At 39.3% G+C, this 72089-nt stretch overlaps 2 protein-coding genes across 3 annotated transcripts in view; one reads left to right on the top strand and one right to left on the bottom strand.

Annotated features, from left to right (window-relative positions):
- Positions 1-17028: 17028 nt before the first annotated feature.
- LOC139185161 (potassium channel subfamily K member 16-like) lies at positions 17029-44106 on the top strand. The gene is made up of 6 exons (XM_070796800.1): positions 17029-17097; positions 18850-19046; positions 29168-29282; positions 30981-31147; positions 37137-37305; positions 43512-44106. Exons 1-6 carry the CDS (start codon positions 17040-17042, stop codon positions 43706-43708), a joined length of 903 nt encoding a protein of 300 aa, XP_070652901.1. The 5' UTR covers positions 17029-17039; the 3' UTR covers positions 43709-44106.
- A 26971-nt stretch (positions 44107-71077) lies between these two features.
- LOC139185314 (potassium channel subfamily K member 16-like) overlaps positions 71078-72089 on the bottom strand; it is a 22367-nt gene continuing 21355 nt past the window's right edge. The window contains exon 6 of one of the 2 annotated variants that reach the window (XM_070797675.1): positions 71078-71710. In XM_070797675.1, the coding sequence (XP_070653776.1) occupies positions 71499-71710 (212 nt within the window). In that variant the 3' untranslated portion in view covers positions 71078-71498. The remainder of the gene's footprint in view (positions 71711-72089) is intronic. The other variant, XM_070797674.1, reaches the window with a different exon arrangement.

Here is a 72089-nt window from a genome sequence, read left to right on the forward strand (position 1 = left end):
AAAGCATCAATTCTTCAGTGCTCAGCCTTCTTTATGGTCCAACTCTCACATTCATACATGACTACTGGAAAAACCATAGCCTTGACCATACAGACCTTTGTCAGCAAAGTGATGTCTCTGCTTTTAAATACACTGTCTATGTTGGTCATAGCTTTTCTTCCAAAGAGCAGTCTTTTAATTTCATGCCTGTGGTCACCATCTGCAGTGATTTTGGAGTCCATGAAAATAAGGTCTCTAACTCTTTCCATTGTTTTCCCATCTATTTGCCTTGAAGAGATGGAACTGGATGCTATCTTAGTTTTTTGAATGTTGAGTTTTAAGCCAGCTTTTTCACTCTTCTCTTTCACCTTCATCAAGAGACTCTTTAGTTCCTCTTTGCTTTCTGCCATTAGAGTGGTATCATATGCATATCTGAGGTTGTTGCTATTTCTGTCACCATCCTTGATTTCAAATATCCACCCTGGCATTTTGCATGGTTCACTCTGCATGTAAGTTAAATAAACAGGGTGAGAATATACAGCCTGACGTACTCCTCTCCCAATTCTGAGCCAGTCCGTTGTTCCGTGTCCGGTTCTAACTGTTGCGTCTTGTCCTGCAAACAGGTTTCTCATGAGACAGGTAGGTGGTCTGGTATTCCCATCTCTTTAAGAATTTTCCACAGTTTCTTGTGATCCACACAGTCAAAGGCTTTATAGCATAGTCAGTGAAGCAAAAGTAGATGTTTTTCTGGAATTCTCTTGCTTTCTCTATGATCCAACGGGTGTTGGCAATTTGATCTCTGCTTCTTCTGCCTTTTCTAACTCCAGCTTGTATATCAATGGACGTGAGTTTGAGCAAACTTCAGGAGATAGTGAATGATAGGGAAGGCTGGCATGATGCAGTCCATGGAGTCACAAAGAGTTGGACACAACTGAGCGACTGAACAACAACAACAACATCTGGAAGTTCTCGGTTCACATACTGTTGAAGACTAGCTTGAAGGATTTTGAGCATTACCTTGCTAGCATGTGAAATGAGTGCAATTGTACAGTAGTTTGAACGTTCTTTGGCATTGTCTTTCTTTGGGATTGGGATGAAAACGGACCTTTTCCAGTCCTATGGCCATTGCTGAGTTTCCCAAATTTGCTGGTGTATGGAGTGCAGCACTTTCACAGCATCATTTTTTTTTTTTTTTTAAGGATTTGAAATAGTTCAAATTCATCAAATTCCACCACCTCCACCAGCTTTGTTCATAGTGATGCTTCCAAAGGCCCACTTGACTTCACATTCTAAGATGTCTGGCTCTAGGTGAGTGACCACACCATCATGGTTATCCAGGTCATTAAAAACTTTTTTGTATAGTTCTTTTGTGTATTCTTTCCCCCTCTTCCTTGCCTCTTCTGCTTCTGTTAAGTCCTTGCCATTTCTGTCCCTTTGTTGTGCCCATCTTTGTATGATATGTTCCCTTGGTCTCTCCAATTTTCTTGAATAGATCTCTAGTCTTTCCCATTTTATTATTTTCCTCTATTTCTTTGCATTGATCACTTAAGAAGGCTTTCTCAATTTCAGGGAATAACATTTGATTTCTCCTAAGGGATTCTTGCCCACAGTAGTAGATATAATGGTCATCTGAATTAAATTTGCCCATTCTCATCCATTTTAGTTCACTGATTTCTAAAATCTCAATGTTAATTCTTGGCATCTCCTGCTTGACCACATCCAATTTACCTTGATTCTTGGGCCTAACATTCCAGGCTCCTGTGCAGTAAGGTTCTTTACAGCACTGGACTTTATGTTCACCACCAGACACATCCACAGTTAAACATCACTTCTACTTTGGCCCAGCTATTTCTCCACTCTTCCCCAGAAGCATGTTAGACACCTACCGACCTGGGGGGCTCATCTTCTGGTGTCACATCTTTTTGCCTTTTCATACTGTTCATGGGGTTCTTGAGGCAAGAATACTGGAGTGATTTGCCATTCCCTTCTCCATTGGACCATGTTTTGACAGAACTCTCCAGCATGACTTGTCTGTCTTGGGTGGGCCTGCAGGCCATGGCTCATAGCTTCATTGTGTTACACAAGGCTGTGATCCATGTGATCATTTTGGTTAGCTTTCTGTGATTGTGGTTTTCGTTCTGGAGGCTGAGGGATTCTAGTTCTTGCTTCTTCTGTCTGCTTTCTGATGAATGAGGATAAGAGTCTTGTGCAAGCTTCCTGATGGGAAGGACTGGTGGTGAGGAAAACTGAGTCTTGCTTTAGTGGGCAGAGCCCTGCTCAGTAAATCTTTAATCCAGTTCTCTGCTGATGAGTAGGGCTGTGCTCTCCCCTCCCTCCCCTAACCAGCCCCCACCCTTCACCCACCATTTGTTGTTTGGCCTGAGGCAACCCAGTTTTAGAGTCTGCAGGCTCTATGGTAGGGCTACTGGCAACCTCCAAGAGGACTTATGCCAACCCATACTTATGCCAACCCAACTCTGCAGGAGATCTTCAAACACTCACAGGCAGGTCTGGCTCAGTCTCTTGTGGGTCACTGCTCCTTTCCCCTGGGTTCTGGTGCACACATTTTGTTTTTGCCCTCCAATAGTCTCTGTTTCCCCCAGGCCTGTGGAAGTTCTGTAATCAAATCCTGCTGTCCTACAAAGTCAGTTTCCCTGGGGATTCCAAGTCCCTTTGCCAGATCCCCGGGTCAGGAAGACTGATGGGGCCCTAGAGCCTTCGCAAGAGTATGAGAACTTCTTTGGTATTACTGTTCTCCAGTTTGTGGGTCACCCACCTGCTGGGAGTGGGATTGAATTCTAAGTGTGATTTTTGCACCCTTCCTACTATCTAGTTACAGCGTCCCCTTTGTCCCTGGACATGGGATATCTTCTTTTGCTGGATTCCAGTGTCCTCCTGTCAGTGGTCATTCAGCAGCCAGTTGTGACTTTGGTGTTCTCACAGAAAAAGATGAGCGCACATCCTTCTACTCTGCCATCTTGACCTTGCCCCCTTGGTTACTCTAAGACCACACTATTGGGATTATTTTCACATCTTTCTAAAGCTGAGAAATATTCAGCGAATGGATTGTTTACCTGAAATTCATGGATAGGCTTCAGGGAAAGTAAGTTTCTGGAATGTATCCAATTTGGGGTGTGTGTGTGTGTGTGTGTGTGTGCACGCATGTGCGAGTTCCTGTATATATGTGCATGTGTGTCCATGTGCTTATATCTGAAGGAGAAGGTTTATATCTCAGCAGATTCACAAATGTCTCTAAGAACATAAATGTACAAGAACCACTGTTTTGGAATAAGATCTTTCATAACCCTTAGTATCACTTGAGAATTAACATTTCAATTTGACCTGAAACTAGGATGTTTTTATGGAATAATTTTTTCTAGGAATAATACTACAGTATTAGTCCTAGCCATAATTGTGATACAAAGTCTTAATCAATTTAATAAGGATAGTTACATCATTTTTATCTTGATCAAAAATAAATTAGGACTACAGATTCAACAGCAGCACATATTGCAACCATTGAGCTGATGCCACTGGGCTGTGTTATTTGATTTGGAATTACAGTATTAACTGGCCCAAAGTAGACGGTGCTCTGTAAACATGAGCCTGATGTTTACATATGAAACCCATTGAAATTGTAGGGCATCTTTTTAGTTAAGTGAATGTGAATCAATATTTATCTGGGAATTAATCTATTTATCAGATTCAACCTGGTCTAGCCTTCAGGTATTTTATGGAGGCATGTATGGTTAGATCACAGATCCTAAGGGTACAGTCTGGTTGTGACACATGCTTACACCTGTAAAGCTCACACCTTTGTCAAGTTGCAGAGCATCATTATTACTCTGAAAATTTCCCTGTTCCCCTTCTCAGGCATTCTCCTCTCTAGCGACTGATTCAGTTTCTCCTAGTTTTTAACTTAGAAAGTCAATTGTCAGATTGGCATAGGCCATTGTTTTTATACTCTATTTTCTACAGCCTTAAAGATCCATGAAGGTGGCCTGGGAGCCACTATCCGAAGACTGGAGGGTGGGCTAAAGGAGCTCTCAAAGAGATCTGGACATTTCCCCAACTCCTATTTCAGCTGGAACAGCTTCTCTTTGAATTTTTTCACAAATTGCAATTCCATGTGAGGACTAGTTTTAAAGGGGGTTCTGCTTTTTCACAAAAAATGATCTGGCGTAGGCTACTGTGCCAAAAATAACTGTAGTGTTTAAATCAAACCATTATGGAATCTAACTCTTAACATGACAATTAAGACTTTGTAAGACCCAAGAGAGAAAGCAAAAGTCAGAAGTTGTGCAGAATGAAGGCTGACGAAACACGCTGGCCCCAGGGTGAAGCTAGTCCACAGGGCTGGGGAGAGCAGCGCCTCAGTGGGTAGCCTTCCTGAGCACTCTTTCCAGGTTATGTGGAAGAGTTCCTTGATTTCAGAATGAGGCTCTTCCATTTTAGGCCATGTTCTCTCTAGTAAGGTGACTGTTTTGACTGCTTAAGGTCAGTCTTGTGCCTTAAAATCAACTGGACTCAGAGACTGGCCAGAGTCACTTGTGATGGTATCTAAAAAGACATTGTCCTGTTTTCTCCCTAAAAGTCCAAAATCATTGCTTTATGAATTTCAACCTAATGTCTTTTTGTGTTTGGAGGTTTGTTTTAATTTAATGGAATAAACCATCCATTGTATACAGTACAAATGTTCTCATATTTATGATACATAACTAGGGGAATGGAGAAGGCAATGGCACCCCACTCCAGTACTCTTGCCTGGAAAATCCCACAGATGGAGGAGCCTGGTGGGCTGCAGTCCATGGGGTTGCTAAGAGTTGGACATGACTGAGCGACTTCACTTTCACTTTTCACTTTCATTCACTGGAGAAGGAAATGGCAACCCACTCCAGTATTCTTGCCTGGAGAATCCCAGGGATGGCAGAGCCTGGTGGGCTGCCGTCTCTGGGGTCGCACAGAGTCGGACACGACTGAAGTGACTTAGCAAATAGGGGAAGCTATCTTTAGAATAAAATTTATTTTTATGACTTATCAGTTCCCAGATGCTTATGTGTGCTTAATACTTATAAAGGACCTATTTGAAAGCATCTTTGTTGGTTGGCTGTGTTAATGTTGTTTTCCTTTTAAGTTTATTTTAAAAGAAGATAGAATACAAATAATAGTGCTTTATATTTGTATCTTGATTTAAATGTGTAAAAATAACACATTGGTTTGTTATAACAATCCAGAAAAGTATGTATTATTACCTCCATTTTAAAGATGAATAAACTGAGGCAGTGATGAGTCAAGTGACCTGCTCACAGAGATAGAGAATACTCATTTTAATCACTAGATCACTGTACAGTGTCATTTATCCAGTAGCTTGCATTGTTTTTAGTACTAGCTGAGAGACAGTGAATTAAATAACTGTTCTTAATGCAGTATCTTGATGTCACTCCATTTATTAGCTCACTTTTAATGTTGGTTTTATCTTTTAATGAAATTTAGCATTTTCAATTGTAAATAGTTTTAAATTTTACTTTTTTATATTGAAGGGTAATTGCTTTACAGAATTTTGTGGGTTTCTGTTATATATCAACAAGAATCAGCCATAGGCACACCCATGTCCCTTCCCTCCTGGACCTCCCTCCCATCTTCTTCCCCACCCGACCCTTCAGCCTGTCACAGTGCCCCTGTTTGAGTTCCCTGAGTCGTACAGAAAATTCCCATTGGCTGTCTGTTTTACATATGCTACTGTAAATTGCTGTGTTACTCTCTCCATACGTTTCCTCGTCTCCTCCCTCCATGTCCATAGGTCTGTTCTCTATGTTTGTTTCTCCATCGCTGCCCTGAAAATAAATTCATCTGTGCTCTTTATATTCCATATATGTGTGTCAGTACACAATATTTATATTTTTCTTTCTGACTTACTTCACTCTGTATATAAGCTCTAGTTTTGTCCACCACATTAGAATGGATCCAAATTCATCCCTTTTTATGGCTGAATAGTATTCCATTGTGTATATGTGTATCACAACGTGTTTATCCATTCATCTTTTGATGGACATCTAGGTTGCTTCCATGTTCTAGCTATTGTAAATAGTGCTGTGATGAACACTAGGGTACATTTGTCTTTTTCAATTTTGGTTTCCACAGGGTATATGCCTAGAAGTGGGATTGCTGGCTCATATGGTGGTTTTGGTCCTAGCTTTTCAAAGAATCTCCATGCTGTCTTCCATAAAGGCTGCATCAGTTTACATTGCCACCAACAGTGCAATGTTGGTGGTTGGTTCTCTACACCCTCTCAGCATTTATTGTTTGTAGGCTTTTTGATGATGGCCATTCTAACTGGTGTGAGGTGGTATCTCATTGTAGTTTTGATTTGCATTTCTCTAATAATGAGTGATGTTGAACATCTTTTCATGTGCTTGTTAGCCATCTATATGTCTTCTTTGGAGAAATGTCTCTTCAGGTTCCTTTCCCACTTTTTAATTTGGTTGTTTGCTTTTCTGGTATTGAGTTGTATGAGCTGCTTGAATATTTTGGAAATTAATTCTTTGTCATTTGTTTCCTTTGCCACTATTTTCTCCCATTCTGAAGGTAAATTTTACTTTTTAAAGTTCTGTTTCCATTGGGAGAAGAGAGGAAATCTTTTCCAAAAACTTGAGAAAGTGCCAGGAAAAGCTAAATGATTAATTTCCCATAAAGTGCATCAGGCATTTCATTTTGGCAAATGATTCTGAATTAGAAATCTACCTTGCACTGGAGATAAAATCTTTGTGAGGCTCTCTGAACCACGAAAAGGATAGTGAGGAGAGACAAAAACATAGGAAAAGGGGTTCCCTAGAATGAGTATACCTAGAAATGCTTATAAAATGCTCAGTGAACAAGCCAAGCTTTGCTAACAGAAATGCCCAGCCTGCTCATCTGGCTGATGAAGGGCCAAGGTATAGGCAAGAATTAAGAATATAATTTTTAAACAAAGGACCACTTAACTGAATGCACCATTACTGAGAATGTACCCTCCCAGTCCAAGAGGAAGGGAGTGTTCAGCCACACATGGGAGAACCAATGCCGAAAGGGAGACAGAGTCTAGCAGAGGATAACATGGTGATCTGGGGTCAAAACGGAGCCATGAATCTGGATGAGTCATTGAGGGGCTCAGTTCTTTCAGATATTGAAGATGAGAACAAGGATGCTAAAGTGCAGAGAATCAAGATTGCCGGGAGAAATATCAATAACCTCAGATATGCAGATGAAACCACCCTTATGGTAGAAAGAAGCAAAGAGGAACTAAAGAGCCTCTTGATGAAAAGTGAAAGAAGAAAGTGAAAAAGCTGGCTTAAAGCTCAACATTCAAAAACTAAGATCATGGCATCTTGTCTCATCATTTCATGGCAAATAGATGGGGAAACAGTGGAAACAGTGACAGACTTTATTTTCTTCAGCTCCAAAATCACTGCAGTTGGTGACTACAGCCATGAAATTAAAAGACGCTTGCTCTTTGGAAGAAAAGCTATGACCAACCTATACATTAGGTTGGTCTAACGGTCAAAAAGCAGAGACATTACTTTGCTGACAAAGGTCCATCTAGTCAAAGTTATGGTTTTTCCAGTAGTCATGTATGGATATGAGAGTTGGACCATAAAGAAAGTTGAGTGCTGAAGAACTGATGCTTGTGAACTGTGGCGTTGGAGAAGACTCTTGAGAGTCCCTTGGACTGCAAGGAGATCAAACCAGTCAATCCTAAAGGAAATCAACCCTGAATATCGATTGGAAGGACTGGTGCTGAAGCTGAAGCTCCGGTCCTTTGGCCACCGGATTCGAAGAACTGGCTCATTGGAAAAGACCTGATACTGGAAAAGACTGAAGACAGCAGGAGAAGAGGACAACAGAGGATGAGATGATTGGATGGCATCACCAACTCGATGGACATGAGTTTGAGCAAGCTCTGGGAGTTTGTGATGGACAGGGGAGCCAGACAGGGGAGCCTGACAGGGAGTGCTGCAGTCCATGGGTTCGCAAAGAGTCGGACACGACTCAGCCACTGAAATGAACTGAGCTGAAAAAGCAGAGAAAGCAGAAGACAGAGGGTGAGATCAGGCTGCTGGACAAAAGGCAGTACAAGTTGTTAGGATCCAAGACAGCCACTGGAGGGCAGCAAAGGCATCGTGTAATCCTGTAGCATCCCTTAATGAACAACAAATGGTTTTTTCGGTTTGTTGAATTTCTTTTTTTCCCCCATGGTTTTATTTTTACTTTTTATTGGAATATAATTTCTTTGCAATTTTGTGATAGTTTCTGCTGTACCACAAAGTGAATCACCTACATGTATACATGCATCCCCTCCTCTTGAGCGTCCCTCCGGCTCCCAGCCCATCCCGCCCCTCTGGGGCATCACAGGGCCGAGCTGAGCTCCTTGTGCCGTCCAGCAGCCTCCCACTGTCCGCTTTACACAGGATAGTGTACGTACGTCAGTGCCACTCTCTCAGTGCATCCCACTCTCTGCTTCCCCGTCTATGTCCACAAGGCTTGTTCTCCACCTCTGTGTCTCTATTCCTGACCCGCAAACATGCTGGGAAAGGATTCTTATCTGTTTAAAGGTAAGAATCTTCCACAGAATTCGGACTTCAAACTGCTGTGAGCCAGTGAACTCTTTCTTAATAACTCGTATATAATTTAATCCAAAAGAACTTTTACATTCAATTTAAAGATTCAAAGAATAAGTAGGACAAGTAAGTCCGGTGAAAGGATTTTCTGAGTGGGATTAAAAACAGAAGATGCCTTCTTCCTTTCATTACGTTCTCTTCGTCTGCCGTGATGCATAGAGAATTCTAAGCCTAGTAACTAAGAGTTCAGGACAGATGCTGTGGCCTTTCTTTGAAATGGTGGCAAGCAGAACATAGGATGAGTGAAAATGTATCTGAGGAAATTGATAACTGGTTGATGAAACTACATAATTAGGCAATTAAGTAGTTAATTATACTACTTAATTAAAATTATACTTGGAGTCTACAATGAGGCTTCTTTCAGAAAGGACTCTTTGTACTTTACTCATTCTTTGTACTCCCATGAGTTGTCAGAAATTATATGTTGGAAAAAAACCTAGATTTTTGTTTAAATCACATTTCTTTTCAAAAAGGAAAATGAGAATTCATAACTTTAAAAGATGATGCCATCCTCTAGGTCATCTGAGTAGTCTGCAGAATAGATCTGTTGTTATTTTAGTGCCCTGCGAATGGACTGGATTGCTTCAATTTAAGGACAAAAGGCTCAACTTTGGAGAAAATGGGTTCATCTACCCTGTGATGTTAGGAGGGTTACTGGAAAACTAACTAAAATGGAAAATACTTATTGAGTTCAGCAAATGTATATATTCTTCTCACTGTTGTCTCTGGAGGTCTGAATTCCCTGCTTTCTTATTTTTATAAAACTCTGATAAAGTATCAAAACCAAATAGGCATTAACCAGAATTCCCTTCCTAGGAAATAATTCTCCCAAATAATCAAGATGCAAAAAGTAGTTTATGGCCATTGATGGTCATGAGTTCTTTATGTATATTTGGGAAAAATTAAAAATAACCCAATATTTTAATCATAATAATAAGCCTTTATTGAGTATTAACTTTGTGTCAGATCCTGTTTTAAGCTTTTATACTTTCTCACAATAAGCTTAGGAGATTGCTATTATTATTATACCTATTTTATATATAAGGAAACCAAGGCTACAAGAAGTTAATCAATTTGTTCAATAAAAAGTAGAATTGAGATTTTTTTACCTAAAATCCATACCTTTAACATTATGTTTTGTAGTTTCTTTCTCTATAATGGAATGATTAAATACATTTTGGTACTTCCCCATGATAGGATATTTTCAAACCTTTAAACATCCTGCTTTTGAAGAATAGTAATCCAAGATTAGAAACAGTATATTAAGTGAGTAAGCCAGGTTACCAAATTACACATGCAGTATGACCTCAATTGTATAAGATTCAAAAGAAATACACCAAAACACTAACATATTTCTGGCTAGTAGATTGAAATTTTCTTTAAAAACTTTTTTCTGTCATTTTCCAGTTCTTTGCATGAACATAATTTGTTTCTATGAAGAAAGTTATTATATAGCAGGTATATAGTGAAGACTTTATAATATTATTCTGTAAGAAAAATCTGATATAATGAACTTGACAGTTGCTTAGGAATTTGTAGAGGAATTTGTAGGCAAATTTGCATAAGGAGCCCAAACATTTGGTGGGAGGTGAAGAAGAATCTGACTCCTTCTACCAGTGATTCAGGAAACTGTTGGGGAGGACTGTGGTGGCTTCAATTAAGTAACAGTGAAATGCAATTGATGTCTGAAAAAGACAGTCACTGTGAGAGTAGCAAAGAGATGAGATCAGCATGGTGACTCCTGCACCTGTGGACCCTCACAGAAGGCCAGTATGTCTCTTAGGATGCTTTGGGCTATAAGTGGCCCAATACTTGACTAAAATGGACTTAAGTAATAAGGATACTTATCATCTTCCATAAGAAGTCTAGAGGCAAAGTGGTTCCAGCTTTGGTTCATTAATCCAATGCAGTGATGAATTCTGGTATTTTCCTATCTTCCCTTCACAAATATTCTCAGTTTGTTGACAATATCTCCCCTCATTGTCTCGTGAGGGCTGCAGGAGTTCCAGGAGTCACATGTAGACTTAATAACATTCACCATATATGAAAAGTTGTTCCGCCATAGGCACTTCTTACTCTGGATATAGTTCCAGAGTAACTGTATACTGGTCAGGTCTGTATAACAGCAAGAGAGTGGGGAAAGGGGAATGGCCTTTGTTAGGCAGTGAATACTGTCTGCCCAAGTGCTTCTGGATGATGTAGTGAATAGTAGAAGTTGACCTGTTCATTCGGGTGGCACAAGTATGTATTCAAAGAGCTGTAACGTTGTAAACTGGGAATCCTAGCCAGATTGGCAGGGAGTACCCAGGGTGAATACAGCAATGAGTCAGGGTGAGGGTGGGGAATTGACCTCCTGGATGAGATAAAGTGTTCCTGTCACTTTGGGTATCACCGGAGAGAAGGCCTAAGTGAGATACAAGTAATTTAATGAAAACTTTTAAGAGAAATGTGACCATGCAGCATGCTGATAAAATGGGATGTGGTGATTACTTTTTACAAAGTAGAAGAATAAAATTATCCAAGGGGATGTGTTAAGATGATATGATAGGGTAAAATATTTTTTTAAAAAAGATCATATAGAGAGTAAGTATAATAGGTAAATAAGGCAATAAAAGCTAAAAGATAATGGGAAAAATAAACACTACCAGCATGTACATGAGTAAGGAATAAAAGGAAGTAACAGAAGAAAAAAATCAAATATAGTGATATAATAAATTCAATAAAATGCACATACTTAAAACAAGATGAAAACAAAAGTAGAAGAAACAGCTTCAAAAAGCTTGGGGTTTCTCTGACTTTAATTTATAGCTCTTTAGGTTGTGGTAGATATAGAAGGCCAGTAAGTATCTTAAATTTCTTACACAATTCTAAAATGTTAGAAAGGGTGTCTCTATAGCCTTATGCTGAAGATGCTGCTGCTAAGTCACTTCAGTCGTGTCCAACTCTGTGTGACCCCATAGATGGCAGCCCACCAGGCTCCCCTATTCCTGGGATTCTCCAGGCAAGAACACTGGAGTGGTTTGCCATTTCCTTCTCCAGTGCATGCAAGTGAAAAGTGAAAGTGAAGTCGCTCAGTTGTGTCCAACTCTTCGCGACCCCATGGACTGCAGCCTACCAGGCTCCTCCATCTGTGGGATTTTCCAGGCAAGAGTACTGGGGTGGGGCCTTCTCCATAAGCATCTCCAAACTTTTCCTTTTAACTTTCAATCAAAGAAAGAAACTGCCAACTAGCTTTGGCCCAACTCCAACTGTTCTTCCTTCCTGGCCCCAGTGGAAATGCAAAACTTCTGTCTTAGTCCTGCTCAGGCAGAGCTACAAGTCCATATTTGTTCTTACTTTTAATGAAGGCACTATTTTCAAGAGAAAATGCGTAATTGACTGAATCACATGCAAATCACAACACACACTCCTGAGGAATCTGAACTGTGTAGTCCACAAGGGCAGCTACCCAAATCTCAAGAGGAGCAACCCAAAAATAAATCATGAGTTGGCACAAGTCAAATTCCCTAATGATTAGGGATCATTATCTTCTAGGATACAGCAGCTCCCCTCTCCAAACTCTTTAGACTTTAGCTCTGTTCACATTGATTTTTTCAGTCTCTCCTTATCAGCCTCCTGCAAGAACTACCATTTCCACCCAGTAAAAACTGATTGTCTGACTACCTGCACTTCAACCCTGAGTCCTCAGCTAGGTAATGATTAGTTATACTCATTCCTGAAAACAGATATTTTCTGAACTCTTAGCCTTGAAATGTTCTGAAACTTTTAATACTTTAAATAAGCATTAAGTGAAACTATTATTTTTGTTAAAACCTAGGAAATACAGATAAGTATCAAGAAAAATAAAAACCATTTAAATGGTATGCCTAAATATAAATTCTATTAACATATTGTAATCGGTCCTTTGGGTTTTGACCAACCTAGATAGCATATTCAAAAGCAGAGACATTACTTTGCCAACAAAGGTTCATCTAGTCAAGGCTATGGTTTTTCCTGTGGTCATGTATGGATGTGAGAGTTGGACTGTGAAGAAGGCCGAGCGCCAAAGAATTGATGCTTTTGAACTGTGGTGTTGGAGAAGACTCTTGAGAGTCCCTTGGACTGGAAGGAGATCCAACCAGTCCATTCTGAAGGAGATCAGCCCTGGGATTTCTTTGGAAGGAATGATGCTAAAGCTGAAACTCCAGTACTTTGGCCACCTGATGCGAAGAGTTGACTCACTGGAAAAGACTCTGATGCTGGGAGGGATTGGGGGCAAGAGGAGAAGGAGACGACAGAGGATGAGATGGCTGGATGGCATCATTGACTCAATGGATGTGAGTCTGAGTGAACTCCGGGAGTTGGTGATGGACAGGGAGGCCTGGCGTGCTGCGATTCACGGGGTCGCAAAGAGTCGGACACAACTGAGCGACTGATCTGATCTGATCTATTACACTTTTATTCATTGTTTTAATATTCAACAGACATCAACGGTGTGTGGGCCATGCCCTAGGAACCAGGTGTTTTTCAGGAAATAAAGCACTGAAAACAATAAATCCCTCCTTTCATGAAATTACTTTCTAGTATCTTTTATCGAAAAAAAAAAAAAATGAGGTCATTCCACATCTGCAATTTAAAGTTTAAAAGCTTGCTTTCTAAAATTAATTTTAAATATACATAGCATGTATTTTCATACTAAATATAGAAATATGTAATAATTTTAAATGACTAATAGTTTAGCATTTGAATGCACCATAATTTTTTTCAGTTCCATAATTGTAAACAGATAGTTTCCATTTTTTTTTTTGCTATTACTGTATAAACAATTATTTAGAGGAACTTTGTACAGCAACATATAAATAAATGAGCACATGTATTCAATTATGTCCATAAGGTACATTTCATATTCCAGTGCTTTGAGTCCTAAATCTTAGACCTCTTTCTAAGTCAGTATGTAGATCTACTCTATAGGTATCTCTATATATCCTTATATAGATAGCCCAGTATTTAAAAGCAGCTCCCTATTGGTTGTTTAGGAACAGAAAAGCTATAAACATTCTTATGCATGTATTAATACTTAAGCACATTTATAGAATATTAATTCATTTAATTAGATTTTAAAATTGAATAGCATGTTTGGTTTAAAAATAAGTAGAGAAGTGTATTAAATGAAAAGTATAAATTCTACCCTATCCTTTTTTCATACCCCCAGTTCACTCTTTGGAGGTAAATAGCACACATTCTCTGTGCGTTTATTTCTGTTATGAATTTCTTCTGCAGATCCTGTATGCTCCACGTGATGTTTTTGATCCACAGCGTCCATGCTGTCTCTGCTATAGTGGGACCCTGATTTTTAGGCGTCTCACTCTTCCACCAGTAAAACTGCTCCAACTACTCTAACTCCCTTGTTCCTCACACAGGTTAAAGTGAATTAAAAGTATTCCAGCCACAGGGCCTTTGCATTTGCCATTGCCTCTGCCTGGAAAACTTACCCCTGGATTCCCATAGCTCCCTCCCTTAATCCTTTATGTCTTGGCCCAACTTTTATCTTGTCAGTGAAGTATTCCCTAATTGCTCCATTTAAAATTGCAGCCCCATCTCCCGTCTTGGTTCTACTCTCTTCCAGAGCATTCACCATCACCTAACATTCTTTATCTTACTCATTTGTTTATTATTTGAATTCCCCACTAGAAAGTAAGCTCTATAAGAGCAAGAATTTTTGTATATTTTGTCTGCTGTTATGTTTATAGTGATATATCAGTTTTTAACATAGAATAAATAAGTGCCAAATTAATATTTTTTTAAAAATTAATGAATAGCAGGGAAAAGCATGAATAAGTTTGGGGCTGATTAGACACTGGTTTGAATCTCAATAAAGGTCACAATAGTTCTGTGATCTTGGACAATTTTTAAAATTTTTCTAGGCCTGAGTTCTTCATCTGCAGAAGAGAAGAATTAAAAATAATTGCTTTGTAGGATGAACTCAGAGTGGTTCTCTCATGATTAAGTGTTTAGGACAGTAGCTGGTACATAGGAGGCACCTAACAAAGCTTCCTTTTCGTCTCCCCTTCTTCCATTTCTTCCTCTTCTTGCTACTATTTTGAAGTAAAAAGCATAACCTTGTTATTTTCCTTTCCTAGTGTTCCAACTTGCTGCTTAGCATACAAAGCATCTGGGAGCCTCCATGTGCAACAAACTGACTCATCTTAGCTCAGGTAGCCTGGTACTGCAATGCAGGTTACACCCCAGCTCAACAAACACTGAATTGCTCTGCTCCACCAGGGTCGGGCATGTGGCACTAGGGCATTTGTGTGAATATAGGGACACTGTGGCCTCCTTCTACAATGTGGGACAGCCCTACGGGTGGTCCAAGTGTAGTCACTCACATTTACAAAAACTTGGGACAGCGCCAATGTTTCCTTCACTTTTGGGGGGCCACATTCTTGGTTCATATGCTCAAAATAGCTTTCTCATTCCTAGTTCATGGTGGCCAAGAAAGAATCCCATTTGGTTCCTTGGGATTGAGGAGAAGAGGAAATGACCCATTCATGCTTCTCACAGCCTAATTCCCAGGAATTTGTTCTTGCCAAGTTTCCGCTTATTCATTGCCACATTTTCCATTCATTCAACAAACATTTTTTTAAAAAGGAACACTAGAGAGAAGTCACCATAAAATATGCCATGAAGATTCGTTCAGCCTAAATACAATGATTACAACTAGTTGTAAAAGTTATACTGTTTATTGAGAATTCATCTAGTGTCAGTCTACACAGGAGCTCAAATCCAAAATGATAACAATGCAAAGGAGATGATGAAATCTACATTACAAATAAGAAATAAGGTTAGCTATCCAAGGTCACAAATTAGATAGTGTCTGATCCAGGACTCAAACCCAATGCCACAGAACTCTGAAACCTATGATTTTTGTAGGAGATTTTATTATCTCTGGACATTATAATCTGCTGCTACTGCTGCTGCTAAGTTGCTTCAGTCGTGTCCGACTCTGTGCGGCCCCAGAGACGGCAGCCCACCAGGCTCCCCCGTCCCTGGGATTCTCCAGGCAAGAACACTGGAGTGGGTTGCCATTTCCTTCTCCAACATTATAATCTAGAGGGGAAAATATAGTTTGTCAACAATACAAGTTATGTGGAAATTATTCAGTTGCATCCAAGAAGCATTTATTGAGAAGGTAAAACCCTGTTAGGTGTTTAAAGGAGGTATAACAACTCCAATAACATAGACTCTGTTTATATCTCCCTATTTTTGGGGGGCTCCAAAATCACTGCAGATGATGATTGCAGCCATGACATTAAAAGACGCTTACTCCTTGGAAGGAAAGTTATGACCAACCTAGATAGCATATTCAAAAGCAGAGACGTTACTTTGCCAACAAAGCTCCATCTAGTCAAGGCTATGGTTTTTCCAGTGGTCATATATGGATGTGAGAGTTGGACTGTGAAGAAAGCTGAGTGCTGAAGAATTGATGCTTTTGAACTGTGATGTTGGAAGAGACTCTTGAGAGTCCCTTGGACTTCAAGGAGATCCAACCAGTCCATTCTAAAGGAGATCAGCCCTGGGTGTTCATTGGAAGGACTGATGCTGAAGCTGAAACTCCAATACTTTGGCCACCTCATGCAAAGAGCTGACTCATTGGAAAAGACTCTGATGCTGGGAGGGATTGGGAGCAGAAGGAAAAGGGGACGACAGAGGATGAGATGGCTGGATGGCATCACTAACTCGATGGGTTTGAGTGAACTCCAGGAGTTGGTGATAGACAGGGAGGCCTGGCGTGCTGTGATTCACGGGGTCGCAAAGAGTCAGACATGACTGAGAGACTGAACTGAACTGAACTGAGGGGATTGTGCTTGAATATAGTACAAATAAATACTGTAACTGAATTAACAACAGAGATCTTCTATTTAAGATGTGGCTAGAAATGTTCTTTGATGTCAGTCATGTTTCTGATTAGAGAGAACCAGAGAGGGACTCACAGTTGATGTCAGGTATCAAGTCTGGAAGGCAAAGAAGCATTTTGGCAAGTGGAGAAGCGTGGGAAGAACATAGATAAGTCATAGAGGCCTCATGTAGTATTGAGCATGAGTCAGAAGGGACAAGAGCTGAAGGGGCAAGTAAACTGAAGGAGCAGATGAACTGAAACAGTAAACAAAGAAGTCCACTGACCACAGGCTGGGAGTCACGTCATTGCCAGGAAAGGGATCAGCAGGAGACTGATAGAACAGGAAGGTGAAACTGAAGGATATCACAGCAGAAAGGTAGCAGGTTGGAGGGGTTTGGGTGCAGAATGACTGAGTCATACACACTGAGAGATGTGGTAATAATGTGGAGATAACTGGGTATAGAACTAGCCACCCCCAAGGTTCCAGATGGAACTTGGGGTGGTGATGAGATCATTTAGACAGGGTCGAAATGTCCCTTTCCAGGCAACTCTCCTACAGTCTTGATTTCCAAAGCCTTTGTTTAAGAGGTAGGATTGCTTCAGAATGGCTTCCTTGAGTGGGGTCTGGTCTTTGGTGACAGCGATGGTGAAGGGCAGTCTTGGCTTGGTGGTATGACTGCAAAATGAACCCCCAAATGTTGACGTGTTTGTGAGAAATTTAAAATCTTCCAAGTGTAAGGTCTTATCCCAACATATCAAAGAAGACCTTTTTGTAAAATGTGACAGATCAGATGTATTTTTAATGCCCAACTAACAAATGGTTGCTGAAAGTATTTTTAATTAAGATATAATCGACATAGAACATTGTATTGTTTTTAGGCATACAATATAATGGTTTGATTGCTCCCTATTCAGTGTTTTATTGAAGCCAGGGAAACCTAAGAAAAACTCTATGGAGGTTTAGCTCAGGTATCTTTTTTTTTAAGTTATGATATTTATTGCTAGTTTAAACATGGGAATCAGATCAGATCTAGAAGATAATAAAAGCATATTATTATCCTGCTACAAATTCAAAGTAAAATGGTTCCTTAGGTGGGACTGTTCTGTTTTATTGTTATTCTGAATTATTTACATGTAGTATGATTAAATTTATAATTTAACACTGGAAATGTACATTATCAACTGTGACTATGACATATTTGATTGTATAGTATTTCATTAAAGTGGATTTTAGATACTTTAACCCTGTTGACTTCAAAATGTACTTGTTCTTGTAACTGTTTCTTATAGTTCAGAATGTTACATACAAAACCTATAACCATGTGCTTTCATTTTTTTATTTCCCATTGGGAAATTCACCCAAGCAATGAGGGTCTGTGCTACAGAGATTTGCCTTGTGCCCTTAAGTAGAAGAGGCTGTGAGAAGGCAGGTTCAAGTGCAGAGTGCTGGCACCTTAGTTAGATGCCTTCTTCAAGCATTGTCCCAGAGTCCTGTGAAACACACAGAACTTCACCTTTCTTAGAATCTGACATCATCCAGCTAAGAGTCTCTCGCATCATGCCAGCTGCCATGCTCTTTGTTTCTGCCCCATGCTTATTGGACAAAGGCAGAGAGGAACAGGGAGAGAGAAGAGCTGTTCATCCTCCACTGTGTACTGCTACAGTGATTACTACTGCTGCTGCAAACTGACTGCTTCTTTGACTACTGACTAGGATTTTTGGGCGTTTCCTGTTTGCTAGGCCTCATTCTAAGTATTTAAATATATAACTCATTTAATCTGTGTAACAACCTTATCAAGTAGCTCTTATTATCTTCATTTTGTAAAAGGTAGATGAAGAATCTGAAACACAGCTAGACACCTGACTGGCCTAAATTCATACCGCTAGTAACTGGAGGGTGTAAATGGTCTAATTAACTCGTTTTTATCAGCTTGTTAAAGTGTTAACATTGTACTCTTAAAAATATTCACTTAAGGTACTCCAAAGTGTAATTCAGCAATGAAATTTGCGCTAAGAAAATTGAGTGAATGACTAAATTGTTTGGCTGACTTTGCCCTTGCAACATTTCCCTATCTCCCCAAATAGCACAATTCTCTTTTAAAATAATAGTAATAATAATAAGTAAGTTTAGAGTTAGGAGAGAAGTGGAATTATTTTTCTACTTCTCTGACTATTTAGGAAATTGTATAGTTTGTTCTTTAAAGGTGGGTTAAGAAAAAATAGTTCATATTCTGTATCTGGGAATTTGGGGTTGCTGTGCTGTTTTGGGTTTTTTTTTTTTTAAAGACATTATAGTCTACATTACAGTCTTCTGATTTCTCTTTGGTTCCATATATAAAGATGAGACAGGCACCAAAGTCCGGAAGGGCGTCATCCTGCTTGTCTATATATCATACATCATGTTTGGGGCATTAGTATTTGGAGCCTTGGAGAGAGACTTTGAGGTACAGCAGCGACATTTGGCGGTTAAGGCAAAAGCTGATTTTCTAAAAAATCGTTCCAATATGACTAAGGAAGATGTCAGAAGATTTGTGCAGGTAAGAAATGAAGAAGTGTGTATTTTCAGAATCATACTACTGCTACCTATGCAGAGAAGCCTTCAGTGTGAAAATTCTATGAAATACTTTCCTTCATTGGGACTAAATTCGTTTACCAAGCAGGATATTTCAGGTTAGCTATGGAACAGGCAGGAGGAACATAAGGAAGTCATGCAGACTTGGAAGAAAAAGGAAGGCAGCAGATGATAATGAGGTAGAAGAAGGTAAAAGTGACAGGAGGGACAAATTACAGCCCAACTGGTAGGTGAGGATAAAAGCTGAAACCGTTCTGATTGAAGTGATCTTTTTCATTATTCCACATGAAGTTCAGAAATATGTTCTGCAAAGGAGATAAGAATCTGGCAGGAAAATTGGCTTATTTCCCTTCCACTTTTTCCAAATATTGCCATGCTCTAAGCTCTGGACATATTGTCCTTAAATATTCCCTTGTAATATCTTTTGTAGTTGAGAAAAGTTAATTTTAATGTAGTCATTGTTATTATTCTTTTCCTTTAGGGTTTATACAACTTCTGCCAGTCATTCCCATCTTTGAGGTCATAGAGATATTTTCTTAAACTTTCTTCTAGACATTTTTCAAATTTGCTTTTTTACCAAAAAATATCATTTCATCTTGGATTGCATGTGTGTGTATGTGTGTGTGTGTGTACACACACACATGTGTGCACCTTATGTGTCCCTGTAAAGTAAATTCTAATTTTATATATGTTTTTCCATATAGACAGCCCATTGTTCCAGAACAGTTTATTTATTGATTTTTGTTTTCCTATTAATTTTTAGTGTTATCTCTATCATATTGCAGGTTCTCTTATGTCCATAAATTTGTTTCTGGGTTTTTGATTCTGTTCCATTTTGTCTGAGTGACAATACCATTGCAATAAATCCTGAAATGAACTTTCCTATCCTTTTGTATGAATTTCAAGATCAGATTGTCATGTTTCATAATATACTCTGCTGAGGTTTTGATTGAATTTTCTTTGAATTTGGGGAGAATTATTATGAGATAATATTGAACATTCTCAAACACAGAATCAGTACTTGGAATCATATAATATGTAGTCTTTTGTGAGTGGCGTCTTCCACTTAGCATGATGTTTTTGACATTCAGCTCTGTTGTTTCAGTTATCACTAGGTAAATTCTTTTCATTGCTGAATAGTACTCTATGGTATATCTATACCAAAATTGGCTTATCTGTTCACATTGATGAGCTTTGAGTTGTTTTCAGGTTTATATCTATCGTAAGTGAAATTGCTACAAATATGTGCTTTGTGGGGAAACATGTTTTTACTTTGTTTTGGTAAATGCCTAGAAGTGGAATTGCTATGAGAACTAGTAAATCTGTATAACTCTATAAGAAACTACCCAACAGAGTTCTCCAGAGTGGTTATATCATTTTACAAACCTATCAACTACATTAGAGTTCTAGCTGCTGTATATCCCCGCCAGAATTGGATGTTGTAAGGTGTCTTTATTTTAGCCAGTCTACTTGTGTTCTTCTGATGACTAATCATGTTGAGCATTTTTATGAGTTTATTGGCTATCTTTGTATTATCTGCTGTGAATTATCTGTTCAAATAGTTGCATATTTTTTCATTTATCTACTTAATGTGGTTATACTTATTTTTCATGTATTCTGGGGAAAAGTACTTTGTCACTCATATGTGTTGCCAGTACTTTCTCCTTAATGGTGGATTGATTCTCATTTTATTCAGTTTCTCTTGAAGACAATTTTGTTTCCTATAAATTCTAGTCTATAAATTTTGGGGGGTTTTACTTTTTGTGTCCTAAGACATCTTCTGCTAAACCAAAGTCACAAAGATCTCTAGACATTTTCTAGTTTTGCTTTTATATTTATTTGACACATTTCAAGTAAATTTTGATGAAATAAGAAGTAAGCATCAAGATTTGTTGTTATTTTTAATACAGATCTTCAGTTATCTCAGAATCATTTGTTGAAAAGAGTGTCTTTTTTTTTTTTTGTCATGGAATTACCATGGCAACTTTGTCCAAAGCCAACTGACCAGATATGGATAAGGTGGGGTAAACACACTCCACTTTTTCTCTCCCACTGAATGTAACTACAAAGCTGGAAAGAATATGTGGATCAGGTATATGAGGAACCTGAAAAGTAAATACTGGCAGCAATGTAAGGAAGAACTTCATGGTTTGAAGTACTGAAGAGGTGGCCAGTTAAGCACTGTTATACTCTTCTGGTTGGAGAAGGAAATGGCAACCCACACCAGTACTCTTGCCTGGAGAATCCCTGGGACAGAGGAGCCTGGTGGGCTACAGTCCATGGAGTCTCAGAGTCAGACACAACTGAGTGACTCACACACACACACACACACACACACACACACACACACACTTCTCTGGTATCCCCCAGCCTGGCCTTAATGTAGCTGGAAACTTAGGCATAACAGTTAGAAGACCCTGGGAGACATCCGCTAGTTCTGGCTCCAGATCAGGAAAGGGACCTCATCTTGCTCAGAGAGAGTGCGGAAGCCCTCCCTTTTGTTCCTTTTCTTTGTCCTCTTTTACCCCAGTTCACCAGCAATCCTGTGGGGGTGGCAGCACAGAAGACAGCAGCTGTGGAAGCATAGGAACCCACACAACTCTGAGGGAGGGGAAACTCAGCTCTGTTCCCTGAAGCTGTAGTTTCAAAGTTAGGGCCAAACCCTTTCTTTTTTTCCCCATCTTTCTTCTCCTACCACTTGGCCCCAGATGCAGCACAATCAAGGAAGTAGTGGTTGTTTTCCATCTAGAAGACTGAAAAGGGGAGCCCCCAAGAAAATGAGACCACAGACAGGGAGCAGTTTGGGGAAGTGACCCTATAAAATTGCTTACAATCTCCTGAGCTCACCCCTGACCTACTGATGCGTGGATCTGACCCTAACTTTCATACCAAAGACTTTGAGAACTGAGCTAGTGGGTAGACCTGAATCTAAGTCCCAGACCGCCTTCTGAGTGATGGACTGTGGGACAGGTCCCAGATGGTACTGCAGAAGCTAGGAGAGCTGAACAGACACTGGAACCACATTTCACAGAATGTGAATTAGAATTTGCGGTCTGAATCTAAACAGAGAAAGTGAAAGTATAAGTCGCTCAGTCATGTCTGACTCTGCAACCCCATGGGCTATAGCCTACCAGACTCTTCTGTCCATGGGATTTTCCAGGCAAGAATACTAGAGTGGGTTGCCATTTCCTTCTGCAGAGGATCTTCCCAACCCTGGGATCGAACCTGTGTCTCCTGTGACTCCTGCATTGCAGGCAGATTCTTTACCTGCTGGGTGATCAGGGAAGCCTAAACAGAGAAATTGCCTCTAAACTGAAAATAAGTCTCTGTAGGATTTAAATAAGACTCAGAGTCTCGTAGATTAGTTAGTGTTCAAAATGTAGAGGATACAATCCAGAAGTGCTCAGCTTAGGAAGAACCACAAAAATCTAGTGATGAATCCTCTCAGATTTTGTCTGAAAGATTTTGTTTTTCCTTTCTCTCGCTCTCTTTTTTTTCTTCTTGTTTTGCCTTTCTAAAAGGACATTCTCATTGGATATATAAATCTAGTCTGGCACTTTAAAAACTTTCCGTGGGCTCTGGTTTGCATTGCTTATGATGGGAACTGCTGTTATTCTTAGATTTGTTGCTGTTTACATACTGTGTCTTTTTCTCCCCTCTGGTTACATTTTAGATCACTAGTTTCTAGTAATGTGATTAGGATGCTTATGTTTCTTGTGTATATGTGTTTATCCTGCTTATGGTTCATTGAGTTTCTTGTAACTCTGTGTGTCCCATTTTCATCCTTTGAAATTTTTCAGGCATTATTCTGCCCTTTCTCTGGCTCCTTTTTCCCAATACACACACTTGATATCTGATTTTTTTTTTCATTTTTTTCCCTCTATGTGGTTCAGTCTGGATATTATCTACTACTGTATCATTAAGTTTATTAATATTTTCTTCTGTTGATAATCTCATCTATTCCTTTTTGGATATTGTATTTTTCATTTCTAGCATTTCTACTTTCTTATGTCTTATACGTTCCATTTCTCTCTTCATTATGTTAATGCTTCCTTACATCTTTGAACATATTTTTAATAGCCCTTTTAAGATCATATTCTGCTAACTTCATCCTTTTGATGGAATTGTTATTTATGAGTTTGTTTCTCTTGACTGATTTGTCTCCTGGAAATGGGTTACGTTTTCTTGATTCTTTATATGTCTGTTAATTTTTTAAAATTGATTAATAGATATTATGAATTATTTGATGGTGTTTTGTTTAATTGTGTTCCTTTAAATTCCTTGGATGTTCTCTGACAGGCAATTAAGTAAGTTACTTAAACATTACTTTAATCATCCTAAGATCCATTTTAAACTCCTTCCAGGCTTAAACTAGCCCTTTTGCTAGAGCTGATTCTGCTGTGCTTCTCAGTTATGACCTTCTGGGTTCTCCTCTGGATGTCATGAACATATAATGGGGCCTCTGCTCTCTCAAATAGTTTCTAGCTTGATGTGAGCTGCAGGAATTGTTCAGCTTACAGGCCACAGTTATTATTTTTCTCCCAATATATTAGTTAGTTGTTGCTCCATAACAGCATTCCACAAACGTAGTAGCTTAAAACATTTATTTTCTCAGTTTCTATAGGCTGGGAGTCTGAGCACAGCTTAGCTGGGTCCTTTGCAAGATTGCAATCAAGGTGTCACAGGAGTCTGGTCTCATCTGAGACTCAACTGAGGGAAAATCGGCTTGCAAACTCATTTGGCTTTCTAGCAGCATTCAGTCCCTTCGGGGTGTCAGACCAAGGACCTCAGTTTCACACTGGCTGTTGGCCAGAGACTACATTCATGTTTCTGGCACCTGGCCATTTTCATAGGATATAGCATGGCCACCTCCTTCTTCAGAGCCAGCAAGGGAGAAAGAGACTCTAGCAAGATCAGCACTGAGTCTTACATAACCTAATCACATACATTGGAGGCATGTACATCCTGTCACCTTTGATATATTCACAGCCACCTATGTGGCTGGAGATAAGTCACAGGCCCCACCCACACTCAGAGAGAAGGCGTCACACGAGTGCATGAACTCCAGACCATGGGGGCCACTTGGAGTGACTCTGCCACACTCAGGTAATTTTTTTTCACCAGCCTCATAAACTTTTACTGTTTCCATGTGCGGAACGTCATTGAGCCAAAGACTCAAAGATACCTCTATGCAGATTTCTATCATTCTTTCCCTGGGTAGCTTTGTCCTCTGTGGAACACTGCCCACAAATTGTAGCCACCTCAGCTTTATTGATTATTTTATTATAGGCACCAAAATCAGAGTGATTATATTCTTTGCAGCCAAAGATGGAGAGGCTCTACACAGTCAGCAAAAACAAGACTGAAGCTGACTATGGCTCAGATCATGAACTCCTTATTGCCAAATTCAGACTAAAATTGAAGAAAGTGGAGAAAACCACTAGACCATTCAGGTATAACCTAAATCAAATCCCTTATGATTATACAGTGGAAGTGAGAAATAGATATAAGGGACTAGATCTGGTAGACAGAGTGCCTGATAAACTATGAGCGGAGGTTCATGACATTATACAGAAGACAGGGATCAAGACAATCCCCGAGAAAAAGAAATGCCAAAAAGCAAAATGGCTGTCTGAGGAGGCCTTACAAATAGCTGTGAAAAGAAGAGAAGTGAAAAGCAAAGGAGAAAAGGAAAGATAAACCCATTTGAATGCAGAGTTCAAATGCAGAGTTCCAAAGAATAGCAAGGAGAGATAAGAAAGCCTTCCTTAGTGATCAGTACAAAGAAACAGAGGAAAATAATAGACTGGGAAAGACTAGAGATCTCTTCAAAATAATTAGAGATACCAAAGGAACATTTCATGCAAAGATGGGCACAATAAAGGACAGAAATGGTATGGACCTAATGGAAGCAGAAGATATTAAGAAGAGGTGGCAAGAATACACAGAAGAACTGTACAAAAAAGATCACGACCCAGATAATCACGATGGTGTGATCACTCAACTAGAGCTAGACATCCTGGAATGTGAAGTCAAGTGGGCCTTAGAAAGCATCACTATGAACAAAGCTAGTGGAGGTGATGGAATCCCAGTTGAGCTATTTCAAATCCTAAAAGATGATGCTGTTAAAGTGTAGCACTCAATATGCCAGCAAATTTAGAAAACTCAGCAGTGGCCACAGGACTGCAAAAGGTCAGTTTTCATTCCAATCCCAAAGAAAGGCAATGCCAAAGAATGCTCAAACTACTGCACAATTGCACTCATCTCACACTCTAGTGAAGTAATGCTCAAAATTCTCCAAACCAGGCTTCAGCAATACGTGAACCATGAACTTCCAGAAGTTCAAGCTGGATTTAGAAAAGGCAGAGGAACCAGAGATCAAATTGCCCACATCTGCTGGATCATCGAAAAAGCAAGAGATTCCAGAAGCACATCTATTTCTGCTTTATTGACTATGCCAAAGCCTTTGACTGTATGGATCACAATACACTGTGGAAAATTCTGAAAGAGATGGGAATACCAGACCACCTGATCTGCCTCTTGAGAAACCTGTATGCAGGTCAGGAAGCAACAGTTAGAACTGGACATGGAACAACAGAACTGGTTCCAAATAGGAAAAGGAGTACGTCAAGGCTGTATATTGTCACCCTGCTTATTTAACTTATATGCAGGGTACATCATGAGAAATGCTGGGCTGGAAGAAGCACAAGCTGGAATCAAGATTGCCGGGAGAAATATCAATAACCTCAGATATGCCGATGACACCACCCTTATGGCAGAAAATGAAGAAGAACTAAAGAGCCCCTTGATGAAAGTGAAAGAGTTGAGTGAAAAAGTTGACTTAAAGCTCAACATTCAGAAAGCTAAGATCATGGCATCTGGTCCCATCACTTCATGGGAAATAGATGGGGAAACAGTGAAAACAGTGTCAGACTTTATTTTTGGGGGGCTCCAAAATCACTGCAGATGGTGACTGCAACCATGAAATTAAAAGACGCTTACTCCTTGGAAAGAAAGTTATGATCAACCTAGACAGCATATTCAAAAGCAGAGACATTACTTTGTCAACAAAGGTCCACCTAGTCAAGGCTATGGTTTTTCCAGTAGTCATGTATGGATGTGAGAGTTGGACTATAAAGAAAGCTGAGTGCCGAAGAATTGATGCTTTTGGACTGTGGTGTTGGAGAAGACTCTTGAGAGTCCCTTGGACTGCAAGGAGATCCAAGCAGTCCATCCTAAAGGAGATCAGTCCTGGGTGTTCATTGGAAGGACTGATGTTGATGCTGAAACTCCAATACTTTGGCTAACTGATGTGAAGAACTGACTCATTAGAAAAGAACCTGATGCTGGGAGAGATTGAAGGCAGGGGGAGAAGGGGACAAGAGAGGATGAGATGGTTGGATGGCATCACCAACTCAATGGACGTGGGTTTGGGTAAACTCCGGGAGTTGGCAATGGACAGGGAGTCCTGGCATACTGTATTTCATGTGGTCCCAAAGAGTCAGACACAACTGAGCGACTGAACTGAACTGAACAGCTTTATTGACTTCCAATCTCTGTTTCCTCAGCTCAGCAAAATCCCTGTGCTCTCTTTGGGGGTCCTTCGTCCTATACAGCAGTCTAGAAACTTCCAGAAATTGCCAGTCTGGGCAATGACAGTACTCACCTCATTTGTTTTCCTTCTCTCAGTAATTACAGTTCTGCATTTTCTCTTATCCAGTGTCTAGAAACAGTTTTTTTGTTTTTTTTTTTCATATTTTTTCCAGTTTTCTAGTTGTTTACTGCGAGAGGATAGTTTTGGACTGTGTTACTCCACCATGATGGAAACAGCAATCTGTGTCTTGAAGTATTTTACCTTTAATTACACCACCTTGTCCTCATTTAACATGTCATCCAAGAGTGTTTCTATTCAATCTCATTTTTAAAACTCTTCTATATAGTATTATATTATTGTGTGTTTAGCCTTTGCTTTTATTTGCCCACGTTTTATTTATGTCTTTATTCTTTCTTTGTGTCATCTCAAATTATCTCTTGGAGATAATTTTCTTTCTTGCAAAATATATCTGCAATAAATTTATCTCATGACAGTCTGCTTCTGAAAACACTCTTCTTCTTTTGCTAGACTTTAGAACATATTCCAAAAATATGTTCATCTTCTTTCTTGAAAGATATGTTATTCACTATTGGATTGACAATTATTTTCTTTTAGAATATGGGAAAAAAATAATAAAAAATTATTCCACTATATTGTGGCTTCTTTCCAGTACCTCTAAGAAGTCTTCTATCAATCTAATTGCCTCCCCTTTGTACATAATTTACCTTTTCTCTCTGGTATCCAAGGCCTTCTGTGATTTTATGATCTTCTCTTCTCATTTATTTTACTCTTTTAATTCAGCAATCTAGATATGACTCTTTTTTCATTTATTTTTTTAATTGAAGGATAATTGCTTCACAGAATTTTGTTGTTTTCTGTCTGACCTCAACATGAATCAGCCGTAGGCAGATGTGACTTTTTATTTTCTTTGGGGTTTGCTTTCTGAATCTTTGTATTTATTTCTCATATCAATTCTAAGAAATACTGGCTATTAATTCCTTTAAAATGAGAAATATGGTTGATCTCTTATTATTTATATCTTCTGTATCTCTTAACCATTCCTTTTGCTATTCTCCACTATTTTAACCTTTTTGGTGTATTTTGATTAATTCATTAAGATATATCTTTCATTTACTTATTTTCTCTTTGACTCCACTTTACCTGACTTTTTAATTTTAATGGTTTTATTTTTTGTTTCTAAAAGTTTTCTTTATCCTTTTAAGTTGTATATGGTTTATGAACATTTTAAACAAAATTTTATATTATGTGTCCGGTGACTCAATATTTGAAGTCTTTAGGATTTTCATTCTGTTGCAAGATTTTTCTGTGACTATTGTAGTAGCATTCCTATCTTGCTTTTGACTTTAATTAGAATGCCTCAGCTGTTTCACTATTAAACTTGAAGCTTCTGGTGTTTATTATGGTTTTTCTATATAAAATTAAAATATTTTGTTCATATTTATAACTTATAAAATATTTCCCTAAAATTATTTCATTTTATCTGTTTTCGTACTTATTGAAGTGATCAATATATGAGTTTACATCTTTATTATTTTTGTTATATTTCCTACAAACATTGTATTACTTTAGTCATAATATATTATTTTATAACTGCTGAATTTGATAAATGTTTTATTTAGAATTGGGGATTCTATATTTTATAGGAACTCTATATAGTAGTTTCCTCCCTTCCTTCCCCTTCCTTTCTTATCCCTGTGCTTTCATGTATGGTTTTGATGTATTTGTGTCAGATTAATTCCAGAATTCTGTAAAGAATCAAGAAACATAGAAGAATATCTTTTAATTTATTCTGCCCATTATACCACTTTCCATTCCCATATTCTTTTCCTCCTGACTGTATTTGAAGTTTCTTGGGGCAAGGAGGGGGGAATGTTCAGGGAATAAAGACATCAGTATCTTGAGCAGATTATTACTATTTGTAGATTGTGAAGTTTTTAGCTGAGGTTCTTTCATCAAAAGAATTCTATGTATTTTAGACTTTGCAGAAATTGAAGGCCCTCTCATTAACTGCTTTCTTATTTTCTCATGATATGATGCAATTACTGTATTCTTACATCGTTTTCCTCATATATCTCATGGTTTCCATTTGCCTAAATGAGAAGTCTCCCTGCAACTATCTTCAACTTGTATTTGCTAATTGTTTGAAAATAATTAGTCACTATGCTAAATCTGTACACAATGTCACAAATTTCCTTAAAAAATACTGTTTTAGTCATATATCTACCCCATATACAACTTCTAAAGGGGTTGACACCGCTGAAACAAATAAGGTTCTCCCTTATAAGTTATTATCATAAGCATTTCTATTTCACTTGATCTTAAAGAATAATTTCAGTTTGATCCAATTAGAGGGGTTTTGGTTTTAATCCAACTAAATGGAACTAATTTTATTTCATGTTCTACTTGAAGAAATATAATTTACATAACCCAAACTTTGATTTTGTTTTATCTCATTTTGTTTTAATTTGTAGATGATGACGTCTTTAATATTGTCAGGAATACCTCCCACAGGAAATAGGACTACTGTTTTCTTTTGGACTTTTACAAACTCTTTTATAACTTGTATAATCACCCTATCCACAATAGGTAGGTCTGTGCTTTTTTTTTTTTTTTCCAGTTAGAATGCTGAATATTTTACAAATGTTTTGCATGAGGTACTATCTACACATTTATATGATGTCTTAAATTTAGTGAAATAAAGTGATTTGTTTAAGGGGCATTAGCCCATTCAGAACAAGATCTGCTAAGACAAAAGAAGCTGGCAATATTCTTGGCTCTCTGTGAAAAGGACAGTTTTTCTTCTCTACACTTTGGATCCATTAAAATCTTGGCTTTAGACTATTTTCTTTAAACCAGGAAGTATGGAGCATAAGAAAAGCTGTCCCCTTACTCCATTTCATTTCCCCTTCATTTCATTTCATTTCCCCTTACGAAAAGTATTTCAAATATAGAAAATTGTTCCCAAATAAGTCAAAAGAGACTTATTCTCTTCTGCTATTTCCCAAAAAGCTGCATTACCAACTCTTGGGCAAAATAGGAATGAGTGAAGAAAAAAATTTCTTAAAATAAGAAGTCTTGTAGTTGCAGAGCAGAGTGTAAATGTTATCACATAAATGATATAAAAAAGAAAAAATATAGAATGATGAAGAGGAGGAAAGAGGAGGAAAATAATAAAGGATATAATACTCTTATAGTATCAGGAATCAAGAATTTATAAACATTTAAACACAGATTTAAGAATATTGTTTAAAATACAAAGGCAAATATAGGAGAACAGTGGGGCAATATAAATGTCAGACCTGGAAAAGATGAAGAAGAAAGTGGTTATAGGAGCTGAAATTCCTCTCTCTCATATAAAAAATATAAAATTGATAAATCAACACACAGTTATATAACTGTATGTGCTGTGTGTGCAAAGTTTCTTCAGTTGTGTCCAACTCTTTGCGACCCAATGGACCGCAGCATGCCAGGCTTCCCTGAACTTCACTATCTCCCTGAGTTTGCTCAAACTCATGTCCATCAAGTCAGTGATGCCATCCAACCATCTCGTCCTCTGTCATCCCCTTCTCCTCCTGCCTTCAATCTTTCCCAGCATCAGGGTCTTTTCCAGTCAGTCAGCTCTTCACATCAGGTGGCCAGCGTATTGGAGCTTCACCTTCAGCATCAGTCCTTCCAATGAATATTTAGGGTTGATTTCCTCTAGGAACTATAGCATGCATTCTTAAAATTAGTCGATTCAAAGTACATGCTCTTGTGTAATTGCAGGAGTAGAATGTAGAAAATCTGAAAAATTTGGTTTTTAAACAATTAACATCTCACTGCTCTGCCCACAATAATTGTTTAAGTTTTAGTCATAGAAAGTTCTTGATATATATGTCAGTATATAGTTTTAGACTGCTTTGTCAGACCAATATGTCATTAGCATTTTCTATGTCATATATATTTCAATGTAATTCTTAATGATATTGCAGTATTTTATTATATACCATATCATGCATGACCAGTCTCTTTAATTGTTTGTTTATGCTGTTTACAGTTTTTCAAAATTTGAAATAGTGATTCTGTAAAAGAACTTTTTAACTCACATTTTTTGATCATTTTCTTAGGATAAGATCAGCTGACTCATTGTATTTTTATTTTTTATTTTTGGCAAGAACTGTATGCAGTAGGGCTCTTAGAATACCAACGATTGAAAATTTGCTCTCAAAGACCAATGTCAAATGTCAGATTGTACCAAGTTGCTGTATTGAGGGGTGTTGCATTTTTTTTCCCCCCTCCTAACAGGTTATGGAACAATTTTTCCTAAAACTTCTGGTGGACAGATGTTCTGTATTGTCTTTGCTACAATTGGAATCCCTCTAACTATCATGTTATTTAAATATATTTTTATATTAGTTTATCTGCCATTTGAAAAATTTGGAATATACCTTCAACATAAGGGATTAAATGAGGTAAATTTTCTTTCTCCTTCCACACAATCACACACATACATTTGGTAGAAAAGTTCTGTTTGTTTGTTTTTTTAATTATGTGGATTCACAACTTTAGGTTGACTAGACATATAACACTTTATACTTACTGAATTCACATTAAATTATATGAACAGAAAAAGCAAGTCATCTGTGTTCTAAAACAGACGTGAGAAAAGCCATTGTTCAAGGGACTATCTATTTCCTTTTAGATATTTTGCCTCTAATCATTTAATTTAGAAGTTGAGCAGTGGTGAATTGTGTATAAACAAGTCTCATAGGTATTTGTTCTCCTAAGTCAGTTGGCCAACTCATTTATTTTGTAGAACAGGAGAACATTTCTTAAAGGCTGTGTGACTTGCCCAAGAACCCAGAGAATTAGTAGCAGGGCTTACACTAGCCCCTAGAGGCATTTGGACCAAGGTTTTCTCCACATATCATGTTGGGTCATGGGTAGTGACTCAATTGAGTAATTAGCACAGGTTTTACCCTTCTTTAAAAGTTAGAAATGTAGTTCTTTATTAAAATTATAGAGAATTTATTACAAAAGTGAGTTGTAGACATTCTTCAAGAATCTATTTTTCTTTTATTTTCTGTGAGGGAACATAAAGAAGGGGTTCCTTCAAGGAGCCCATGGGAGAAAGTGGGCCAGGTGAGAGAGAATCCTATGAGTGGTTCGTGTGATCAACTAGTATTTACTCTGGGGCAGAGCCCTTCACAGTAGGGTGCCACATTCTTGTGATTTCTTGGTATTCTCTTTGGAGGTCTCTGGTTACAGTAGGATCTGTTCTTCTGTTCTAATTAGAGTTCAGTCCTGTGGTTCTCAACCGCAGTTGCACATTAGAATCACTTGGATCCTGGTGCCCAGACCCCACTCCAGACCAATTTGATCTGAATCTTTGAGGATGGGGCTCTCAATGGTTTTTAAAACTCCCTAAGTGATTTCAATGTGCAACTAGGTTGAGAACAATGGATTTAGACCAATGTTTCTCAACTGGAGTGATTTTGCCTTCAAAAAGGACATTTGGCAATGTCTAGATGCGTATTGGACAAGGGGTATCTCCTGCTGGAGCAGTCGTGAAGAGATACCCCACGCCCAAGGTAAGAGAAACCCAAGTAAGACAGTAGGTGTTGCAAGAGGGCATCAGAGGGCAAACACACTGAAACCATACTCACAGAAAACTAGTCAATCTAATCACACTAGGACCACAGCCTTGTCTAACTCAGTGAAACTAAGCCATGCCCGTGGGGCAACCCAAGATGGGCGGGTCATGGTGGAGAGATCTGACAGAATGTGGTCCACTGGAGAAGGGAATGGCAAACCACTTCAGCATTCTTCCCTTGAGAACCCCATGAACAGTATGAAAAGGCAAAATGATAGGATACTGAAAGAGAAACTCTCCAGGTCAGTAGGTGCCCAATATGCTGCTGGAGATCAGTGGAGAAATAACTCCAGAAAGAATGAAGGGATGGAGCCAAAGCAAAAAGAATAACCAGCTGTGGATGTGACTGGTGATAGAAGCAAGGTCCGATGCTGTAAAGAGCAATACTGCATAGGAACCTGGAATGTCAGGTCCATGAATCAAGGCAAATTGGATGTGGTCAAACAAGAGATGGCAAGAGTGAATGTCGACATTCTAGGAATCAGTGAACTGAAATGGACTGGAGTGGGTGAATTTAACTCAGATGACCATTATATCTACTACTGTGGGCAAGAATCCCTTAGAAGAAATGGAGTAGCCATCATGGTCAACAAAAGAGTCTGAAATGCAGTACTTGGATGCAATCTCAAAAACGACAGAATGATCTCTGTTCGTTTCCAAGGCAAACCATTCAATATCACAGTAATCCAAGTCTATGCTCCAACCAGTAACGCTGAAGAAGCTGAAGTTGAACAGTTCTATGAAGACCTACAAGACCTTTTAGAACTAACACCCAAAAAAGATGTTCTTTTCATTATAGGGGACTGGAATGCAAAAGTAGGAAGTCAAGAAACACCTGGAGTAACAGGCAAGTTTGGCCTTGGAATACGGAATGAAGCAGGGCAAAGACTAATAGTTTTGCCAAGAAAATGCACCGGTCATAACAAACACCGTCTTCCAACAACACAAGAGAAAACTCTGTACATGGACATCACCAGATGGTCAACACCTAAATCAGATTGATTATATTCTTTGCAGCCAAAGATGGAGAAGCTCTATACAGTCAGCAAAAACAAGACCAGGAGCTGACTGTGGCTCAGACCATGAACTCCTTATTGCCAAATTCAGACTTAAATTGAAGAAAGTATGGAAAACCACTAGACCATTCAGGTATGACCTAAATCAAATCCCTTATGATTATACAGTGGAAGTGAGAAATAGATTTAAGGGCCTAGATCTGATAGATAGAGTGCCTGATGAACTATGGAATGAGGTTCGTGACATTGTACAGGAGACAGGGATCAAGACCATCCCCATGGAAAATAAATGCAAAAAAGCAAAATGGCTATCTGAGGGGGCCTTACAAATAGCTATGAAAAGAAGAGAAGTGAAAAGCAAAGGAGAAAAGGAAAGATACGAACATCTGAATGCAGAGTTCCAAAGAATAGCAAGAAGAGATAAGAAAGCCTTCTTCAGCGATCAATGCAAAGAAATAGAGGAAAACAACAGAATGGGAAAAACTAGAGATCTCTTCAAGAAAATCAGAGATATCAAAGGAACATTTCATGCAAAGATGGGCTCGATAAAGGACAGAAATTGTATGGACCTAACAGAAGCAGAAGACATTAAGAAGAGATGGGAAGAATACACAGAAGAACTGTACAAAAAAGATCTTCATGACCCAGATAATCACGATGGTGTGATCACTGACCTAGAGCCAGACATCCTGGAATGTGAAGTCAAGTGGGCCTTAGCATCACTACAAACAAAGCTAGTGGAGGTAATAGAATTCCAGTTGAGCTATTCCAAATCCTGAAAGATGATGCTGTGAAAGTGCTGCACTCATATGCCAGCAAATTTGGAAAACTCAGCAGTGGCCACAGGACTGGAAAAGGGCAGTTTTCATTCCAATCCCAAAGAAAGGCAATGCCAAAGAATGCTCAAACTACTGCACAATTGCACTCATCTCACATGCTAGTAAAGTAATGCTCAAAATTCTCCAAGCCAGGCTTCAGCAATATGTGAACCATGAACTTCCTGATGTTCAAGCTGGTTTTAGAAAAGGCAGAGGAACCAGAGATCAAATTGCCAACATCCGCTGGATCATGGAAAAAGCAAGAGAGTTCCAGAAGCACATCTATTTCTGCTTTATTGACTATGCCAAAGCCTTTGACTGTGTGGATCACAATAAACTGTGGGAAATTCTGAAAGAGATGGGAATACCAGACCACCTGATCTGCCTCTTGAAAAATTTGTATGCAGGTCAGGAAGCAACAGTTAGAACTGGACATGGAACAACAGACTGGTTCCAAATAGGAAAAGGAGTATGTCAAGGCTGTATATTGGTACCCTGCTTATTTAACTTATATGCGGAGTACATCATGAGAAACGCTGGACTGGAAGAAACACAAGCTGGAATCAAGATTGCTGGGAGAAATCTCAATAACCTCAGATATGCAGATGACACCACCCTTATGGCAGAAAGTGAAGAGGAACTAAAAAGCCTCTTGATGAAAGTGAAAGTGGAGAGTGAAAAAGTTGGCTTAAAGCTCAACATTCAGAAAATGAATCATGGCATCTGGTCCCATCACTTCATGGGAACTAGATGGGGAAACAGTGGAAACAGTGTCAGACTTTATTTTTCTGGGCTCCAAAATGGGCAGATGGTGACTGCAGCCATGAAATTAAAAGACGCTTACTCCTTGGAAGGAAAGTTATGACCAACCTAGATAGCATATTAAAAAGCAGAGACATTACTTTGCCAACAAAGGCTTGTCTAGTCAAGGCTATGGTTTCTCCTGTGGTCATGTATGGATGTGAGAGTTGGACTGTGAAGAAGGCTGAGCACCAAAGAATTGATGCTTTTGAACTGTGGTGTTGGAGAAGACTCTTGAGAGTCCCTTGGACTGCAAGGAGATCCAGCCAGTCCATTCTGAAGATCAGCCCTGGGATTTCTTTGGAAGGAATGATGCTAAAGCTGAAACTCCAGTACTTTGGCCACCTGATGCGAAGAGTTGACTCATTGGAAAAGACTCTGATGCTGGGAGGGATTGGGGGCAAGAGGAAAAGGGGACGACAGAGGATGAGATGGCTGGATGGCATCACTGACTCGATGGACCTGAGTCTGACTGAACTCCGGGGGTTGGTGATGGACAGGGAGGCCTGGAGTGCTGCGATTCATGGGGTCGCTAAGAGTCGGACACAACTGAGCGACTGATCTGATCTGAGATGCATATTGGGTTGTACAAACCTCAGGAAGAGAGTGCTACTGGCATCCAGTGTGTAGAGGCCAGTAATGCTCCTAAACATCCTATAATGCATAAGACAGGCATTCACAACAAAGAATTATTGGGTATAAAATGTCAGTATCAAAGTTGATAAATTGATCTAGACCATCAGTTCTGAAAGTATGGTTCAAGGAATAACAGCATCAATGTTACCTGGGAATCATTAAGAATACAAATTCTCAGCCCCCATCCCTGAGTACTGAATCAGGAACTCTGTGGATGGGGGCTCATTAGTCTATTTTAACAAGCTCTGCAAGAGATTAAGATGAATGCTAAAGTTGGAGAAACACTGACCTAAAGCCTAACTAATACTTCATCAAGATTTAAATATTTATAAGTTCTACTCTTGAGTCAGTTAAGAGAGTGTAATGATGAGCTACAGACTGGGAGAAAATATATGCTAATTATATATCCTATAAAAAGACTTGTATCCAGAATATTTATAACTCTTAAAACTCAAAAATAAGATAACTCAATATTTTTAATGGGCAAAAGGTTTAAGCACACCCTTTATCAGTAAAGATATATGCTGCTGCTGCTAAGTCGCTTCAGTCGTATCTGATTCTGTGCGACCCCAGAGACGGCAGCCCACCAGGCTCCCCCATCCCTGGGATTCTCCTGGCAAGAACACTGGAGTGGGTTGCCATTTCCTTCTCCAAAAAGAAGATTAAAATATACTAAGTATTACTTATTAGGAGATTGCAAGGTAATACCACAATGAGAAACCAATATATGTCTAATATAATGACTCAAAATAAAAAGAATGATCACACCAAGTGCTGGTAAGAATATGGAGGAGCTGGAACTCTCATACACTGTCAGTAGGACTCTTAAATGGTACAATCATCTTGAAAACCAATTTTTAGCAGTGTCCTAAAAAACTAAACATACATCAAATTTATGATTGTTATTTCACTGTTAGTGAAATAGTAAATAGTTTGGTATTTACTCAAACAAAAGCATATGTTTACAAAGACTTGTACATGGGGGACTTTCCTGATGGTCAGGTGATTAAGAATCTGCCTTCCAGTGTAGAGGCTGTGGGTTTGATCCCTGGTGGGGGAATTAGGATCCAACATGCTGTGGGCCACAACTATCTCATTTACCTTATTTTGCAAGCAGGTCAGAAGGCATGGAGCTGTGTCCAGATGGGGAATCTGAGCTAAACTGGAGCTATGTGGGCAGAGCCCAGAGCAAGAAGGAACTGTAGCCTGGTATCTAGGCAAGAGTAATCTTAGAAGGCTTTGGAGGTAAAGTGTCACAAGGAAATTAATCTTAAATCATGGTCTAGATGTAGATAATAGGAAAGTGAGAAAGCAAGATGGCAGGACAATTGATGACAGGAGGTAGAGCAGTAGAGCCTGGACATACTCCCAGGGACAGGATTATTCATAAGAATGATCTTTTTATTGGGTTCCAAATCTTTGAGAAATGAAGGAATAGATAAAAAACTGAACTACTGGAGCACACAATCATTTTTTAAATGTTGCTTGTTTATGATATAACTGCTAACATTGTATCTTTTTCTCTAATATATTTTAGAAAAATGTTTATCTCTGGAAGAACTTATTTTTTGCTGCAACCGGATTATTTTTTTTCCTTGTATTACCACCATTTCTTTTCATGTCATTAGAGAATTGGAGTTATATTGAAGGAATTTATTATTCATTCAACAGCATAAGTGCTATTGGTTTTGGAGACTATACAGTAGGTGAGTCTTAATAATCCTGAAATAAGATTTGCTATCAGAGCAACAGATTGAAGCAGGATGTAAAATAAAGAATCAAACGGAAGTATTAGAAGATTTCTTTGAGAGATAAGATAAAGGTCAAGCCCTTCTAAATGCAAACTACTCCCTTCACCTCCCTGTCTCCTCACCCCCACAGTTATCACTGACTGTAGGAATAAGATATAGAGCAATTCCTCTTAAACTAAATATCTCTGCTTGATCACATGTGGAAAACAAAAGGCATATGCTTTTTGTGTTTCTAAACACTAGACTTAGTTTCTTAGTCTAGTGTTTCTAAACACTAGACTTAAATGATAAAATATCCTACACTTTGTAGGTAACTTTTCCAAATGTATTTTAAATTTCTCCCTAAAATAAAGGTGAAAAATGAAGAGGGATAGAATTGTATAGACACTAGGTATTTTTTTAATACCTGTGAATCAAGAATAAAATAACTCCTATGTTATGGAGGGTACAGAATTCTAAATTGGTAGTTGTTTTCTTACAGTACTTTAAAGATGCTATTCCATTGTCTCTGGCCTCCATCATTTTTAATGATAAGTCAGCTGTAAGTTTTATTGTTGGTCTTTTGAGGTAAGGAACCTTCCCCCTGCACTCCCCCCGAACCCTGCTCCACTTGTTTTTAAACTTTTTCAACAATTTAACTATTATCTACTTCAGTATAGTTTGCTTTGTATTGATTTTGCTTGGGGATCACAGAAATTATTGAAGTGAATTGAAATCCTTCAAGTGTCTTGAAAAAAATCTCAGCTACTATCTGTTCAAATATGAATTATTCCTTATTTTCTCTTCTACTTCTGGGACTCCAATTACATGGATGTAAGACCTCCTTACTTGGTTTCAAATGTTCTAATGATTTTCTGTATTTTCTTTTTTTTTGAACTTCACTGAGTATATTTCTTATGAACCAATCTTCTAGTTTACTAATTGTAATTTCTGCTGTATGTAGTATGTTTTCTAATCCATTTAATGAGTTTTTAACTTTAATATTCTTTACCAGTTGAGCCACAAGGGAAGCCCTTGAGTGGGTAGCCTTTCCCTTCTCCAGTGGATCTTCCCGACCCAGAGATCAAACTGGGGTCTCCTGCATTGCAGATGGATTCTTTACCAACTGAGCTATCATAGAATCCCCTATCAGGAAATTGCCTGCAATGTGGGAAACCTGGGTTCTATTCTTAGGTTGGGAAGATCTCCTGGAGAAGGGAAAGGCTACCCACTCCAGTATTCTGGCCTGGAGAATTCCATAGACTGTATAGTCCATAGGGTCACAGAGACAGACACGACTGAGTGACTTTCACTTTCACTAACTTTAATATTATATTTTAAGCTCTAAAATGTCCATTTAATCAACCCTTTTTGGTAGACTCCAATTGTCTGCTCAAATCCTTCATATTTTCACTTATTTTTCCATATCATATTTTGAAAAGCATAATATTCTTAGTTATTTTAAAGTTCTTATTCACTTATTTCCATATTGGGAACATCTGTGGGTTTCTTTTATAGTTCTTCCCTTTGATTTTTAGTCATGTGGTTCTGTTTCTTGGCATGCTTGATAATTTGGGATTGCATGCTGGATGTTGTGTATTTTAAAAGTTATAGATACTCCAGGCAATGTCATCTTCCTCCAGAGATGTTTTACTCTTTCCTCTACTAGGCTTATAGAGATATAGGAGTGTGGAGAGAGTAACTGAATATGTAATCTGGTCAGGGAATGGTATGCTTTGAGACTAGACTACAGATTTGGTAAAGCCTTAATTTCCCTTTGGTTTCTTCTTGTTCCTAAATTATAGTTCTTTACAAACTTCAAATGATGAAAGCCTGGTATATTCACAAGACCACACTCTTAGTTTGCTCTTGAAGTCATTTCTTTGTTTTCTTGCACTTGAATCTATTGGAAACTCTCCTTTTTAAAAAGTTTTCAGCTTTCCTTTTTTAGTCTTCAACTTCATGTGCCTTCAGAATTTGGCAGTTTATTGAAGGGGGGAACAAGCTATAGGTTTTAAATCCTTCAGGTCTCTAATTGTGTCAATCCAACCCAGAAGGGCCACCAGAAGCCCTGTCATTTTCTCTGCTCCTCAGAGTGCCCTTCTTCTTAGCCCAGATGCACAGCCTTTTGTCTATGCCCAGACTCTGTGAAAAGAGCCACAACAACAAACTCAAGGGAGAAAGCAGCTAAAGACTTTATGTCTGTCTCTCCCACCTGGAATCTTAGTCCTTCCACTCTTGATTGGTTTAGCAGATCTCTTGTGCCTTTAAACGTGATTCTGTTCTGTTTTTCTTTCAATTTATCTGATTTTTCTGGTTGTTCTTGGCTGGAAGATTCTTCAGTCACAAGCCACTCCATCCTACCCAGAAATAACAGTGTCCTTATTATATTTATTTTTCATCTAAATAGGACTAAAATTAAATAATTAATATTCAATATTTAGATGGATAATTTCATATTAATAAATATATTTTGAAAATACATACCTAAAAGTCTAAGAACCATATTTAAATATCACTCCAAAGAGTCTCTGTTACATTTTTCTGGATTCCCAAAGTAGAGATACTACTTCCTTGGCATTCTTATAGAAATTTGCTTCCACTTTTATGGTAGAAAATTTCTTCTTTTATTATGAAACTTACTACTCATCTTTTTAAAAATCACATTCTGTTATTAGTAAAAGGAATGATAATTAAAATTGAAAATATTTTTAATGAAAGAAGCTTCCATTGCTCATTGAAGACATTTTCGAAAGCATGACATTTCAAGTTATGAAGAGCATCTCATGACTTAGGGAAAGCTTGATAATATTAAACCACATAAAATGATACAAAATTATGTATACCAATGATGTCAAGTAAGCAAAAAAAATTTTTTTTGGCTGCGCTAAGTGGCATGCAGGATCTTAGTTCCCTGACCAGGGATTGAACTCATGCCCCCTGCATTGGTAGTGTAATCTTAATCACTGGACTACCAGGGAAGTCCATGAAGTTTTTTAAAAAGCATAGAATTCAGATAACATGATATCAGAAACTGCTAAGATTATAGTACAATTTTTTCCTGTTTATTTACACCTAACCATGCCTTCTAAAAATTGTTTGCATGTCTGGTGAGACTATTTCTGAGTTAAATATTCTCCAAAGTTATAGCCTATTGGAATCCCAGCTTAATATGAGGAATGTTTCATACTGGAGATTGTTTTACGTTACTTTCACCACACCACAGAAGGCTATCAAAACCAATGTCATAGTGTTTTAGAACAGGAAGATACCTTTAAGGAAAAAAGGGGCTTAGATACTCTTGGTCTAGTAGTTTTCCAAATGTTTATGTTTTCTGATGACTTTAACATAATTTTAAAGCACTTAATCAAATGTATTTATTTGTTTTCTGCAAGGAAAGTTTGTCCAAATATCCTTGACTGCCAATACCATAAATGGGATTTATAAATAAGTGCTCTTTTGAAACTGAGATTTACTTGATTCATAGTGTAATACATGGATCATAAGTATTCACTTTGATGAGATTTGATTAATGTTTGTCTCAGTGCAAGCACTCAAAAGCAGAATATGTCCATGTTGTGACCAACCTACAGAGGCAGGATAGACTGCAAGCAAAATTGGCTTGGACGTTGATATGGTCTCTCTCTCTCTCTCACTCACACATAGACACACACACACCAAGAGTGCGTGTGTATAGTAGTGGTGGAGAATGATATGTAGTGCAGGGTGGCATTCAAGCAGGCCTGAAAATTTCTTAAGAGAGCCAGAGGAGTGACTGGCTTTGACTTCCATTGTGATTAGGCTATGGGAAAGGTGTGACAGCTCCCATTATTGAACCAGAACTTGTATGGTTGAATTTCCCACAGTCACCGAGGGAGGGAGTGTGTGAGCTTCCTTGTAGGTTTTCTGGAATGAGACGGGGAAAGGAGGGATGAGGCTTGGTTGGAAACAGTCAGCAGTCAAATACCAAAAATAAAGTTAGACTTGATTACATGCCACCACTTCAAAAGTACGCTTATGATCCCTTACAATCAATTTCCTGTAGTGAATTCAGGAGATCTCAGAGCTGATTAAGGAAAAGGATATGACCATAAGGTTGCAGAAGAATGAATGAGTTTTATTTGAGTCACACTTTGACATGTTTGCATGTGGGATAATTACCTCACAGCATGAGACCATACAGAGGTTACAGCATGGGGGACACTCCCCAGGAAGAGAGGAGGGTTAGAGAACTTTTGGAGGAAGAGGAGAATCAGAGGGGCTTTGGGATCTAGGGGGTATCTGTCAGCAACCTGATAAGGAGTCTCTGGGTCAGAGAGCTCTGAAGAGCAGCAATGGCTTGGAGTCTTTGACAGCTCTAGGGTTTATCTTATCCATGGTTCCAAGATGTTAGGCACAATTTCATAGGATGTGCAAAGCAGGCAGGCTCTAAATGGTTAAAAATCTGCTCATATGAGCTATTTTTGAAACAACTGGATATAAAATAATTTGAGTTTTCCAAGTTACTAGTATAGGCTGGCAGTGTGGGGATAGGGTGAAGCTATTGACTCTGGGTCTGGGCTTTGTTGCTGGTTTAGTTAGATTGAACCCATCACTGACTTGGAATATTTTGAGGACTAAGTGAAGTTATACCCTTCAGCAAGGCTTAGGAGCTGAGTACCACCAGTGAAACTGTAGATAATCATGGGAGATCTCCCACTAGTCTACAGCCTGGTTACGGCTATTTGGGTTCCTGGGTGTTCTATCAGTCCCTAGCTTCTCCCATTTGCCAGCTGCTGCCTTCGCTCAGTGAAGGCCCAGTGTGCTGTAGGCAGGGTCACTCAGTTCCCCTGCCCACTTCAGCGGACAACCTGTCTTACACTTGGGACACCCATGGTAATCATCACTCTACAGGTAGTAAGCCATAAATATGGCTTCCTCTCTCCTAGGAAGAACTTGTCACTTTGAAAACTTTAGTTTGTTAGGAGTCTTTTTCATGTCCTCAGCTCTTTCTCTCTTTTTGTAATAAAACTATGATTTTGTAGTGCATCTAGTTGTTTTTTTTTTCTGTGTTAGTATGGATATGAGCATCTCTTGTGTTTTTCTACATGCTAATACAGAAGTTCCATACATACTTTGATTTTTATAGTAAAATACACACTCAATTTATGTCAGTAGACTAGAATCTCATCTTAGATATTTTGCTTTTATTGGGGTGTGTGTGTGCATATACTCATGTATTTTGGGAGGCAGTTTTGGAAGAAGCTGCATCAAACAGTTAACCAAATGTCATCTTAAACCCAAAGTGAGTATAGCCCTCCAATTACACTTATTCAGTTTATTCTCTGATTGTTATGCTTCAAAAATGTTTGCTGGTTAATTTATATTTAGATAAACATCAAATCATTAGATAAATAACAAATCATTTAGTATCTGATAATGTTAAATATTTTTTGTTATTTCATGCTCTAATAAGCACAGTTAAATTGCATTCTTGTGATAAATCACAATGTGTTTATTATGTTGTCTCCGCTTACTTCTTTTTGATTGCAATGTTTGTGCTCTTTCAGCTGTACCTCTTCATACAAGTAGATTGCAATCATGAAAAATAAATGACAAGACATGAAAGGAGTGTAAAAGTTATAGTATTATAGTATTAGGATGATTCTAATCATTAGTGATTTTCTTTTCCTTCTTAAAAGAGTTATCTCAAGATTTCTAATGACAAAGGCAGTTAATTCATAGAATTTTAAACTCAGAAATACAGATACCTGGTACAAGGAAACACACTGTATCTTTGTTAACAAAATCTGAATCCTATTTTAAATTATTTTGTGTAATATATTTATCTTTTCCTTCTCTCATTTTAAAAGTTTCCTACATGTAGCAATGATAAATTACCTCACTGTAAAATATTACACTTACTATGGTATTTAAAAAGGATAATGTTCAAAGGGAAAGAGAATTTTTCAGCCTCCAGCTGTGTTCTAAAAATGAATAGAATCTCAATATTTGTAATTTAAATTATACTCTTTCCCTGAAAGAAGTGATAATTTTAGATATGCTTTATTTTAATTTCTAATTTATTCTCAGGATCAGATTCTAAAAGAAGGCATTTTCCTAGGTATTAATGAATGAAAGAAAATGTTATGGGGAAAAATCATCATCTGATTATTTGCATGTCATTTTCTTCCTGTCTTTAGTTTCAAATCCTACAAAAGACAATCAGGACATCACTTATTCAATCTTGTTATTAATTTGGAATCTTTATGGTCTTGCCTGGATTGCTCTTCTATTTAATTTGATAGCCAGCTTTTTTCAAAAAATGGGATCAAGGCTTAATAAAGACACATCTGAAACAGAAGTTGAAGAAGAAAAGGAGTCATCAAGCTCTGGATAGCAATTTTCTTGGTATACTTCTTTCCTCCAACTGAACTGCAGAGAATTTCCGCAGAGCCTTTTCAAAAGTATCAGAATAGGAAGGAGGAAAAGAAAAACAATCAGGTGTTTCTGCATAAATCTCTTGTGTGAGTTCCATTTCCACACTGAAATGTATTGATTTTAATTTTGTATTGTCATTAAAAAATGATTTTAAAATGTAATACACATCTCAACTAAATCCTTCCCTATACCAGTCTCATGCCATGTTTGGATTCAAGTTGGCATTTGTATACAGTAGAGGCTTATTCTAAAAGTTGTGTTTCCTTTCTTTTTCTACCATGTATTTTAATAAAAGAAGTGGGCATGTACAAAATGTGTATGCATATAAGCTATTTTCATTGGGTTTTGATTCTTGTATACATTATTTCTAATTATCAACCCAGAGTTTCTTAATATTTTATGCATCTTTTAGCCCCATCAAACAAAAAGTACATTAACCCAAAAGAATGGCTTGAGAGATTTATTTTGTTCAAAGGTAAGATCTATATATTATAGCGATATCTTTTTATGGAAAACAAAAGAAATTTAGACTGACATCATAAAATATTGCTTATTATGACCTTTTGTAAAAAATCAAAGTATGAATCATCTCTATATAGACATAGATATGAATATAGATATATCAGTGTAGACATAGATAGCAGGTACTGAGTGAAAAGGGAAAAATGCGTGAATTGGCTGAGAATTAGTTTCAGATGTGCATGCATGCATGCATGCATGCTAAGTCACCTCAGTCGTGTCCAGCTCTTTGTGACCCCTATGGACTGTAGACCTGTGTCCTTGGGATTCTCCAAGCAAGAATACTGGAGTAGGTTGCCATTCCCTTCTCCAGGGATCTTCCTTACCCAGGGATCGAACTCACATCTCCTATGTTCCCTGCACTGCAAGCGGATTCTTTACTGCTGAGCCACTGGGAAAGCCCAAGTTTTAGGTGTACAATATAATAATTCACAATTGTAAAGGTTATATTCCATTTATAGCTGTTATAAAATATTGGCCATATTCCTTGTGTTGTACAATATATCCTTGTAGCCTACTTATTTTATACATAATAGTTTGTACTTCCTAATCCCTTAGCCATATCTGGCCCCTTCCACCTTCCCTCTCCCCATTAGTAACCACTAGTCCTAATCCCTTAGCCATATCTGGCCCCTTCCACCTTCCCTCTCCCCATTAGTAACCACTAGTCTGTTCCCTATACTGGTAACCACTAGTCACCATTACTTTGTTCTCTATATCTGTGAATTCTTTTTTTTGTTATTAATACATTCACTAGTTTGTTGTCATTTTTAGATTCCATTATATGTGTCTATCTGACTTAATCTCATTTAGCATAATACTCTCCAAGTCCATACATATTGTAAATGGAAAAATTTCATTCATTTTTATGACTGGGTAGTAAAATATATATATATATATATATATATATATATATATATATATAAAGACAGAGATGGAGAAGGCAATGGCACCCCACTCCAATACTCTTGCCTGGAAAATCCCATGGACAGAGGAGCCTGTTGGGCTGCAGTCCATGGGGTCGCTGAGAGTCGGACACGACTGAGTGACTTCACTTTCACCCTTCACTTTCATGCACTGGAGAAGGAAATGGCAACCCACTCCGGTGTTCTTGCGTGGAGAATCCCAGGGACGGGGGAGCCTGGTGGGCTGCCGTCTATGGGGTCGCACAGAGTCGGACACGACTGAAGTGACTTAGCAGCAAAGAGAGAGAGAAAGAGCACATCTTTACCCATTAGTCTTGTTATGGACACTTAGGTTCTTCCATACTTGGCAACTGTAAACAATGCTGCTGGGGTGCGTGTATCTTTTTGAATCAGTGTTTTTGGCTTTTGGGAGATATATGCTCAGGAGAATTGCTTGGTCATAGGATAATTCTATTTTCAGTTTTATGATAACCCTTCATACTGTTTTCAATAGTGGCTGCTCCAATTATATTCTCACTGTCATTTTACGAGGGTTTCCTCTTCTCCAACATTTGTTATTTGTGGGGTTTTTTTGTTTTTTTTTTTTTTTTTTATATGATAGCCATTCTGACAGGCGTGAGGTGATAGCTTGTGGTTTTAGTTTGCATTTCTCTGGTGCTTAATGACATTGAGCATCTTTTTATGTGCCTATTATGTCTTCTTTGGAAAAAGGTCTAGGTCTTATGCTCATTGTTAATTGGATTGTTTTTTAATGAGCATTAGGTTTTGAGTTCAGAACACACATTGCATTGACAGGACAACTTTGGAAAATACCTGTTTCCAGCTAGAATCTTCAGGTCCACGCGCGGTCACACATTCAGGAGATCAGCTGCTCTTGACAAGGATATGTGAGATATAAGCTCATCCCATAGAAGTGAGTCCACTGATTTATTTCTTTAACTGGGAGGTTGGTTCCTTTGGCAGAGGTGGCGATGTGTGACACTTTTATGGAGTATAAAGTACTAAGTGATGACAGTGGCATAACAGAGAAAAGACAGCAAATCAGGTCAAAGTTCAGGGTGTTTATGTCTGTGCAAGTAAGTTGCTCCTTACTCTGTAATGGAATGTATGAACCTACCACTAGGTAGCTGACATGGTCCCTCCAGGTAAGGTATAAATTATTTAAAACTGCTACCCTACCAGTTGGCACCCTAGGAGAGAAGTTGGCCTTATACAAATTTCCATGGAATGCTCTAATTGCTCAGATACCCCCTGAGAATTTGGGGAGGGAGGAATCTCATACAGATAACAAAAGTGGTCTTTTAGGGAAAGGGAATTTTGCTCCCTTAGCGTTGACCCTGACACTGCTACAAAAGAACTAGATTCTCTATTTATATAATGAAGGGTGACATCCGTGAAGCTGAATGGAAGGCAGTGGTTGGGGTGATGCAGTTAATATTAGGTTCCTCATTGTACAGTACGTTGTTATAGAGGCTAATCAAAAAGATGCAGACCTGCCCGACACACTGTTGAACTTGATGCGTGGGAGCAAAGACGACTTCTTTAAGACTCTGAATCAAAAGTAAAATAAAATAAGCATAGTGAGAGTGTAGCTGTTCACAGACAGCTTCCTCTGCAGGGAACACAGAAGCTCTTGGGAAAATTAGTTTCTGGCTATGGATCATATTTTCCAGGGCATCCATCCCTGACTTTGTCGGTCAAAGACATAAAAAATCTAATGTAAAGATGAGTGTTAGACCTATAAAAATTCTTAGAAGAGCCAGAGCAAGTTTAAGGAGAGAAGACATTTGGAAATCATCCGCAGAGGAAGAGAAAGCCACCCAAAAGACATTGGACAGAGGTCCTGGGAAGAAGGAAATTCAACCATATTTAGAGATTAGAGCTATTCATCTTAGTCCTATGGCCCAGAGCCTATAAGTCCTCTGAGTCCAAAACAGAACGACTGAAAACTGCATTTCAGAATTGCTTGAGGAAACTCCTCAAGCCTCCTGTGCTTCCTGCAAGGCTGGTTCTCACATAGGTCTCAGAAGCCCCTCTACTGGAATCTGGGTTCCTTTTGCCCAGAAGAGAACTTAGATTGGAGTCCATCCACCTCTGCCACCCCAAAGGAATGGCTGATGATGAAAGAGGCAGTGTTGTGTTTAGTTGCTCTGCTGCTAAGTCACTTCAGTCGTGTCCGACTCTGCGCGACCCCATAGTCGGCAGCCCACTAGGCTTCTCTGTCCCTGGGATTCTCCAGGCAAGAATACTGGAGTGGGTTGCCATTTCCTTCTCCAATGCATGAAAGTGAAAAATGAAAGTGAAGTCGCTTAGTCGTGTCTGACTCTTCACGACCCCATGGACTACAGCCTACCAGGCTCCTCCGTCCATGGGATTTTCCAGGCAAGAGTACTGGAGTGGGTTGCCATTGCCTTCTCCGTTAGTTGCTCAGTCTTGTCCAACTCTTTGTGACCCTGTAGAATGCAGCCCACAAAGCACCTCTGTCCATGGGATTATCCAGGCAAGAATACTGGAGTGGGTTGCCATGCCCTCCTCCAGTGGATCTTTCCAACCCAGGGATCAAACCCAGGTCTCTCACATTGCAGGCAGAGTCTTTACCATCTGAGCCCCAAGGAAGCCCAAGATAACTGGAGTGGGTATCCTATCCCTTCTGCAGGGGAACTTCCCAACCCAAGAATTGAACCAGGGTCTCCTACTGCAGGCGGATTCTTTACCAGCTGAGCTACCAGTGGGTATCCCAAATGCTCCAGAGTTCAGTAGGATTTTATTTGGGTTTCTTGGCCCACATTGTGCCTAATGTCCTATTTAGGGCTTGGTGAAGAATCACAGCCATGGTCGTTGGCCTTGCTTAAAAACCATGACCTTTGTAATCATGATACTGTGGTCTGAATATTTGTGCCCTCCCCCAAATTCATATGTTGAAGTTCCTATCTTCCAAAGGTGAGGGTGTTAGTAAGGGAGGCCTTGAGGAGGTGATTACTTTGGGATTAGTGCTCTTATAAAAGAGAACCTCAGCCCCCTCTGGGATTCTGGGAACCCACTGGGAACCCTGGGGAAAATAAAATGGAATGTAGGGGATAAGCTCTAACCTCTTCTTTTGTGCTTAGTCTAGTTTCATGTCCCTACAGGGTGCTGCGTGCAGAGGCCTTGCACCTAGCACTTCAGACCAGAGTTCCTAGCGCAAAATGGCTCCACCAGCACCTTAACTCCACGGGCTGTGTGCAGACAGATGTGCTGCTCTGGGCACTTCAAGCCTGAGCAGCACCGCTGTGCAGACCCCAGGAGAACTCCACCCCTCCCCCTCCCCACTGCCAGATCCCTATCAAGCAGCCCTGCCCACGGCCAGTCCAGGTGGGCCTGTGTACTAGAGCTGAGCCGCTGAGCCTGTGCTCTGAAAGTGGGCTTCCCTTTCCACAATCTGGCACCTCTCCATTCTTTGATCCAAGAAGCTTTCCTTTACTTCTGAAACCAAATCTGGTCTTATTCTATTGGCTTGAGTAACGCCAGCCAGGAGAAGCCTTGTTGGGGATCAGTTCAAAAGGGTCAGGAACACTTGGGCCTTATGAGGACACAGCAAGAAGGTGCCGGCTACGAATCAGGAAGAAGGCCCTCACCTGACCATGCTGCCACCCTGGCTCAGCCTTCCAGCCTCCAGAATTGTGAGAAATAAATCTCTGGTGTTTTGTTTATAAACCCGCCTCCCCACATCCTTGGTGTTTTGTTATAGCAGCCAAGTGGACTGAGGCACATGCGTCAGATCTGACCAAATGCCCACGGGAGGCCTCATTGCTCAAGCAGATTCCCAGGATCGGGGGCTGAAAGGACAGAGAGGAGCCCTGCAGCCCTCTCCTTTTTGTTTTGGAAGGTTTTTACAGATAAGGTATAGAGGGAGACAGGACAACAAACTTCTGTCTTCTGGTTTCAGAAACGTTTATAAAGGCCTATTGTTCTCCTGCCTGCTTGGTCATAACAAGAATGCGATTATGGTACAACAAGCAAATTTGTCTGGTAGTGAGCCAGGGAACAGATGCCCAGGTAGCATGGATACTAAGATGAGAGGGAATAAAGGATCTCCTCTTCCTCCAGAGCTTCCCTCTCCTGTCCCTCCCCTGCATCTTTGGGAGGGGCTGCAACTTTCCACAGCATCCCCCAGGGGCTGGGCTGCTATGTTTTCCAGACAGCTCCTTAATGGCTACCAGAATGCCTGGCACCTAAACACGCTTGTTTGTTTCTACTCAAAAAATCAATCTCTTGCCTAACCAATAAGAATTGTGGAAATAAATAAAGACCACTCAGAACAAACAGGGATGCTCCCCTAGTGGCTCAGACGGTAAAGAATCTGTCTGCAATGTGGGAGACCCAGGTTCGATCCCTGGGTTGGGAAGATGCCCTGGTGAAGGGAACAGCAATCCACTCCAGTATTCTTGCCTGAAGAATTCCATGGACAGAGGAGCCTGGTGGGCTACAGTCCATGGGATCACAAAGACTGAGCAAATAACACAACGACAGAATGAGCAAGAGTGGTTTATCTAGAGTTTATTAGAGCAAGGGACTCATCCAACATTACTTGTGTTTGGCAGAGTCTCAAAGGCAGGCAAGTGAAATGGAGAAGATTTAGACTGAAAAAAAAGAGGTGAAGACTTCAGGTGTGCTCTGATTGAAGACTGTAGGCATGAGAGGTGGAGGCAGCCTAATTAGAAGCAAGGCATCTCCTGTGATTGCTTTGGGGAGAACATGTTTGGTTTACTCTGATTGATCCTGAGTTGAAAGTAGGGTGGAACATTAGGGTAGTTAGCAGTCATTGGTCAAAGCCTGACCACTCTGGGCTGGTTGCTGCAGAGGTCGTGGGTCAGAGTTCTATTGCCTTAAGTGATTTGGTCACTGTCTGTATATTTAGCTTCTCAGAATGGAGAGCAGTGGTGGTAGGTGTCCCCAGACCTATCTATTCATGGATCTGTGACTGACGAGTAATGCCCAGCCAGCCTAGCATTTCTCCTTGGGGAGTTCGGTTCAGAAGCAAAAGAAAGTTTTATTCCCTAGAGCACGTGCTCGCCCTGGTGGTGGGGGGGCGGCTTCCGAGGGCTCTCATCAGCAGGAGAAGGGGGCGGAGTTCCCACAGGTGAGCACGGCTGTGCTGTCCAGGCTCCAGCTCACAGTGTGGTGCACAGAGCTTTAATTCTTGCCCGGGAGCAGAGCCAGTTCACAGCAAGAGCTCTGTTCTGAAGGGCCAGGTACGAGGCCTGTGCACACACAGCACCCCATGAGCAAGTGAAACTAGAGGTAACACCAAGGAAAAAGGAAAAAAAGGTTAGATTTCATTTTATTTTCCAGATTCTCTACTTTCTGAGAAATTGTTAATGGGCTTTGCCGGTGAGAAGTCCCTCCTCTGCCTCTTGTCCTGCTCCTCATTCTTGAGGGTGCTGCGGGGCGCAGGTCTGACTTCCTGCTGCATTTGGGCGATGTCAGAACCCCAACCGGAGGAGCAAAGCTTCTCCCCAGCTGCCTTTAGATGTGTGTGATGGTCACCAGGCCTCAGCCCAAGCTGTTTTATCCCTGAGTGACCATCATTGGTTAACTTTTTGAAGACGAAGGACACCAGACAAGTTTAGATGCTTGGCTCATGTATTAGCAAGAAAATAATGGTCACGTTGTCAAATTCCTCCTAAAAATGAAGGCATCTTTTGCCTGAAGGCGCCAGTGTGCCCTGCTGTCGAGGATCACTGCCCTGGCCTCAGTGGCCCTGGTCACATTTTTTGTTATTTTCAGAAGAGAAGTTTCAGGTCAGAGAGAAATTCACACCAGTAGTCGGTGGGGGTGGGGTGGGAGGGGTTGCCCCAGGTTGTCTTTCTGGGGGTTGGGGCTCGGGGGTCTCTTCACTCAAGTATGTTGTACCCACGGAGTGACCCCTGCAACTCCAGGGTAGAACAGGTGGTTGGGATCACCAAGTAGGGTTCATCCTCTTAGGAGTGAGCTGATCTCGTGGGCTGCTGGTTTTCCAGGTTTTCAGGTTCACCCAGGCTCGTGGCTGGAATGGGTGCATGGCCAGGTCAGAGGGTGTGGGCCATACCTGGTTACCATATTCCATGAGGGCTTTCGTGGTTGCTCCTAACTGAAGGGCATATTTGAGTTGTTCTGTTTCAAGGGGATTAAAGTGTTCTTTTTCTCAGGCTTAGGGAATGGGTCTACCATAAGGAGTTCAAGTGCACTTCACTTATCCCTTGGGGCTAACCACATGCAGAACAGGGCAATGGGAAGCAACTGAATTCAATTTTATTGAGTGTCCTGACATTGCTTGGTGATGGCCCATTTCAAGGTCTGACTGGATCTGTGACTGGGGTCTCCAGGCTGAGCACCAAGTCCATTTTATGCTCAGGGCACTCATTATCCCCTTTTGACTTGAGACACCAATGCTGGACCACTCCTGCTTGTAGGGATCCTGGGAACCCCAGACTGGGAAATATGTCTTAGTGAAACCTTAGCCACTTCAGCTGCCACTCCAGTTCTAGCAGGGAATGCTTCTGTCCACTCAAATTTGTCTACTAGTACCAAGAGATAACTGAAATTGCCTGGTATCTTTGGCATGTGAAATCAATCCACCAGTCTTCCCCAGTGTATGTCCCTCTGGTCTGAATGACAATTCTCTGAGGGCCTACGGTGAGTCTGGTGTTGGGGTTGTTCATTGTGTAGATGGGGCAAGTCTCAACTATCTGACTGTACTTTTCATGCCAGGGGTTACCATGACCCCAACTAACCAGTTACCCAGGGCTTCCCTCCTATGGTGAGCTCCTTGATGAGCCTCCCTGATAGCTTGACAAACTGCAGTTTGGGGAGATCAGTATTGCCCACGTTCATTAACTAGTCGCATCTGGCCTTCTCGGTCTCTGCAGAAGCCCCCTTTTTGGGCTTTGTCTAATCCTTCCTTCATGTGGACTGGGGAATAATTGGATGGATCTGGCTTTCGAGGTGTGAGTAGTAGTGGCCAAGTTCCTAGTTCTAGGGCCACTGGCAGTTTTGTACACCTTGTTTCCCTTTCTGCATTTGCAAGCGGGTTCTTTACTACTAGTGCCACCTGGGTGGAGAAGGCAATGGCACCCCATTCCAGTACTCTTGCTTGGAAAATCCCATGGACGGAGGAGCCTGGTAGGCTGCAGTCCATGGGGTCTCGAAGAGTCATACACGACTTCTCGATTTCACTTTCACTTTTCACTTTCATGCATTGGAGACGGAAATGGCAACCCACTCCAGTGTTCTTGCCTGGAGAATCCCAGGGACGGGGGAGCCTGGTGGGCTGCCGTCTATGGGGTTGCACAGAGTCGGACACGACTGAATCGACTTAGCAGCAGCAGCAGCAGCAGGAGCGCCACCTGGGAAGCGTGTTGTTTCCCTTTCTTACTTCCCCATCCCCCTTTTGGTGACCCCTGTAATGAATCACTGCCATTACAAAAACAGGTTTTTGGAGCTGTACTGCTTCTAAGAGCATCAGTATGCTTAAACCAGGTTTCATCTGTTTATTCTCTATAGTAAACTTATCTCTTTTCTTTCAAATAGCCCCATGTGTGTGTAGAATGGCATACGCCTGCTGGAAGTCTTGTGTAAACATTTAAGATCTTCCCTGTCCTGATTTTTAAGGCTCGGGTGAAGGCCATCAGCTTTGCCCTTTGGGCAAAAGTCCCTGGGGGGAGACTTCTTGTTTCTATGACATAGATCTGTGAGGTTACTGTGTATCCTGCCAGCCTCTCCCCTTCTCTGATAAAACTGCTCCAATCTGTGAACCATTTCTCTCTGGCATTTGGGAGAAGCTCACTTTCCAGATCAGGACTACTGGATTAGATTGCATATATGATTTCTGTACAGTAACATGCCAGGGGCTCCATTTCTGTGGGTAGCAGAGTGGAAGGATTTAGTGTGTGACAGGCTTTATAGTAACCACTGGGTTTTCTAAAAGCATAGCCTGAACTTGAATCAACCTTCGAGGAGATAGCCATTCTGTTTCCTTAGAACTTACTAAAGCCTGACCCTGGTGTGAAGTCCATTTAGTGACTGGCTGGCCTAACATTAATTTTTCAGCTTCCTTTAGGGTTGTAGTAGCTGCTACTTCCCATGGGCAAAGAGCCCATCCCTTAGTACATGCATCTGTGCCAAGTCGCTTCAGTCGTGTCTGACTCTTTGCGACCCCAGGGACTATAGCCTGTCAGGCTCCTCTGTCCATGGGATTCTCCAGGCAAGAATACTGGATTCCTCCTCCAGGGAGTCTTCCCGACCCAGGGATCGAACCCAGGTCTGCATTGCAGGTGGATTCTTTACTGTCTGAGCCGTGTCCAACTTTCTTATAATAGTACTTTCAGATTCATGCACTTGATGCGTATTTTTAATTACTAGTTTTATGATGCAGTGTATTCTGAATTCAAAGAAGCTGATATGTCCATTCTACTTCTAAAATTGAAGAATGGTTATTGTATATTTGCAATATTATTTGTAACCATCCTCTTTGAGAGTAACTGCCTCAATCAGTTGAGTTCATACTGACATCTGGAGACCAAGTTTGGTACTACATGAGTAGTACCAAAATTACAGATTTCATCACTTAGTATCTCTGGTCCTCTTTAGAATAAGTTTAAATAAGTAATTTGGAGATGTATTTACAGTCACAAAATGATAATGGATACAAATATTAAAATTTTTTAAATAACTAAAACATCTGAAATATTTAAAATATCAAAAACTAATGAAAAAAAGTTTGTTTTGAATGTTTTTTGGTGTCTTCTATATGGAGCTCTGTTACTTGGAAAATGAATAACGGTAACTGTGGCTAACATTTCTTGAGTACTGGTTAGATGCTAGGGAATGTCCTTTACTTGCAACAAGTCATTATTTCATCTTCAGACCACCCTGTGAAATAGGACTACTACTATCCCCATTTTACAGTTGAGATACAGGTTCAGGGAGGTTGATAATTTCTCAAGGTCACTTAACGAGTCGTGGCAGAGATGAACTTGACCCCACAACTATGTGACTCCATAACCCAGGTGACCATGTTGCAGAGGTTCTGTAGCTGGGATTCTGTTATGAATCAAAAGAAATTCCTGTGAAAAATAAAGTTCTCTGGGCCATTCCCACAAAGAGCTGAATTATACAACTTCCTCAGTTACAAACACCGAAAGTTCAGTTCAGTCACTCAGTTGTGTCTGACTCTTTGCCACTCCATGGACTGCAGCATGCCAGGGTTCCTGTCCATCACCAACTCCCAGAGCTTGCTCAAACTCATGTGCATCGACTAGGTAATGCCATCCAATCTTCTCATCCTCTGTCATCCCCTTCTCCTCCTGCCTTCAATCTTTCCTAGTATCAGGGTCTTTTCCAATGAGTCAGTTCTTTGCATCACGTGGCCAAAGTATTAGAGTTTCAGCTTCAGCATCAGCCCTTCCAATGAATATTCAGGACTGATTTCCTTTAGGATTGACTGGTTTGATAAACCTACAAGATGGCAGAGTAGAAGGACATGCACCCGTCTCCTGTGAGAACTCCAAATTTACAACTCGCTGCTGAACAACAATCAAAAGAGAATGTTGGATTCCATCAAAAAAAGATACCCCACATCCAAGGGCAAAGGAGAAGCCCCAGCAAGATGGTAGGAGGGGCGCAATCACATTTAGAATCAAACCCCATACCTGCCAGAGATGCTCAAAGGGCTCAAACAAAACCTTGTGTGCACCAAGAGACCCCACAGAGACTCAGCCAGACCTGCCTTTGAGTGTCTGAGTGTTTCCTGCAGAGGTATGGGTCAGCAGTGGCCTGCACAGGGGCAGGGGCTCTGGATGCAGCAGACCTGGTTGTTGCATATGCCCTCTTGGAGGAGGTCACCATTAACACCACCATCGAGTCTCCAAAACTTACATGGGACTGGGGAAACAGACTCTTGGAGGACACAAACAACCCTGTACACACCAGGACACAGGAGAAAGCAACAGTGACCCCACAAGAAACTGACCCAGACTTCCCTGTGAGTGTACAAGAGTCCCTGGTGGAAGCATGAGTCGGTGATGCTCTGCTGCAGGGTCGGGGGTACTGCATACGGCAGTGTGTGCATGGGACCTTTTGAAGGAGGTCGCCATTTTCTTCATTACCTCCACCATAGTTTGGTTTCAGGTCAAACAACAGGGAGAGAACACAGCCCCACCCATCAACAGAAAATTGGTTTAAAGATTTACCCAGCATGGGCCCACCCATCAGAAAAAGACCCAGTATCCCCAAAGTTAGTCTTTCCCATCAGGAAGCTTCCATAAGCCTCTTATCCTTATCCCTCAAAGGGCAGAAAGAACGAAAACCACAGTCACGGAAAACTAACCAAACATCACATGGACCACAGCCTTGTCTAACTCAATGAAACTATGAGCCATGCCATGTAGGGCCACCCAAGAAGGATGGGTCATGGTGGAGAGTTCTGACAAAATCTGTTCCACTGGAGAAAGGAATGGCAAACCATTTCAGCATTCTTGCCTTGAGAACGCCATGACAGTATGAAAGGCAAAAAGGTATGAACTGAAAGATGAACTCCCCAGGTCAGTAGGTACCCATATGCTACTGGAGAAGAGTGGAGAAATAACTCCAGAAAGAATGAAGACATGGAACCAAAGCGAAAGCAATGCCCAGTTGTGGATGTGACTGGTGATGGAAGTAAAGTCCAATGCTGTAAAAAGCAATATTGCATAGGAACCTGGAATGTTAGGGCCATGAATCAAGGTAAATTGGAAATGGTCAAATAGCAAGAATGAACATTTTAGGAATCAGTGAACTAAAATGGACTGCTGCTGCTAAGTCGCTTCAGTTGTGTCTGACTCTGTGTGACCCCATAGACGGAAGCCCACCAGGCTCCCCCATTTCCAGGATTCTCCAGGCAAGAACACTGGAGTGGGTTGCCATTTCCTTCTCCAGTGCATGAAAGTGAAAAGTGAAAGGGAAGTCACTCAGTCGTGTCCGACTCTTAGTGACCCCATGGACTACAGCCTACCAGGCTCCTCCATCCATGGGATTTTCCAGGCAAGAGTACTGGAGTGGGGTGCCATTGCCTTCTCCAAAAATGGACTGGAATGGGTGAATTTAACTCTGATGACCATTATATCTACTACTGTGGGCAAGAATCCCTTAGAAGAAATGGAGTAGCCCTCATAGTCAATAAGAGTCCAAAATGCAGTACTTGGGTGCAATCTAAAAAATTACAGAATTATCTCTGCTTGTTTCCAAGGCAAACCATTCAATATCACAGTAATCCAAGTCTATGCCCCAAACAGTAAAGCTGAAGAGGCTGAAGTTGAACTGTTCTGTGAAGACCTACAAGACCTTCTAGAACTAACACCCAAAAAAGATGTCATTTTCATGATAGGGGACTGGAATGCAAAAATAGGAAGTCAAGAGCTACCTGGAGTAACAGGTAAATTTGGCCTTGGAGTACAAAATGAAGCAGGTCAAAGATTAACAGAGTTTTGCCAAGAGAACACACTAGTCATAGAAAACACCCCCTTCCAACAACACAAGAGAAGACTCTACACATGGACATCACCAGATGGTCAATACTGAAAGTAGATTGATTATATTCTTTGCAGTCAAAGATGGAGAAGCTCTATACAGTCAGCAAAAGCAAGACCAGGAGCTGACCATGGCTCAGATGATGAACTCCTTACTGCCAAATTCAGACTTAAATTGAAGAAAGTAGGGAAAACCACTAGACCATTCAGGTATGACCTAAATCAAATCCCTTATGATTATACAGTGAAAGTGAAGTCACTCAGTCGTGTCTGACTCTTTGTGACCCCATGGACTGTAGCCTACCAGGGTCGGAGGAGCCTCTCAGTCCATGGGATTTTCCAGGCAAGAGTACTGGAGTGGGTTGCCATTTCCTTCTTCAGGGCATCAAACCAGGGATCAAACCCGGGTCTCCCGCACTGCAGGCAGACACTTTACCATCTGAGCCACCAGGGAATACAGTAGAAGTGACAAATAGATTCAAGGGATTATATCTGATAGACAGAGTCCCTGAAAAACTATGGATGGAGGCTCGTGACATTGTACAGGAGGCAGGGATCAAGACCATCCCCAAGAAAAGGAAATGCAAAAGGCAAAATGGTTGTCTGAGGAGGTGTTACAAATAGCTGAGAAAAGAAGAGAAGTGAAAGGCAAAGGAGAAAAGGAAAGATATACCCATTTGAATGCAGAGTTCCAAAGAACAGCAAGGAGGGATAAGAAAGACTTCCTCCGTGATCAATACAAAGAAATAGAGGAAAGCAATAGAATGGAAAAGACTTCTAGTTTTTTCAATCTCTTTAAGAAAATTAAAGATACCAAGGGAACATTTCATGCAAAGGTGGGCACAATAAAGGACAGAAATGGTATGGACCTAAGAGAGGCAGAAGATATTAAGAAGAGGTGGCAAGAATATATAAAAGGTTACTGCATGTATCTCTTGACTTCCTATACAAAAAAGATCTCAATGACCTGAATAACCATGATGGTGTGATCACTCACCTAGAGCCAGACACCATGGAATGTGAAGTCAAGTGGGCCTCACTACAAACAAAGCTGCTGGAGGTGATGGAATTCCAGTTGAGCTATCTCAAATCCTAAAAGATGATGCTGTGAAAGTGCTGCACTCAATATGCCAGAAAATTTGGAAAACTCAGCTGTGGCCACTGGACTGGAAAAGGTCAGTTTTCATTCCAATTCCAAAGAAAGGCAATGCCAAAGAATGTTTTTTTCTACTGCAGAATTGCACTCATCTCACACACTAGCAAAATAATGCTCAAAATTCTCCAGGCCAGGCTTCAACGGTATGTGAACCGCAAACTTCCAGATGTTCAAGCTGGATTTAGAAAAGGCAGAGGAACCAGAGCTCAAATTGCCAGCATCCGTTGGATCATTGAAAAAACAAGAGAGTTCCAGAAACACATCTATTTCTGCTTTATTGACTATGCCAAAGCCTTTGACTGTGTGTATCACAACAAACTGTGGAAAATTCTTAAAGAGATGAGATTACCAGACCACCTGACCTGCTTCCCAAGAAATCTGTATGCAGGTCAAGAAGCAACAGTTAGAACTAGACATGGAACAAGAGACTGGTTCCAAATTGGGAAAGGAGTACGTCAAAGCTGTATATTGTCACCCTGCTTATGTAACTTATATGCAGAGTACAGCATGAGAAACGCTGGGCTGGATGAAGCACAAGCTGGAAATAAGATTGCTCAGGGAAATATCAATAACCTCAAATAAGCAGATGACACCACCCTTGTGGCAGAAAATGAAGAACTAAAAATCCTCTTGAAAGTGAAAGAGGAAAGTGAAAAAGTTGGCTTAACTCAACGTTCAGAAAGCTAAGATCATGGCATCTGGTCCCATCACTTCATGGCAAGTAGATGGGGAAACAATGGAAACAGTGACAGACTTTATTTTGGGGGGCTCCACAATCACTGCAGATGGTGAGTGCAGCCATGAAATTATAAGACGCTTGCTCCTTGGAAGAAAAGCTATGACCAATCTAGACAGCATATTAAAAAGCAGAGACATTACTTTGCTGACAAATGTCCATCTAGTCAAAGTTATGGTTTTTCCAGTAGTCATGTATGGATGTGAGAATTGCACTATATAAAGAAAGCTTATCACCAAAGAATTGATGCTCTTGAACTGTGGTGTTTGAGAAGACTCTTGAGAGTCCCTTGGACTGCAAGGATATCCAACCAGGAAATCAGTTCTCAATATTCATTGGAAGGACTAATGCTGAAGCTGGAACTCCAATACTTTGGCCATCTGATGCATAGAACTAACTTATTGGAAAAGATCCTGATGCTGGGAAAGATTGAAGGCAGGAGGAGAAGGGGATGACAGAGGATGAGATGGTTGGATGGCATCACCAACTAAATGGGCGTGAGTTTGAGCAAGCTCCAGGAGTTGGTGATGGACAGGGAAGCCTGGCATGCTGCGGTCCATGGGGTCACAAAGAGTCAGACATGACTGAGCGACTGAACTGACTGAACTGGTTTGATAAACACTGAAAATATGCTACTAAAAATGTTTCTCAGAAGGATAAATGATGAGAGGGGACAGCAATGTCTCACAAATAGTATCATCACTTGCCAACTTAGTCTGAGGTCTATTTGTGAAGTATTTTCTTGGGTCAAGTAAGTTGGCCCAGCTCTGTCCAATTGAGGATCTCGTACCATTTATTTGAGATCCACATTTGTGAAGGGCCTCAAATATTAGTCTCCAAATGGGGTTCACTGAACACATAGAAAGAGTGACTTTCATCCTACATTTTTATGCTGTGTCCCATAAATGAGAGTCCAACTCCATCATGAATTATGAATATATAACTTTGGGAAATGTAATTATCTTTTAAATAGCATAATTATGTTGCATTATATTTCTGTATTAAAAGTATTAAGTTATTAACTGTATTTACATTATTCTTCAAGTATTATAACTATTTTGGCATTTTTAATTTCTTTAATAAATTAAGAGCCTCCAAAAATAGAAGGGGCCCATGTCTCTAAAGCCCTTTAAAAATGCCCTAGATGCATAGCTCTATAGCTGAATTTAAAATATACTGGAACATTTAGCCAAGAAAGATCTAAATTTTAATTTAAGGATTCCCTTCCAAACTCAGCCTTCTTGTCTAGTATTTTCTCTAAGGTATTGGCAGGCCTTCACTGATAAGAAAAAATACCTCAAAAGCTAAAGGCATCATTGCAGATAACATTTAATAAGTAGAAGGAGGTGCTTTGCCTTCGTAAGCTGGTTGGTTAAGTAATGAACTTTATCCAGAGCCTCTTGGCCAGTGTGGGGTTCTTGTACTTAGCTAAAGGGCCTTAGCCAACTTTAATGTGTCTCAATGATTTCATGCTCCCAATAATGAGGATATGCTTTTTTAGAAAGAAAAAAAAAGTTTGTTTGATGTATTAACATAGTAACAATTAATGAGTATCTCAAAAGGAAGTCAATGAATTTTTCAATCAGAATTAATTATAGGACTGGCAAATGTCAGTAGGCACCGTGTTTCTTCTCCTGTTCCCAGCCATATGTACAGAGATAATAAAACAGGGAAGCACTTCTTTTGTTAAATTTTTATTTATTTTTGGCTACGCTGGGCCTTCGTTGCTGCCCCTGGGCTTTCTCTATTTTCAGCTAGTGGGGGCTACTCCCTAAGTGCAGCACACAGGCTTCTCATTGCAGTGGCTTCTCATAAGATCAAGGGCTCCAGAGCACATGCTATGGTAGTTGCCCTGTGGCATGTGGAATCTTCCCAGACCAGGACTCAAACCCGTGCTTCCTACATTGGCAGGCAGATTCCTAACCACTGGACCAACAGGGAAGTCCCAGGGGAAGTACTTCTTAACGCTGATCCCTCCCATAGTTCCCTCTGTTACAAACTCAACTCAGTATGTTGATGATAGCATCCTGGCAAGACCCAGTTATTTGTCTACCACCTTGGGAGAGAAAGGAAAATTTGTTACGACCAAGACTGTCCACTTCTCAGTTGCACTGTGTGTGGTTTCTATGAACCAATAAAAGACACTCATTTCAAAACCCTTTATGTCTCCTATCCTGTGCAAATTCAATCTTTTCTTCAGTCTGAGCCTTGAGGCTCAGATGTGATCACATGGGTAGTTGGAGTAGAAGTTACCCCCAGCTCGAAAGCTGGAAACCTCAGTCATTCTTGACTCCTTGCATTCTTTATTCATACCACTCCAACCTCTCCCACCAAAGATAGATAAATAGATAAATGCCACCTAGTCTTTTGGTTTTCCTTCATAAAAGCACTAGAATAATTCTAAGATCTTCATCTACACTGCCACAGTCTTATAATTCTCTTCTGGCCTCTAATACACAGCCCTCAAATATGCCTTCCATACTCCAGTTAGGGGGGTTTGATTAAGGGTGATATCTCTTATGTTAAATAGATTAGAATTTGAACCACAATCCTATCATTTACTAACTGGGAAAGGTGTGTGTGTGTGTCACTTAATCATGTCTGATTCTGTTCTGACCCCATGGACTGTAGTCCACTAGGCTCCTCTGTCCATGGAATTCTCCAGGACAGAATACTGGAGTGGGTAGCCATTCCCTTCTCCAGGGGATCTCCCCCACCCAGGGATCAAACCCTGGTATCCTGCATTGCAGGCTGATTCTTTACCATCTGAGCTACCAGGGAAGCCCAACTGGGAAAGCTGCTGCTGCTGCTAAGTCGCTTCAGTTGTGTCCAACTCTGCGACCCCATGAACTGCAGCCTACCAGGCTCCTCTGCCCATGGGATTTTCCAGGCAAGAGTACTGGAGTAGGGTGCCATTGCCTTCTCCGACTGGGATGCTACTTACCCTTAATTTCCATGTCAGTAAAATGAGGAAAATAACTATATTTACCTCATAAAGTACATGAATACATTCCTATAAATGACTAATAGAGGCTTCTATGCAACTTCATTGAAATGTTAAGGGTTTATAGAAATGAACCGCTTTTAATAGGTCATTTTCAGATGGAAACAGTGATGGGTAATATTGTATGTGTCAACTCGGCTGACATATGGGGTACCTATATGCCGGGGTCCAGCCCCGGTGGATCCAGGGAATTCGAAGGGGAGACGGCATCGGAGATCAGGAAAAAACAGCTTATTTAAATGTTAATTAAAGATATAAAGAGTGGTTAAATAAGGATAGCTCAGTGAGGAAATGCAGTGGAGAAAAGAGGCTGAATAATTCAGCCAAAAGGTGAGAGAAAGAACAACATGGGGAGACCAAGCTTTGGTGAACAAGGCCCGCACTTTATTTTCCAAACTAGTTCTTATACCTTAAGTTATGCATAGAGGATAATGGGGGAAGGGGTGGAGTCATGCAGTAAGCCAGGCTTTCTTCCTGCAAACTTATCATATGCAAAAGTTTAGGTGATTTGCATCATCTTCTGGCCCGGAGGCCTGTTAACATTTTAAGACCCTTTCTTCAAAAAACTTTTTTTTCTCTAAAGGTGATTAGTCAGGTGCCACCCTCCAAAAGCATTAAAGTTGCATTCCTATAGGGCAAAGGTGTGGTGGGCTATACCAAGAAAAAGAATTAACTCAAGGGTCCCAGGTTACAAACATTAAAGCTACTACTTATACCAATCATATTAATCAATACACTGCCAGGGACACAGCAGGTAAGGGATATGGAGACTTAGCAGCAAACATTGGCCCAACAAGTGAAAAACCCTTCACCAATACAATTTCTAATCAATCTTTTAACTGCTCAAAGGAATCTGTATTTAGACAGTTTAGAACATCTCATGCCTCTCACAGTTGGGAGGCTCTGAGCAATCACATGTGGCGGGAAAAACCTATTCAGGCAGGCTAGAGGACTTCCAAAGGAGTTTGTAGGTTGAAACACTATCACACCCAGGAACTTTATTAACTGGAGCTGTAAGTTAACTCTTTTTTTCAGAGAGAGGTAGTGGGGGACAGCCCCCCGTAAAGTCAGAGGTGTAGGTGAGAGCACAAAGCAGAAAGTAGGCAGACTTTGGTTTTGGGGGTAGATGCTCGAGAATTTCCAGGGGGACTCCTGAGGCTCGATCCCGCCTTTGCGTATGCCAAGCCTCCTTCCTCATGACCTTTGCCACGAGTGGAGCTCCTCACCGCCGGCTCCCGGCACCTGTATATCAACGTTTACCTAGCTGAACATTATTCTAAGTGTGCCTGTGAAGGAGTTTCTAAATGAGATTAATGTTTGAATGAGTAGACTGGGTGAAGCAACCTGCTTTCCCCGATGTGAATGGACCTGATCCAATCTGTTGCAGGCCTGAATAGAATAAAATGCAGGGAGGGGAGGAGTTTGTTCTCTCTCTTTGACTGTTTTTGAACTGGAATATTGACTCTCCAGGTTCTTAGACCTTCTGACTCAGACTGAAACTATGCCACTGGCTCTTATGGGTCTTTAGCTTGCTGACAGCAGATCATGGGACTTATCAGGCTCCAGAGTCTTGTAAGCCAATTCCTTATATTAATAGTTTCTTTATATATATATATATATATATATATATATATATATATATATATATTTCTTTATATATTTCTCCGTAATCTGGAAACCAAGCTAGAAGCTATGATAAATTGTGTGAAATATTCTGAAATGTTTATAGTTAATGATCAATTTCAAATGAATTAATATTTCTAAGTATTATAATTTGCTAGGTCTCATGTCAAAAGAAAGACATGTAGAACATTAATTTTTGGCTGCTTATTGAAAGAGGTGAAGAAGTTGTAAAACCAACTAAAAGTATTTGATTTTGTATATTAATTAAGGAATCTGCCTGGATGTGAAGGAGATATTCACTGGAAATTGCTCACATTTTTGTTTGCAAACTTATTCATTATGGTAGTCATAGTCTTTCAAAGTCAGCTCTTTAGAATTTATACTTTAGATGTCCTAAATCATTTTATACTAACTTAGAAATTGTCTTTGGTATTAGACTGCAAAAATAATAATGTAAAATGTTTGGAATATATAGAAAGTATCAAATCACTTAAAATTGACCACTGAAGAGGGTACAATTCAAAGAATGAACCCTAATGTGAACCACAGATGTTAATTAGTAAAAGGTATAAATACAGGTTCATTGATCTTAACAGTTGTACCACACTAACACAAAATGTTAATAATAGGGAAAACTGTGCAGTGAGATAAGTGGTATCTGGAAACTCTCTGTTCTCTATTCTCTGTGCAATTTTTCTGTAAACTTAAAACTACTCTAGAAAATATGTATCAAAACTTTAAAAAGTAAACCCATTCATCTGTGGTCAATTTATTTCTCCATTCTCACTTCTGTTGATCTATGTGTCTATCCTGTGTGGGTACCATTGCTGTAAATTTGTAATTTTTTATCCAGGTATAGTGAGTCCTCAAACACTTTTTTTTTTTTTAAATATAAATTTATTTATTTTAATTGGAGGTTAATTACTTTACAATATTGTACTGGTTTTGCCATACATCAACATGAATCCACCACAGGTATACACGAGTTCCCCATCCCAAACCCCCCTCCCTCTACCATCCCTCTGGGTCGTCCCAGTGCACCAGCCCCAAGCAACTAGTATCATGCACCGAACTTGGACTGGCGATCAGTTTCATATATGATATTATACATGTTTCAATGCCATTCTCCCAAATCATCCCACCCTCTCCCTCTCCCACAGAGTCCAAAAGACTGTTCTATACATCTGTGTCTCTTTTGCTGTCTCGCATACAGGGTTATTGTTACCATCTTTCTAAATTCCATATATATACTGTATACTGTTAGTATACTGTATTGGTGTTTTTCTTTCTGGCTTACTTCACTCTGTATAATAGGCTCCAGTTTCATCCACCTCATTAGAACTGATTCAAATGTATTCTTTTTAATGGCTGAGTAATACTCCATTGTGTATATGTACCACAGCTTTCTTATCCATTCATCTGCTGATGGACATCTAGGTTGCTTCCATGTCCTGGCTATTATAAACAGTGCTGTGATGAACATTGGGGTACACACGTCTCTTTCAATTCTGGTTTCCTCACTGTGTATGCCCAGCAGTGGGATTGCTGGGTCATAAAGCAGTTGTTTACAGTTTTTTAAGGAATGTCCACACTGTTCTCCATAGTGGCTGTACTAGTTTGCATTCCCACTAACAGTGTAAGATGGTTCCCTTTTCTCCACACCCTTTCTAGCATTTATTGCTTGTAGACTTTTGGATCGCAGCCATTCTGACTGGCATGAAATGGTACCTCATTGTGGTTTTGATTTGCATTTCTCTGATAATGAGTGATGTTGAGCATCTTTTCATGTGTTTGTTAGCCATCTGTATGTCTTCTTTGGAGAACTGTCTATTTAGTTCTTTGGCCCATTTTTTGATTGGGTCATTTATTTTTCTGGAATTGAGCTACAGGAGTTGCTTGTATATTTTTGAGATTAGTTGTTTGTCAGTTGCTTCATTTGCTATTATTTTCTCCCATTCCGAAGGCTGTCTTTTCACCTTGTTTATAGTTTCCTTTGCTGTGCAGAAGCTTTTAAGTTTAATTAGGTCCCATTTGTTTATTTTGCTTTTATGTCCAATATTCTGGGAGGTGGGTCATAGAGGATCCTGCTGTGATTTATGTCGGAGAATGTTTTGCCTATGTTCTCCTCTAGAAGTTTTATAGTTTCTGGTCTTACGTTGAGATCTTTAATCCATTTTGAGTTTATTTTTGTATATGGTGTTAGAAAGTGTTCTAGTTTCATTCTTTTACAAGTGGTTGACCAGTTTTCCCAGCACCACTTGTTAAAGAGATTGTCTTTTCTCCATTGTATATTCTTGCCTCCTTTGTCAAAGATAAAGTGTCCATAGGTGGGTGGATTTATCTCTGGGCTTTCTATTTTGTTCCATTGATCTATATTTCTGTCTTTGTGTCAGTACCATACTGTCTTGATGACTGTGGCTTTGTAGTAGAGTCTGAAGTCAGGCAGGTTGATTCCTCCAGTTCCATTCTTCTTTCTCAAGATTGCTTTGGCTATTCGAGGTTTTTTTGTATTTCCATACAAATTGTAAAAGTATTTGTTCTAGCTTTGTGAAAAATACCATTGGTAGCTTGATAGGGATTGCATTGAATCTATAGATTGCTTTGGGTAGTATACTCATTTTCACTATATTGATTCTTCCAATTCATGAACATGGTATATTTGTCCATCTATTAGTGTCCTCTTTGATTTCTTTCACCAGTGTTTTATGGTTTTCTGTATATAGGTCTTTAGTTTCTTTAGGTGGATATATTTCTAAGTATTTTATTCTTTCCGTTGCAATGGTGAATGGAATTGTTTCCTTAATTTCTCTATTTTCTCATTATTAGTGTATAGCAATGCAAGGGATTTCTGTGTGTTGATTTTATATCCTGCAACTTTACTATATTCATTGATTAGCTCTAGTAATTTTCTGGTGGAGTCTTTAGGGTTTTCTATATAGAGGATCATGCCATCTGCAAACAGTGAGAGTTTTACTTCTTTTCCAACTTGGATTCCTTTTATTTCTTTTTCTGCTCTGATTGCTGTGGCCAAAACTTCCAAAACTATGTTGAATAGTAGTGGTGAAAGTGGGCACCCTTGTCTTGTTCCTAACTTTAGGGGAAATGCTTTCAATTTTTCACCATTGAGGATAATGTTTGCTGTGGGTTTGTCATATATAGCTTTTATTATGTTGAGGTATGTTCCTTCTATTCCTGCTTTCTGGAGAGTTTTTATCATAAAGTTCCTTAGATTTCCACATAAATTTTACTATTAGCTGGTTAATTTCTGCAAAAAAAAAAAAAAAAGTAGTTGAAATTTTCACAAGAAAATGTATAGATTGAATCTGTAGATCAATTTTAGGACTATTTTCAATCTTACAACATTGTCTTCAATATATAAACATAAATCTCTCTACTTATTTAGGTCTTGTTTTTTTCATTAATGTTTTGTAGCTTTCAGTGTGCAAATCTTGAACTTTCTTGATTAAATTTGGTCCCAATTATTTTATTCTTGTTCCTGAAATTGTAAAGGAAATTGTTTTCTTAATTTCTTTTGAGATTTTTCATTGTTAGCATTTAGAAATACAACTGATATTTATTGGTATTATCTTCTTCAACCTTGCTCTCTTTCCTTTATTCTGTTTTAATTATTCCATTTTTCATTCTGAAAAGTTTGCTTGATTTGTAACTCTATTGCTTTATGTAGCTTTGGTAAAAATCTGCTTGCAGTGCAGGAGACCAGATTCGATACCTGGGTCAGGATTATCCCCTGGAAGAGGAAATGGCAACCCACTTCAGTATTCTTACCTGGGGAATCCCATGGACAGAGGAGCCTGGCAAGCTACAGTCCATGGGGTTGCAAGAGTCAGACATGACTTAGTGACTAAAGAGAGAGAGAGGTATAGTTTCTGGTTCTCAAATAAATGCCTCTAATGATATATGTAGTTTAGTTAGGGAATCGTGGTGGTAAAAATATTTAATATGAGATCTACTCTCAACAGAAATTTAAGTGTAAGGTGCAGTATTGTTAACCAAAGGCTCAATGTTGTTCAGTAGATGTCTAGAATTAAATCATGTTCTATAACTAAATCTTTATATACCCATTGAATAACAACTCACTATTTCCCCTCCAGCCTTGGGCAATCACCATTCTGCTCTCTGTTTCCGTGTGTTTGACTACTTTAGATATCTCATATGAGTGGAATCATGAAGTATCTGTCCTTCTGTAACTGGCTTATTTCACTTAGCATGATGCCATTAAGGTTTGTTCATATTGTCACATATGGCAGAATTGTTAAGGCTGAAAAATATTCTATTTATACGTATCACATTTTCTTTATATATCCATCCATCATTGACATTTAGGTTACTTCCACATCTTAGCTGCTGTGAATAATGCTGCAGTGAACTTGGGAGTAAAAAATCTCTTTGAGATCCTGATTTCAATTCTTTTGGATAAATCTCCAGAGGTGGGATTACTGAATCATATGTTTATATTTTCAGTTTCTTAAGGAAACTTTATATTTTACACAGAGGCTGCAATATTTTGCTTTCATACCAAGAGTGTAAAAAAGGTTCCAATTTCTCCATATCTTTGCTAACGTTATATTTTTTATAACCATCCTAACATGTATGGATTTTTAATTTACATTTAGTAATTTTGAGCATCTTTTCATATGCAATTTTGGTAATTTGCATGTCTTCTTCAGGGAAATATTTATTCAAGTCCTTGGCCCATTTTAAAAAATAGGATGTTTTTAACTTGCTATTGAGCTAAAGCAGATCTAGGGGGGATGAACTCCCTCAGAGTTTTTTGGTCTGAGAAAGATTTTATCTCTCGTTCACTTTTGAAGGACAATTTTGCCAGGTATATATAATATTCTTGGTTGACAGCTTTTTTTTTTCTTTCAGCACTTTGAATATATCATCTCAGTCCTTTCTGTAATGTTTCTGCTGAGAAAACTGCTGATGATCTTATGGAGGTTCCCTTGTATGTGACAAATTGCTTTTCTCTTGCTGCTTCCTAAATTCTCTCTTTGAGAGTAGGTCTTGTGGCTCAGACAGTAAAGAGTCTGCCTGCAATGCAGGAGACCTGGGTTTGATCCCTGGGTCAGGAAGATCCCCTGGAGAAGGGAATGGCAGTTCACTACAGTGTTCTTGCCTGGAGAATTCCATGGATGGAGGAGCCTGGCAGGTTGCAGTCCATGGGGTCACAAAGAGTTGAACACAACTGAGCAACTAACACACACACACTTAGGCATTCTCATTACACACAAAAAATGATTATATACCTATTAAGGATGATTTTTTCTAAATTCAAAACAATGGGATAAATTGGAATATACTTTTCTTTATATACAGTTCTGCTCTTGAATCTCTCTTGCCCATCCTTCCAAACAAAATTCACAAATTTCTTCCACATATTTCTAAGATGTATGTCAGTGGTAATGTTTTTATTAGATAACTGCCTCAAAAAAGCAAGAAAGAAACTTTTTTGTCTTTGATTTTTGACAATTTGATTATTAAGCGTCTAGGTGTAGATTACTTTGGATTCATCATATTCAAATTCTGTGGGGTTCATGGATCTGGATGTACATTTCCTTCCCAGGTTTAAGAAATCTTCAGCTGTTATTTCTTTGAATAAGATTTCTGCCTCTTTTTCTTTCTCTCTTCTGCCTCCAGAACTCCCATAGTGTATCTATTCATCTGTTTGGTGGTGTCCCATATTCTCCTTAAGCTTTCTACATTATTTTTCCTTATTTTTTTTCTTTTGCTTCTTTGACTAGATAAGTTCCAATGACTGGCCTTCAAGTTTTTTAATACTTAATTCTGCTTATTGTTGAATCTGTTGTTGAACTCCAGTGAATTTTTTCACTTCTATTATTTTATTTAGCTCCATTATTTCTGTTTGGGACTTTTTATATTTTTATTTCTGTTGAAGTTTTCACTTTGTCAGTTTGTTCTCCTGATCTTGTAGAACACATCTTTGTAACAGCTATCTTAAATTCTCTGTCAGATAAGTCATATATGCCCATTTCATTAGTTTCTGATTACTGATCTTGTAATTTTGTTTGGGAAATATTTCCCCATTTCTTTTTTTTTTTTTTAACTTTCCTTGACTCTTTGTGTTGGTATCTGTATATTAGACAAGACAGCCACCACTCCCAATCTTCACAGGTGTATAAGGACTTTACCTGAAGTATTTATAACTCTATGCCAAAGCTACTCCCTACCCAAGGGGGAGAAATCTCCAAACTGTGGTTGATCTTTTCTGGCCAGATCCCTCACTTAAGTAGTTATACCAAAAAATTAAGGTCTTGACTTCTTCTCTTGGCACAATACTGGACAATGACTCATTGTTTGCACAATATTGGGCAGTGACTCATCTTTTAAGACTTTCACACCTGAGTACACATTTTGAGCCTATGTAATTGAAGTTCCTGTTCCCCATTATAACTACATCCATTCATTAGCAAACACCAAGAAACTTTGTCCTTGTGATTAACAGACTCTAAGCATCACAAAACTTTCAGAGTTTTTCCTCTCCTAATCTCTTTCAATTCAGCATTATCCATCCAGTCTTAAGTCCCAGATGTATCCTCCTTCCACCCACAATGCAGCTCCATTTTGTAGACACAAAAACTGCTTGTGTCCTAAACCGAATCTCTTGCCCTACTATTATCTTTTCAGATCTCCATCTTCTGGGCACTATCAAGTCCTATCTCTTTACCCCAACCATCCCAGCTTGATTCACCTACAAGAGTCTTCAGGTGATTCAGACTCATATCACAGCTACCTTCTTGTGGATGCTGATTTGAATTTTCTGCAGTCATAACCTAGGCTTTTCCTTCTTTGATCTCAAAGCATTTTGATCCTGATTATGGTACTCATTTATCTGTATAAATAATGCATGAACACCAGAAGATATAAATCAATGCTCTGTACTTAACATGTCTTCAAAATGTAAATGCTAGATTTGGATTATTTTGTTTTTCTTACAATATATGAAAGATGACTTGGGGATATTACAAAGCTTAAATGAACTATGTTCAGCATCTTAGTTGCTGAGTGACTTGGGTAAATTAACATAGATTATTGCTTCATTTGTGAAATGTTATTACTTACCCACTTCTAAGATTTTGTCAGGATTAGAGAAAATGAGGAATGCAAATAATTTGCATATAAATTCTCAATATGTTTTAGTTATTCAAAACATTTGCCACAGTGAATGGCACACAACAGGCTTTCATTCTTCTGCACCTTATGTTAGCTGATGTTTAATTTCCATTAAGACAGTGACTATATCATATTTCTCACAGTCATTTACAGGGCAGTCATTTACATTGGTTAGGTTCTCAATTAATTTGGTTAAATATATTAATCAGAAAATATCTTTAAACAAAATGGGAAATAGTATTAGCAAATATAAAATACATTTTAATTAAGAACTTCTGTTGATCAAAATATGCCATAAAAAGTGGAAAGATGAACAACAAAGTGGATATGATGTCTACAATAAATATAACTGAAAGTAGATTAGTATTCAGAGTTTATTAAAAATAAAGTAACTCTTGCAAATTACTAAATAGAAGACAAGTAACCCAGTAAAAAAAAAGTGAGCAAAAGTCATGAAGAGGCAATTTACAAAAGAAAAAAACCACAGTAGCCAGAAATACAAAGTACTCAGCCTCTATGGTAATCAGGAATAAACAAATCAAAACTACAGTGAGATCACATTCTTTACCCATTATATGGGTAACAATTTTAAATCTGACAATATCAAGTTTAAGTGAAAATACAGAATAATGAAAACTCACATGTACTTCTAGTGTGAGCCTAAATTGAGTAACTACTTTAAAAAATAACGTGGTAATCATGTATTAACATGGGTCGAAATAATTGTTGCCTCTGAGGAGCCAAGAGGATGGTATTGGGGAGCTTCACACAAGTAGTTTCAATTGGGTTGTCATTAATTCTACTTCACAAGTTATATGGTGGATTCATGGAAATTTATTATACTTTTTAACTTGCGTGATTGTGTAAGTCATTTTGTATATATCAAATGTTGCATACTGAAAGCCTTTGAAAATGAAAGGTTCAATGAGAACAGTTAAAATTGTGTGTTTTCAATTAGTTATTTAATACAATTCAAAATAAAATATGAATTTCAAAGCTTCACTGTGAATGTGATCCATATGGCAGGTTAATGGGAAAAAAATGCTTATTCTCTTTTATCACCTTGTCCCACTATTTTAAAAAAAGAAAAGTTTGAGATACTCTTTGATTATCTTCGCAGAGAAGGCCAGAAATGCGATCTTTTCCCAGAAAACTTTCTTTCTCTTTGCCATAACGTATTGCAAGTAACACTTATTTTAGTTTTTTCCAAATTTTTTGAAAGCAAATCAAAAAAAAGAGCCATCCAAGCAATACCAAAGGTACACCAAAGTGTTACTATTGCCATGTAAATATTTGAATAATTCTTAGAAGGATTTACACCTAAAGGCAAAAGGAAATCACATTTAAATTATTCAAGCACAACTTTTGCTTCCAATCTTCTCCTTGTAAACTATGTCACAGTAGTGTAAACCCATAAAAAGTCAACTTTTAAATTCTAACCACCAATTGCTAAAGACCAACTAAAAACTAAAAAGTAGAATTTCTGAAATGAATATCGTATTCAACAGAATATGGAATTATAGTTACACATTTTAATTTACAGTAAATGTTTTGTAACATATCTATTACATGAAGGTTAAAAAAATGCTCTACTTCTATGTATGGTTTGAAAAGTGTGGAAATATATTAAGCTGAATTCTGAACATGTTACAGGATGGATTAGAATACAGATACAAATGTGCATAAGAGTTTGGGATAC

Source organism: Bos indicus, chromosome 10 (genome assembly GCF_029378745.1).
Source record: "Bos indicus isolate NIAB-ARS_2022 breed Sahiwal x Tharparkar chromosome 10, NIAB-ARS_B.indTharparkar_mat_pri_1.0, whole genome shotgun sequence".
Lineage (NCBI taxonomy): Eukaryota > Metazoa > Chordata > Mammalia > Artiodactyla > Bovidae > Bos > Bos indicus.

What these genes read in the sequence shown, in the direction of transcription:
- LOC139185161 (XM_070796800.1), top strand. Translation starts at nt 17,040, where the DNA reads ATGTCCCTTTCCAGGCAACTCTCCTACAGTCTTGATTTCCAAAGCCTT. An exon ending in AATCACCCTATCCACAATAG is followed by an intron (nt 29,283 to 30,980) that starts GTAGGTCTGTGC and finishes CCCTCCTAACAG; the next exon opens with GTTATGGAACAATTTTTCCT. An exon ending in AACATAAGGGATTAAATGAG is followed by an intron (nt 31,148 to 37,136) that starts GTAAATTTTCTT and finishes AATATATTTTAG; the next exon opens with AAAAATGTTTATCTCTGGAA.